Here is a 52,591-nt window from a genome sequence, read left to right as displayed (position 1 = left end):
ACGTGTACTTAACCACTGGAATTCTCATCACAGGGCTATGATTGAGCTTGAGATTATTTCACGGATGTTTGTGTGCTCGAGATCACTTTTTTTCTCATCTCCCCCCATTCACGGACGAAAACCGAATGTTATTTATTCTTGCATAAATAATTAAAGTCAGAAATATCAATGGAATAGATTAAGGTGAAGAAAAGGAATATTAGAAAAATTTCTGAAATATTCATGATGTCTAAATTAGTTGAAGTAATTCCATTCTATTCGGTCGTATAACTAACTGCAGTGAAATCTCGATGTAGCAATATTCTGGGGGGCTAAGAGAAAAATATCGTTGTTTCTCGGCATGTCGGATAAAAAGCGGGAATACAGTAGTTGCAGTTTTATACTTGGAAATGAAGTGGAGAGATGTGTTTCTTTTTTTGAAGACTGCCACGGTTCCATTGTAAACGAGACAATGGATTATCATTTACAACTATGGAAAAATAAATACAGTAAGTATATTCTAACAACTTTATGCATATTCATTGCATTTTTTTTCATATGCAAATTTTTTTTTAATTTCTATTTAAATTCTCATAACTATATTTTTCAAATGCCAAAAAAAAATCCCTTAAATGATTTTTTTTAACACTGAAACTGAAAATTTCTGTACTATTATTTTCAAATTTGCGGTGGGCCAGGTAGAATCTCTAAGCGGCCCGCATCTGGCCCTCGGGCCGTAGTTTACCCATCACTACCTTACATAAGCACACGCTACTTTTTGATGAAATTAATCAAGCTTCATGGCAGGGACATCGTCAGCAGAAGCATTTCCATTCACATTTCTTCAGGAAAATTATCCACATCTCTTCAATGACACATTTCCAACGTCTTATAATAACATTTCCATCTTTATAATGGCTTTTTATAGCAGCAGCTGTAGGCAGCTCAGAACAAAGAAGCATTACTTATAGATACCTTATGGTTTGAAATTTCTTAATAAATTATCAATTCGAGTCTTTGTTGCAAAAATTTTTAAATATACGAAGACAATAGTATTCGATGATGGTCTTTGTGCAACCAAGTTATATTCAGCAGAAACTTGAAAATGATTTCTTGTCAATGGCTGATATATGTAGCACCATACGCAATACCACGTCTGATAAAGCAAGTAAATAAATAAATGACGTACAAAAAGGGACCACATTGAACACTTTATTCACTTTAGTTGACCGGTCATCCCCCTAGGGGGTGGTTGCAGCTCGTACGTGAAAGAGATTTCCTGTGGATGCCGTCCACGACGCCGATCTAGAGATATTACGGGAGATTCCGAAACGTCATCGGGAAAAGTTATTTGTAGCAAACAAAGTGGATGAAATTCTGGGCGTTTTCGTCATTGCAGAAACAATCCCTGTCCGTTTTGTATCCTTATTTGGAACAGAGGATAGAAAACTTTCTCCGGATGACGCCCAGGGAATATGGACAACTGACGAAAAATGAGACGGGACGTGTTAAAAAGAAAAAGCGACGAAATCTCTACTCAATTTCTTGTCAACGTTTTATTGGATTTGCTTCCATCGGTGTTTTTTGTGTGTAGAGATTTTTTTTTTCTGTTTACTTCAGGATTTCTTGTAGAGACTATATAAATATTCACTATAAAATACGATATCAAATTAACAAGTATTATCTTTTTTAGTTATATTCATTCGTAACAGGAGTCTCCGAAATTCCATCGTTATTCCTGAAATACATGGTTTGCACAAATGAATGGCACGGTTTTAAAAATTTTCAAAAGTTATTTTCCAAAACACTATTACATATAATGTAATCTGTTATACATGAAAATAAAGAAAAACATTCGAGGTTTGTTTTTTAACCTTGCTCAATAGATGGCAGCACTCCCAGACAACGCTGTGAGTGAAATTGACTGAATACCATTTTTTTTTTTTCAGTTACAAATTTTTAAATGATGGCAGCACAGGAGTAGTGGAGGCAACCGTTCCACATATTCTAGTACACAAAAACTTTTTTCTTTCATTGTCGCCGTTTTTAATTTCAGACACTGCGTTCTACGAGAGTACCGCCATCTCTGAAGCGATGATGAGAAAAAAAAATGCAAATGTTTTTCTTTATTATCATGTATCACAGATTACTTAACCTATGCGTAATGGTTTAACCAATGTATAACCATTATACTTTAACCTATGCGTAATGGTTTAACCAATGTATAACCATTATACTTTAACCTATGCGTAATGGTTTAACCAATGTATAACCATTATACTTTAACCTATGCGTAATGGTTTAACCAATGTATAACCATTATACTTTAACCTATGCGCAATGGTTCTCCAAATATAAACTTTGAAAACGTGCTATTCATTTATGCAAACCCTGTGTACATAATGTGTTCAATACAAAATTTTACTAAATGCTTAGTGAAAGTATTATATGACTCTACACACACTCATGCTTCATACATACATGTGCAAACTTTTCTTTCTTATTCACAACGCCCCAGAAAGACTATTTGTAAGTCATCAGACAGCCTGGCTGTTAAACGACGAAATAAATTAAGTTCTGTTCTATCGGCTTGGTTGAACTAAGTGTTAGTAATTATACCCCTAGAAATATTAGTAGGCGCAGCCCTTGGACTCTGCCACGAAGCTGAGCTGAAAGAGATCTAGGCAACCGGGATAAGTCCGGTGGCAGAGTTCTGATGGGCATAGTCCTCTATAGATGGTTGTCACCAAAAAATGGTTTCGGCATAGCCATAGTGAAATCGGTGGTATGACAAGTCATACTATCTTTCTGTATTCTGCAGTCGCATTCAAATTCTTCACGTAAGGCAGGAGTGTCCAACCCTGGCCACATGCAGATAATTTTGCGGCCTAACAGAACAGAATTTAATTTATTTCGTCGTTTGAAAGTGCTTGTTTTGCGGCCTATAACAAGCACTTTCAAACTCACATAAATACATACTGCTCTAATATATGAATGAATATACATTCATGTTCTAATATACCATAATTAGTACTTTCTCCCGGTAAATTTTAAAATCAAAAAGAAAAAAGATTAGCTCAATTTCATTCCCATCTTGCAATGATCAATTTATCTGCAAAATGGATTTCGAGTGTGAGCCCGAAACAGATTTTTATTTCCTGACGCGTCCCAAAACGGTTTTTTCTTCTAATGCGGTACAGAAAGCCAAAATTTTTCGGACACCCCTGATATAAGACAATATCTTGGAAAGTCGCTACGCCTATAGTTACAGAAACCCGATTATTCGTTTCCTTGACATTGGCACAACAGGCTCCTATTTTCCTAAAATGAGGAAGCGAAAAGATTCTTGGCCTCTAAAAGATCTTTGAAGCCAAATCTAAAAGTCACTTTAAATGAATGCCATTGCTAAAAACGAACGAATGCATCGATTTAACAGTATTATATGACGTTTTATCCCAATCCCTAGATGCATATTTGTGGTTTACTTTGATTCCTGAATAGGAAAAAACCGTATAAATAAGGAGGATCCGTGGAGTCTGAGAGCTGTGCTAATGTTCTGGCGTAGGAATGGATAGTGAATGATCGGAAATTACGCAACGTATAATGTTTGTATTGCAATAAAAAATAGAAGTTTATTTCACCAACGTGGTTAAGTTCAGATTCTGATTCCTTGGTAAAAAGCATCCTGAAAGCAAAAGCACTTTAAAAAATGACGTAAAATCTGAAGTTGTTGACGTTATAGGGAGTTTCATTAAAATCGTCCCCCATAGGAATTTATTGTATAACCCCCCCAATAGCTTGACACTGCATTTAGTTCTAAGGAATTGGTATAGAAGGCAAAATTATGGATGTGATTTCTCATATCGAGAATAACCAACTACACATGTATATTATACATTTATATATTTCCCCGGATCAGATTAAAAAAAAAATCCTGACCAGTCAAATTGGTCACTGGTCATTTTTTTTCTCCCTGATATTGTTCCATGAATATGTCCTAAAAAAGAACCGGGAATAAAGGTCGGTGGTCAGTGGGCGATACGTCAGGAGTTTTGTGTCTGTACATGACAAGCTGAAAGGTTCGATGATCAATTGAAATGAAGTTTTGATGTTTTTTTATTTTTGTATTCTTTTGGAATAATGCCAAATATTTATATATACGAAGACATGTTACGTTCCAGTATCAAGAAGTAATTGGACTACAGAGGTGGAACGTCGGACGGCACAGAATAGATCTTAGGTACATTTTTATTCTCTGAGGACCAGACATAGGATCAATTCAGAATCTGGACAGAAGAAGGCGAAGGTAAGAAAATCATTTCTGTAATTTTAATTTTAAAACAAACATTTATAATTAAAAGTTAATATACTCAACAGGTTTGATATGCTGCGTTTTATCTTAAATTCATGTTTATTTTTCGTGATATTTCAGATTAATAAATTGCAATATCTTGATATGAATAGTGTTTGAGTAGACATGATTTGAAATAAAGTCAAATTTACATTTTGAGCTTCCAATATTACAAAAGTATTCTTTTTTAAATATTTTGTGTTTGCGTGTACATTTATACATGTATTTTAACACAGAGAGGTTTCTTTTTTATTCCAATTAATTTAATATGCTAGTAAATAAAAGTATTAATTTAACTTTAAAATATAAAAATTGCTTATTTACGGAGAAAAATAATTAAAATTAATGCCGGAAAATTCTCATAAGTAAAGCATAGTTTCCATTGGAATCGGATAGAAAAATTAATATGGTGTATTTTTTAACCCTTTAATTGGCAAGCATTGAAATGTTCAGAGGAGAAATTTTTTTGAGGGTTATACATGTGTGAGGCACCCTAAACGCTATTACATAACATACATAACAAAAAAAAAATATTCTCAATATTTATAATAATAGGGAATGTTACACTAAAGGGAACACACTGTATTTATACGATTTATGTAGATTTAAATAGTACAGTCAAACCTCGTTAGTGCGTCACCCGGTTAACACGTCACTCCGCTTAACGGGTCACTTTTTTGGAAGTCCCAATTGTCCTCGGGCAGGAATTGGCACAGGTATGGCTTACTCCGTTTAACGAGTCACTCCGCTTACTAAGTCATATTTTCGCTCTCCCAAGAGTGACTCATTAACGAGGTTTGACTGTATATATAAATGTCATGTATTATTTGCCAACTTTTCTGTCATCGTTGAAGAATCTACAGTATGTCTTCTCCATACATGGTTTCCCTCCAAAATGTAAAAGTCAAAACCGTTCTTGTCAAAAAAATAGGAGACGTGTATATTTGAAATATTCTGCTGGTAACTATAGAAACTTCATGAGCAGCTCACAAGTGAAAATCGCATTAAAAATACGTTTATGTTTCTTAGAAGAATTAATGCTGAAACGAGCTCAAAGTATAAAATGTGTTTACTTGAAAAACGTGAGAGAACAGCATGTTGTTTTTGAGGGTAACATTGCAAAATAAAGGTATAAAGGCATGGTTTCCTGAAATGCATTAAACTTTTTTCATGAAATTCACGAGAGCTACTGAATTTTTGAATGTACTCAATGCGCGATCATTAGTCCTAGTTGATCATCGAGATGGCCTTGCGATGATCAGTTCTGGTTCGAATTTTCTAGACTAGGCATGTACATTGGTATAGGCAGGCATTTCTATTCAGGTAAGGACCTTAGAAAAATCTCTTTAACCGGAGACCCCTGATACTCTTAAGACGGCCCTGTTTGTAAGCACTTCTTTGAATGAAATAGGGTTTGAAGAGACACATGTTTCAGACTTCAGAAGGTTCAAGAAAATTTTAGAAACCCGAGAGTTACTACATGGAAATCCCTACTTTATGGTAATACTTTATAATATGCATCATCATTGCGCGTTTCTTTGCATATTTATTCACTTTTTTTACACTAGAGAACTTCATATACCGTAAAACTCATAGGCGAAATAATCGAAAACACAATGATAAGATTTAAAACTGAATGTAATGCAAAAATTTATAAACACATCGGGAAATCAGATGCAATCACATGTGAAAGTTTTTCCATTTCTTAATACATTTGACGGTTTTTTTAATTATTATTATTGTATTAGTGGGAGTTTTTCAAGTATTATTCGTTATGTATATTTACAGGTACGAGAAGCATATAGATCTACGTGAGCGTGATGATTAAGTGTGTCATGTTGTCTTCCCTATTCTTGCTGCTGTCTTCCGGAATCATGATGACTTCATCGCAGGCTGAAAATGCGGAGGTCCTATCCCAGCTGCCTCATCAGCCGGTGGTTTTTAACAGCCCCGAGGAACTGAGAATGTACCTTAAGGAACTGGACAAGTACTTCGCTATAGTCGGGAGGCCAAGGTAATTAATATGTTGAGTTATTTTATATTATTTTCTGAACGAGATAAATAACTTTCTCTCAATATTCTGTATTGAATATACGACATTATCACTAACGATAGTAAACTGCAGTCATTCGTATAAGCGTTTTACAAGTTTTTAAACGAGATATCTCAATGCAGGAAAAAGTATACTTTTAAGATTTACATATACTGTAAGTTTTGTGATCATGCAGTCCGATTTTATTATTTTCACACACACACGTAGGCTGCTTATTTAAGCCACCACAACAAAACTCGGTTGCAATAGCATTATTCAAGAAAACGTAAAATTAGTTGAAATCGGTTTTTCTTTTTTTTTGAGGATAATTCGAATTTTTTTAAATATGTGGAAAAAACATCGACATTTTTCTTAGTGCAGATTAATATACCGACTACTTCACCAACTCTGGCCATATCGCTGTACGCAATTCACTGTCGTTAACGAGTTCGGTTGGAAACGAAGACGCAATCTATCGGTGGTCACCTCAAGCTCGTTAGGGAAAAATATCTTGCTATCTATATATTCTTCGCCGGGATTGAACATGGAACCTGTCGACAACCTTTACGGTGGTAAATGAACATCTTACCACCACGACACTCGGGCGTTAGATTAATATATAGCTGCCTCTTATTTGAAACATTTTTTAAGACGTTAGAATATAGGTAAATATTTTTTGTAATTCTAAAAGATTCGTATTTATGTATAATGTAAATGCGAGTGGGAAATACTCTGAACTTTTTTCTTACATCACCGGGACTACCGAAAAACATACCCTTCTGTGTGTTCCTTAATATTTCATTATTTATTGTTCAGTAAAATTTCCACATCCGGATTATGTGTTACCACATAAGTAGAAAATTGTGATATATCGTGAAACCGATGCGTTTAAGAGATATTACACTGCTGGCCACCGAAATTGCAACACCAAGAAAGACAAGAGATATCGCAACAATATTTATTTTGTAGATAACATGTTGACCAAGCATCAAATGATTAAATTTATAGACTTCTGTGAAGTGTGGTTCCTGCCAAAATCAGTAGCCAGAGTAGCCGCCGTTGATGGAGATCACCGCTGCCACACGCCTCGGCATTGATTCAAAGAGACTTTGGATGTGTTCTTGGGGTACAGCAGACCAAGCAGCTTCCACGCGTTGCCAAAGTTGATCTGGTGTGGCAGCTGGGGATGTAATCTGGGTCAATCGTTGAGCAACCATGGACCACATGTTTTCTATCGGCGAAAGATCCGGAGAGCGAGCTGGCCAGGGAAGCAATTCAATCTGGCGATTGACGAAGAACCTTTGGACAATGCGTGCCACGTGTGGTCGCGCATTATCCTGTTGAAATATGGCTGTGGGCAAGCCCTGAAGGTAAGGAAGGACAACTGGCTCCAACACCTCGGAGATGTAGCGCTGTCTTTTTAAAGTACCGGCAATCCATACTAGAGGAGTGCGAGAGTGATATCCAATACCGCCCCATACCATAATACCCGGTGCAGGACCAGTGTGGCGGTGCATAACGCAGCTGTTCAGTATCCTCTCTCCACGGTGTCTCCAGACTCGAATCCGACCATCGTGCTGTTGCAGACAGAAGCGTGACTCGTCAGTAAAGACAATTTCATTCCATTGTGCCGTCCACATCCTTCTTTCATCGCACCATTGGCGGCGGAGACGTCTGTGGTTCTGCGTCAAGGGTGGACGAAGCAATGGACGTCTTGCGGACAGACCACTCTGCTGTAAACGGCGTCGAATGGTAAGCGCAGACACTGGATGATGCGGTACAGACTGAATGTGCTGTGCTATGGTTCATGATGTGGCTGAGCGATCCGTCACTGCCATACGCACAATACGCCTGTCATCACGTGAAGTGGTGCACTGAGGTGGATGCGATCGAACACGTCGGTCCGTCGTACCCTCCTGCATCCAACGATCACATATCCGCATTACAGTTGTTTGGTTTCGTCCAACACGACTACCGATTTCCCTGAAAGATAATCAACAATTCCCACAATCTCGGTAGGCCACTATCCTTCCTCTGTCGAACTCGGATACTTGATCAAAAGATGATCGTTGTTTTCTACGAGGCATAATTGATCGGTTTTTTTTAAAAAACCACAAGAAAAACACAATTGCCGTACTTCAAATCGTCGAAATCTCCAAGCCTTAAATAGCGCTTTGAAGTGGCGCCACAGGCGCGCGTGATGTGCGTCTGCGCTGAAATTCTAATCATTTGCATATCTCACCTCCGCTAATGCATGTTGTAAATTTCATATTATTTGCATGCTTCCTTCAGGGTGTTGCATTTACGGTGGCCAGCAGTGTAGTAGTATACGGAAACTCAGAATACATAGTTTCGAGAACCGAATTGATAATACGAAGTACAGATGACTAGATACCAAGCGGAGATAATTGGGAAGAAAAGTCACATTCCTCTGTGGGGAATCGAACCACCAACCTCGCACTTTCCGGTTTCGATTCCACACATAGGAATGTGACTTTTCTTTCCAATTATCTTCGCTTGGTATCCGGTCATCTTACTTCGTATAATTATCGGAGTGGTTTATCGTTTCGTTCGATACAAAATAGCCGTTTCGCAGAACCTGGCATATTCCTCGACGTTTTGCTCTGGAGTGAATTCCAGAAACCCTTTTGTTTGAAGGACAAGCCTTAAAGAGAAAACGAGCGCATGGATTAAGCGCAGCTAGGGATTTCGATTCTTGGATAGATGTATTTGTAGCTTGCTACAGATACTTAAACAGAAAACAAACATATACCTTATTTTAACGTGTATAAAGAACCCTCGTATATAAGGTACCCCTGATATTTTGGGCTTAAAATTTGGAAAAAAGTTGAAAAGATATAACAAAAATGCTATCCATGCATAAGAAATCCCTCCTATTTTTGGGATCCAATTTTTGGTAAAAGGAATATGTGTACGTTTCCTTATACATATTGAAATACTGTAAATAGGGATCTGTGGTTACAATGGATGGAAACTGAACAGTTAGCGAAGATCATGAAACGGACCCTGTTTGATATCATGGTTAAGATCAAATTCTAAGAGCTTTCGCGGAATAGCATTTGGAAAAATTCTAAGAAAGCTGTCGTTATATCCAAGGTCGTTTCATTTTGTAGACGTTAAAAGCGAGAATTAGAATAGACTTTTAAAAAAATCGCCACATAACGGCTATTCAACAGATGTGTCGTTATGACCGAAAGTAATTCGTTTCATAATTTAAATGGAAATCTTGATATATCTCTTTTCGTGTAAAATTTATTGATACGGCATGAACAATCGTGCTAAAAATGACAGTGTAAAACGGAAGTTGCCTGCTATGGCTTACTACGTCATTGCAAACTCTGGGTCGTATTAAGAATATGTGGCAGTTCGTAGCTGCATAAAAAAAGAAGAGTGACAAACTGTTAGGATGTGGAAAGATGGCCTTCCCATGGTAGATTCATTCGAATCCTTTGTACCAAGAGATTAATAGAACTTGGATGCAATTTGATTCCGCGTAGAGCCAATCAATTTTGATTTCCTCTTCCTTGTAATAGAAACAGAATAGTGTCTTTGGGGGATAATTAGGTTTAAGCCCTCATATTCGTTTTCTCCGGGACTCGTACTGCCTCTTTAATAGCATCGCAGATCCATTTCTTACTTACACAAGAAAAAAGCTTTTTATCCCTTTTATAAGAGAAATGTTGCATATAAACTAAATGATTTGTACGGATTTTTATTCCAAAGGCTCACACCAGAGGTTTCAAAACTGTGAGGCGTACCCTCCATCCACACAAAAATTTCCTGGGAGGACTTCAGTGATAGAATTTCGAAAGTTCTCAAACACTACACCTTGATAGAAATATAGAGCATGAAGAGGAGCGAGCACAAATTTTTGAAGCCTAGAAAAGGTACGAATTGATCTTAGGGGAACCCCTTTGACGGAAAAAGTTTTGAAAATCCCTGACTCATACAATCAGATCAAAGAGCCACTAGGCCGAAACAAAAAAATGATATAGCCGTGGTTCTTAACAAGGGGTCCTTAGAGATATTTCAAGGGGTCCGTGATCTTGAATAGAAAAACAATTAGCTTATTGTTTTTACCCTATTTGTGCTGAATATTGTTCTGTGAAGAAGTCCGTATCCTTCATTTTATTGGCGTAAAACGTTCGTGGAATAAAAAAGGTTAAGAACCCCTGTAGTATAGTACTATCATAGAAAAAATATATAATCAATTAAGATAGATAAATACTTCTACTGCTAGTAAACCACACATACACTTTGTCCACATTCCTCTCCTGAACTTAAGCATGTACGTATAGTTAGGGTTACCAACCGTCCTCCTTTTTTGGTGTCATTTCAAGCGTCCTCCTGTTTCGGAAAATTCGCCCTTTCGAAACACTCCTTTTTTTTACAGGTTTCCTATAATTCTTTTTCTTCTTTTTTTGCAGTAGAAATTTTTTTCCCACTTTCAAACATATATTTCTTCATTGATATGAGTGTTTTTGTGGGTGGTGTTTTCACCCGCATTCACCAATAGCCGTTGAAATTTCCAAAATTTGAATCTGTTTCTGCTTATTTTTGTTCTGTTTTAGAGTTGGGAAAATGTATTGTTGTGGCCGGTTTTATTAGTCGAAATAGTGGCGCCATCTATTGTTGAAATTGTTATAAGTGATGTCACTAGGGTGCGTGCGCAGGCGTCCTCTTTTCTCAGTTTTAGAACCTCGTAACCCTATATATAGTGAACCTGACATGGAGTTTCTGTGTAATTCTTATGTGGACATCCGCCATCTGTCATAATTTTTTCTATCTATGAGTGAAGTGTAATGATTGAATAATTGTAATAGAGATAAATACTAGAAGAAAGACATATATATATATGGTGTAAGGTTATGAGATTAGGTTGTACATTCATGTAAAAGTTCAGTTGTTTCTAAGAAAGGTATACTGTAGATAAATTGTTTTTTTTCCAACCGCATTTAAATGCTCCAATAAATTGTACACCATTTTATATTTGTAGGTTTGGGCGAACCCTAGACCTTGGGTTCTTCAGAAGCATCTTGCCTTTCATCAGGAGCAGTTCATTATCATCGCCTTACTGAATCAACTTTAACGGAAATATAAAGCACGTATGAAAGAATCATTTCGTGAAACATCGCTACAGCTGTTGTAGATCTACATATTTAAAAAAAAATGCAAAAAAAATTGCATCAATGGAAATTATATATCAGTAAAAAAATAACTGAAAATAAATACACTAGAAGCATGTGAATTTCTCTTATTTTGAATCATATCTTTATATTTAAATTATCTAGAACGAATTCGGCTGAAATATAAATTCATTTGAATGTGCACGAATTATATTAGTATTGAGTTGATACAAGCAATTCCTTGAGATAGAAAGATATTCTCCAGGAGGTGCTTGTTATCTAACATTGTAAACAGACACGTTTTAGAAGCATACTTAAAACTGGAATAGCTTATCTATTTGATACGTCTTTCATCATGGTTTCCGTGTTCATCTCCGAATTCATGTTGCGGACAAAAGTTTCATTTTCTAGAACATAGAGATAATTTTGGAAACCGTCGCATCCCACGTAACTGGCAAAATATTGGATACGCCCACCATTTGATAAAGCGGTACTTTGGTGGTGAAATAGGAAATCGACATGCGTAATCAATCATGTCCGATCCATGTTTACCGACATATTTTTGAAAAGTTCGAAAACTTGGAAAAGTTTGACGTTCAACTGCGTTTCTCAGATCGATGTGTGCACATTTCGTTATTAGCAAGTAAATGAACATGATATCTCCGCACACTTTTAGTATTCACTTATAAATCGTTAGAATTATCTACGAATATTCCAGCTTTAATGCTTCAAATATTGTGAAGAATTCAACAAGGTCCAATTGATGCTTCAATGTCATGCCAAGTTTTCCTTCCTTGAACTTTCACTCGTATATCGGGGTGCCGTAGATAAGACTTTAACAGCTCATACCCCCTTCATCATCTCTCTGTCAATTAAATGTAGTAGTACATTGAAGCCATGGTTTAAGGTATAAGAGAATAGGGATGATGACAATTTTTTTTTTAATAGTCATCTCACACCATCTCCAAGATGGCGAAAAGTTTATAAATGTCACTGAAAGTGCATCTTTATCCCGAGAATCAACAGCCACCTCCACAGGAACTAATGGATACGACGTATTGATGATAATTAATGATAACTAATTATTTGTGATAATATTATGCATTATGAATAAATGGCAATAACGTCGCCATACGATGAATAAGATGCTAGAGATGCAACATGTTAATAGAGATACAATTAATGCAACGTGTTAATAGTGATGCAGTTAATGCAATATGAATATAATAATGCTGATAAATGCAGATTATGGTTTGTAATACTCAATTTGAGGTTAAATGGGGAATGTAATGTGTGTAAGTATTTACAATGACATATGAAGTGTATCAATTCTGGTAGTACCAGAAGGGAGAAATTAGCCATATAATATCAGTACGTGTCAGAGACCCGGAATATTGGGTCTGACATCTCAAGAAAATTTATAGGCTTTTCAATTCTAAAAGTATTAGTGCTATTATTATAATTGGAGATTTCACGAAGATGTTCATAGTCAGAGATACGTAGAAGTTATGCAGAATCATAACGTGTGGAGAGCATTTTGGCATGATCCATGATTGTTTCAATCCTGGTATATATCTCTGCGTATATGTCTATTTCTGATGAACCATGGGGACCTGGTAAAACTTGTTTGGCTTGTTTGGTAAAAAAACCAAACACCTTACCCACCCTTTATGAAAACATGAAATATTCTTAATGGCATCTTACTCGGTGAGCCAAAAACGAGAAAAACCTTTCGATAGTTTGTGGGCACCTGAACTAACATTCCCCCTATTGATAAGTGTCCTACAGAGCCACTTTAGTGATCTCTACATTTTTTGCAGATCCAAATGATCTGGAAATGTGTCCGGGCAGCTCAAGTGCTCTAGAACTGCGCCACGCATCACTCAAGTAATCCGTAATTATATGCCGTGGATCACTTAAATAATCTGAGAATGTGCCGCGGGTAACTTGAGTGATGTAGAACTGCACTGGGGACCACTTAAGTGCTCTAAAACTATGTCACATGTCACTCAAGGGATCTCTAAATATGTCACGGATCGTTTAAGTGTTCTGGAACTGTGTCCCGGGTCATTTAAGTGATCTGAAAATGTGCCACGGGCCGCTTAAATGTTCTGGAATTGTACCACGGGACACAAGCGATCTGTAAATCTGCCGCTTAGTTCATTTTTACAAAATTAGGTTTGAGGAGGGCAGGCCGCATCAGATAACCTCCAGGGCCATATTTGGTCCGCGGCCAAGGGCCTTTATGCGATTTATCATTATATGGCTTAGAGGGTGGGTCGCAATGAATTTATTAAAGATAAATTTTGAGTTCTTACCCTTGAAATAGCATTGAAATTAGCAGAAATTTATTATAATAACATATAAAGGTATTGTCTTCCGAAATTTCAATTAAAAAAATATTTTTTGCATTTAAAAAAAAATTTTTTGATCGTGGGGGAAGGGGCATGAGCCCCCTTATGTCCCCCCCCCCCCGTGTACGTCTTTGATCCTACCAATATGCGTTAGGATTCAGAGGGGCAGAGCTGATGACGAAATTTTGCTGACAAGGGAGGGGTCAAAAATAGCTAAAAATTTGCTTACGTAATACTTGAGCGACCTCTTTCGGTTAATATAACAACTATCTGTTGTTGAATTTCATTTTTTGTTTTATGGAATCCCAAACATCTTTCAAATTTTTGAATTTAATTGATATTAAATATGTTTTTAAGATTTTATAAATACTGTTAATAAATAAGTTTTTTAATAAGTTTATAAGTTCTTAATAAATATATTATTTTTTTTTAAATAAGCTATATGGCTTTCCTGATTAAATATGTTGAATTATTATTGGTATCCGAGACGTGCTGCTCATTAAATATTGTTTTTACTCGATCGGCCTAAGTTGCCACAATACGGAAAATGGTCCCAATCGTCAAAAATTACCTGGGATCAATGACCGAAAATTACTCTACAACTCTTTCATCGGGTAGGAAATCAATGATTGGCGTAGATAATGGATAGCAGACATATAGCACCGCACCCTCAGATCATACGTATTAACAATGGATAACGATGATGACTAAATATATGAGAAACTTCGAGTAAGAGGTAGAAAAAAAAGAAAATATGTCTCTGCTCTTCTTCTTCCACAAACTAAGACCTAGTTAAAACTCTATATAACGTCATCCCTGGGGACCAAACAAAAAAAAATGACTTCATAATGGAAGTGACTCAATAACGAGTAAGCAAAATCGGCTAAGCTTCAAGACCTTTAAAAACTGACGTCTTAAACGTATCAAGAAATTGTAGTGTTTTTCCTAATGGCATTTACAGAAAATTCAAAATTTTAGTTTCTACAAAAGTTATAAAAGGTTATATATATTTTAAAATTCTGATTCTCAAAGGAATTCATTTTTCTAACCTCTTGCCTGACATAACCGTGTTTACGCTAATCCGCTTCTTATTCCTGAAATTGACTTGCCGAGTCGTCGTAATCTTTGCCCCTAAAGGGCGCTAACGAAAAGTAAATATTTAAATAAATGTGCCAAACGTGCTATGGATTCATGAAATAGTAATGATGATACTTTTTCTCAAACCGAGCACAACTCAGCTCTATCGCCATGGGCAATTTACTAGCAAGTGAGTTATGACGGAAGTGTAAGTGTGTGTGTACCTAACAGTCTGAGTACGTACCAAGTGTTGCGTATGAGTTTTCAGTACTGCCATCTATATTTCAGAAGTGAAGTGTAATGACTGAATAATTGTACTGTTTGTAGGTCTGTTGCTCTCTGTGGCGAGTATGATGATATCTAGATACATAATATCTTGTAATCTAATTACATAGATACATAATGTAATTCAGTTACACATAATCTATCTATAAATTACATTACTTATACTCCACGCAAAAAAAAAAATATTCAAATAAGCGCGCTTTTGAAAAAAAAATTTAATTTCTCAAAATAAAGTAATAAGTGAACCAAAATTTTAATATTTTTAAATTAAAAAATTAAGCATATGATTTTCTGTCATTCCTATAGTCATAGACATAAGTAAAAAAACCGGACATTTTTCCTGTGCAGAAAAAGATTAAAACCCCATCAGGCAAGTGGTTAATTAAAATTTTTATCGAAAAAAGAATAGGTTCTTAATTGAAAAAAATTCTCCTAAAAATGATTAGACTCGCATCTATTATTGATGAACCTGTGTATTTATTCGTTGCTATTCTGATGAAATATCTGGCACAGATAGAAATGTTTTCACCTGCTTCTGCACTGATATGATTCAAACCTCTTCGTAAGCAGAGCCATTACTTCGAAGGAACGGAGTAGAGAACTTGCAACTCGGGGGGGGGGGGGGGATAATGGCGTTATTCTCTGCTAATGTTAAAAGGTATCACACGGATGGTCTTTCTCTTACAGTATAATGCACATTAAAGGACCAAGTCAAGCCCCCTATTCAATTTGGGACCGCGATACACTGGCCAATGGTCTGTTTTTCCGGTGTTTATACATCTCGCAAAACTCGATAATACCCACAAAATGGACTCGTGGAAGTATCACGAGGAGAGTGCGTACTACCGCATACACCTTATTACAATTTGATAGGAAACTTTGTCTTGCTAATGGACTCTTTCACCAATAACTAATTTTGGTTTTCATTATAATTGTATTTCTAATTGTCACATTGTTTCTAATTCCCTAATACTCATACGCATTACGAAATTATAACATTTGACGCTGCGAACAATCAATATATATCTGTGATTATACCACACTAATAAATTAATATAAATTTTTTTGGTGTTTCAGTTTTAATTTATGTCCATAAAAGGGCTGGACAAATGTCCAAAAATTTACATGCCCCTCCGGGCATGTAACTTAAAACAATAGACGCTCGAATAAAAATATTTTACATACTGGAAACATATTATTACTGGATATACTTGAAAAAAAAATTAAAACAAAATGAGAGAGAGAGATTTATTTGCATAAAAAATGTTTAAAGGGTAATTTTTTTTAAATCTAAAGAGCAATAAGAAAATTCACAGAGAATGTGGTCACCAATTAAATATTTGAAATTGAAGTCAAATCGCTAACCATAATGTTCCACTCTGTTGGCGTCGGAAAAGAAGTCACAGCTCACGTCGCTTATAGAATCATCACCATTTACGGTGCGGGACTTAGGCCGGCGTGAGCCTAATCCTGATAAAACCCGAGACATAACGCACATAATTCACTGATTATCCCGGGACATCTTGAAAAAAAGTTTCAGAGGGCATTAGTGTTGAATTGTAAAGCAACGGATATAATTACTTACTGGCACAAAAGTCTGGGCCTTGTACGGTTCAGTGCAGTGTTCTTCAAATTTTTCCCTCATTTCAGACTACTGAAATTGTGTGAATATTTTCACGAACTAACATAAATAGAAGAAATAATTTGTGAAATGGGCGAAAGAAAATTAGAAGGAAAATTTCCCAATCTTTATTGACTTATTATGCAGTAAAACCCTCTCTCAGCGGACATTCCCCCCCCCCCCCCGAGAATGCGGTCACCTCTTTTATGGCCAAATAATAATTTCCTAAATAGTATGCATTTCAAACCTCTGATCAACGGTCATCCTTGTTTTACGGACGAACTTTTTTGTCCCACCGGTGATCGCAAAAGAGAGGTTTTACTGCATTTCATATTATCCTTTGCTATTATACGTACAAGCAATCGCGTCAAGCTGACTCCTGCTGTCAACTATTGAACAAAAACAAAACTATCTATTATAGTTCTTAAATTAAGATAATTGTTGGTTTTAATCTGATGTGCGGCATTGCTACACACGATGATGCCAAACAAAAAATTTTTTTATTTCTTTAAAAAAAACTTTCAAATTACAATTAACCGGTATTTTTTGCGCATGAAATGAGTATGCAACATGAAAATTAAAATAATTATAGTTTCACAATGCAAGTTGTTCATTTTTTATGCTGTTTATTGGTTTAAAATCAGCAACCATTTTATTTGAAGAATTATATCAAATAGGTTCTATTTTTATTCAAAAAGTGACAAAGTCCAAAGTTTCTTCTTGTGTGCAATATTCTCTTCTGTATAAAAAAATTTCTATCGGTACGGGAAAAACGAATACGATTTTTGACCTTCGAGTACGAAGTCATCGATGCCCATGGCATCACAATTTATTCATCTGACAAAGGAATATTCAGGAGCAATCTTTAAATTAAAGGAACAAAAGTGTTTAAATTGTTTTTAATATGCCCACGTCGGGCATGTTATTGAAAAAAAATGCGTGCCTTGTCAAAACTTTTACATGCCCAGGGCATGTCGGGCAATAGATTTGTTCAGTCCTGGTCCATGAATATTTCTTGATCAACTTCCTGAAAAAAACTAACTCAAGTTAGGTCATAAATTTTACTCTCGAAAAATATATTATGTAGTGTTCAACCAAAGTACGAGTATATTTTCAATGCATTACGAAACGAATTAATAGATCCGGGTGATCACAAATTTTTGTCGTTTTATTTCGTTTTTCTTCCTTATATGAGGGCAATGTGACAACAAATTTGTCTTCAATGGCTTTTCTCCTTGTTTTACACAAAAACTAGAATACGATAGTATAGGTCTTTGGGCCCAAGGACTTGCAAAGGTCAAGGGTGAAGTTAAGTAATGACAGAATATTTAAGGGGCACCAGAGACCTTTGAAAAAAAATACTGATGTTTCTGTCAGGGTAAACATGGTATCTGCAAGTGTACTTTGAGAATCCAGTAGAACTATTCGAAGATCCTTCGTATGACGGAGGCTGATCTGACTCTAGCTTAGGGGGTACGGAGTTCCAAATCCTTGTATAATTTTTTTACACTATGAATTTTCTCAGAAATCAATTGAAAACATGGGAGTTCCGTCTGGATGAGAGGGTTCCTGGTTAGGACGGGGGAATTGGCATAGAAAAACATGTAGTACAGACGAGACCAAGGGCGAAAAAGGGTTAAGAAACACTGGAGACTGGAGAAACCGTGAGACACCCAGGCTCTGTCTCAAGAAGCAACGTAAGCTCTTCGCCCTCCCCCCCCCCCGCGGAGGGGGGGAGGTCCAGGGCATCTCCGGAAAAATCTATGCTGCAAATCTGAAGAAACCGGATTATCGATGGCTGTATTTTTTTAATGCCATTTTGTATGGCATTATGGCCATTTTGTAATGCCAATGCAACTAGAGTCACCGATTTGGGAATTCTCATTGACGAGCGACTTAAGTTTTCTGAACATTGTTCAGCGGTTGTCAAAAAAGCGAATAGAATGCTTGGTCTCATTTTCAAAAAGGTCTCTTCGCGTTCTCCTAAAGTCATTCTTCCGCTTTTTCGAGGCTTAGTTCGTCCTGGACTGGAGTATGCGGTAAGGTTTTGGAGACCATACCTACAGAGGGACATAGACTTGATTGAAGGGGTGCAGAGAAGAGCTACGCGTGTCCTTATTGGCACACAGGGCTTGAGTTATGAAGAGAGACTTCATTTTTTGAATATGTTTACATTGGATGAACGCAGGTGTCGAGGAGATATGATCGAAGTGTTCAAAATTTTCAATGGGATGGATAGGATGGACCATGAACTTTTAGTACACCGCCAATCAACCGCTTTTACAAGGGGACACCAGTATCGATTGGTGAGGGACAATGCAAGGTTATGGTGTCGCAGGGAATTTTTCTCTAATAGGGTTGTTAATAAATGGAATAGCTTACCCCCGGAGGTAGTAAATTGTAACACAATTGACACGTTTAAAAAGAAATACGATAAACATGTTGGGGTAAATCGAGAAGCTATCCATTCTTAGAATAAGACAACCATAAGTATTCTTTATGGGCATTGTATAATATTTTATCATGTGTATATATTGTTTATAATTTGTGTTAATTGCATTTTTAATGGGGTTGCTGTATTTTTGAAACATATGACATCCATATTTTTATGGGCATCTTTTTATCAGCCACCTCGTTGGGCATTTTGCCTGTTGTGGCGTTGTATTTGTATTTGTATTTGTATGTGCGTTATTTTATTTATTATTTTGGAATAGCCACAGAGAAAGTAAAAATATTTTGAAAAAAAAAAAAAAGAATTAATCACACTAACTTATTGCAGTGTTAAGAAACACTGGTCTAGATCAGTGTCTCTCAAAATAGGCAACATCACCTCTTGGACAGGGTGATAAAATTAACGAGTAAAACGTAGAATCCCATTCCCGGTTGGTTCCAAGAAAAAGAAATCCGAAATGTAGAAAAAACAAATACGTGTAGGCAAGTCTATCCATATTGCCGCATCAACGTAATTATTGTGATATGGATATCGTGTAAATTTCAGTCTTTAAAAGTATTTGTCCCATCACTGTCTTCATTGCATTTCCCCCCCCCCCCTTAACGATCCCATAGGACCATACGGGAAGAACATATCTCTCTGTGTTAGTTGCGTGTTCAATTAACCCTCTATTTGGCAGTGTTGCTTTCCAAAGCAACAGATGAATTTATCATATTTTTCAAATAAAAGCATTTTATATTTTGAGCTCGTTTCGACATTGATGCTTCTAAGCAAATCCTAAACATTCACTTTTTACTTGTGAGAGGTTCATGAAGATGAAGTTTCTGTAATTACCAGCAGAATGGCTCAAATGTTTCCTATTTCTTGACAAGAACGATTTTTGACCCTTGTATTTTGGAGGGAAATGCCATGTGTGGTGGAGACATATTGCTGTACATTCTTCAACAGCAATAATAGAGAAGTAACTATGAGGGTAAAGAAGTAACTCTCTTCAAATTTATGGAAATCATATAAATGCAGTGTGTTCCCCTGAAGTACAACAACCTATATTTAGTTAACTATTGACCATACCTTTTATTTGTCATGTAATAGCATTCAAGGTACCTCACTTTCTTTATGTATAATCCCTTAAAAATTTTCTTCTCTGAATATTTCAATTCTTGCCAGTCAAAGGGTTAAAATTGCCATCTTGTGTTCGACTCAGAATACATGAACGCAACAAACATTTTTATGATAACAAAATACTGTGAAAAGCATAACACGAATAATGCATTCGCCTTAATTTACTAAGACTGATGAAATAACAACAATGCATCGATACACAAAGCAATCGTGTCATCATGTTTACCCAAAATTTCTTTTCCGAACATTTCTAATGTTATTTGGTGGCATTACTTCTTCCCTGAGATCACAGTATTTACGAAAATGCGTACTTCCGTGGCAAAGATTTTTTTTTTTTTCCTTTTCAAACATACATTACTTTATACATACAGAGATAGAATAATTGGATATATCGGACATCCTCCGCAGTTCTAGGTTTCGTGAAACTTCCCACCAATCATTTATTTTCTTTCTATGACGTCGCGATTCCAAAATCGACGCCCACAAACGTAGATGGGAAATAATGATGCGCGGGAAAAGGCTCGGGATATTCAGGATACGAACCCACCTTAGAGAAACTCCCGTGTATAAATACGGGAACATCCGTGGAGTTTCTTTCAAGGAAAACGCGTCTTTTGAGTTCTCTCTCTCTCACGCCAATTTGTAAATATAAAAATCTCTAGATAATTCCGAAAAGCAATAGATAGATTTTGAAGAGAAATCATTTATAAACGAGATGGCTAGTCGTATTTGTATCTGTTTCTTCGTCGTAGTCTTGACCTGCACACAGCTTCTCATCCAAAGAACCGAAGGCAGGCCGTATGAAGAGTCTCAGAATGTTGCCGATGCCTTGCGGTACCTCGAACATCTCGACAAGTTCTACTCTCAACTCGCGAGACCAAGGTCAGTATACAGACGCATCTTTTCTCTCAATAAAGTTATAAATTATACCACATTTTTTTATAAGATCAGTTAAATTGGTAATTTCACTAACCGTTAAAGATAGAATCTTTAATGCAATACAAAACTAGATTTCGGGCTTAAAATTCTAACTACAGTGGAACCTCCCGTTAACGGGTACTTTTCTGATCCTCAGTCCCATGGAATAGGGCTTTGATGTATTTCACTCTTCCGTTAGCGGACCCTCTAGATAGCGGGCAACACAAAATCAGGATAGAAATTTTTTCTAAACTCTAATTTATTAATTTTTGGTCATTTATTACATTCAACTAAGATTATGTTTAATCCCACAGTTGTGTTCGTAAATATGATAAATCATCAATTAATGCTTTAATTAACTGAACATAACTATGGTTTATTACGGTGGTAATGATTGTTTTGTTTGTTTGTACGTGTGAAGAAAGCCAACATTACAAGATTACGCTGTTATGAAGGATTTTTTATCTTTTTTGTGACTATGCATATGCCCATCGCTTTTACACAGTAACGTATACATTTTAACTTTGAGATGTATAGGAACCAATTGCGACAGAAGCCCAACGTAGTACAAATGTAAAAGTGATATAAACGAGGTTGCAATGTATATCGTACCTCCCCATTAGCGGACACTCGCCGGGTCCCATGGGTGTCCGTTCTCGAGAGCTTCTACTGCATTCACAAAAGATGCTTCTGAAATTATAGAATTGCTTAATAAGTGTACATTCGAGCCTCGTTAATACGAAATCGAAGGAACCATTTCGTACTGATCGAATTTCGTATCCAACCGACAAAATAGTAACTTCATTATGTCCAACGCGCGCGTTAATAATAATTAATTCATATAAGACCATCTGTTCATAAACATTTTCCTCAGTCAGGCGGTGGTTTAGAGATGGTCGATTAAGAAAAATATGTTTCCTAACATTCAGTAAAGCTATTGGCAGACCAAAATCGTTTCTTTTTTTTTCTGTTGACGTATACGTAAACAAACTTTAGTTACAGGAAGATGAAAATATTTTTCGTTTTTCTCATTTCGTTTCAAAAAAGAATTTGAACATTTCAGCTACATACACCCTTATTTGCTAAAATCATGAAACAAATAAAAAAAAATTATTGATAATTTATCTATACATTGTTCTCAAAGTGTTTATGTGGTTTCATGAGTAAAACAATCGCCCACTTTGAGCTAAGAAGTGTGACATTATCTTGTTGCTAGGATGAAACATGATATGTCTGCAAGTGGGGAGACTGAATTGTGTGTCTTTGGGAGGGCTGGTAGTCTTGCTCTTTTTTACATTAGGATGTGCCTTTTGTAGTATCAAAGACAAGCCCCACCAACCAAGTATTATGTGCAGTAGTTGTAAAGTTCTTATCAGAAGAGTATCACATATGTTTTCAAAAAATTCATTTATGTTTTTAAAACCGTGTGAGATTATTTCAAAATTAAAATATTTTGAAGGCTTCTGTAGACACCCCCATTTTTACAGTCGAATGTTTATGTCCCTCCGGTATCCGGAGATAAGATATTTTACTGTATCGTAGCGTTAGATTTTTTTCTTTTTGCGGCATAAATTGGGAGACTACAGATGACATTTTTATGCACTGATGGTAAACGGCACACGTTAACTGAGAGCAATAAGCGTTGTAAATATTAGTGAATTAAGGGATTATAAAAGAAAGTTAACCCGTTATTAATATTTCGAATCGGAATTTAAAACAGGAATCATCGGAAAACATCGTATTTATTGGACTTTCTTTCGGCCTATAGCTGAAAATTTCCATTTCAGTAAACCAAGGCATAGCAAAGAAAAATATAAGCAATAGATAAGCGTGTCATTTAAAAAAAAAGGTCTCGTTTGTTTGAGATCTAAACACAATTTAGACAGTGAAATAAATGCACTTATGCGAAGTGGCCTTTGTACGTCTACGAGTAGTAAAATAGAGTCATGAAAAGTGTGTATGAGCAGTGAGAAGAAATATGTAAGATTAATTTCCATGAAAACTGAGAATACAATTGTAAAATATCAATATAGATACAGAAAAAGAAGAAAAACTTTTTTTTTCAAAGGTATCTTTCCTCAGATGATATGCAACGGTCCGATCGTTCAATCCATTTTTCAAAGCAAGTAGAGATGGCTTTTTCTGGAAACTGCCTCAGTGAACACTCTACACAGCTTGAATAACGTCAGCATATTCATTGAATTTTCTACCACATACCAACCTTCATGGTACCTTCTAATTCAACGTCGGAAACAGTCAGAAAGGTGGGAGATGCGGACTGTAAGGGGGTAGTGGCACGATTCAAATATTGCATTTACTAAGACATTGCTGAACAAAAGTAGCGACATGTGGGAGAGCGCTATCGTGATGTAGCGTCCGATTTCATACCAATTCATGACGCTTTTTCGATATTTGTTGTCACAAACTTTTTAATACTAAAACAAATTGCAATATTGAAATCATATGAAAAACCCCTCCCACCCCCACCCCCTTACAGTCCAGATCTTGCACGACACGATGATACCGACGTTGATGCTTGATCATCTGAATGTTTCCGACGTTGAAGCTCAGTGGTGGGAAATTCAATAAAGATACTGACATATTATTCCAACTGTGTAGGATATACTCTGAGACAGCTTCCAGGAAATAGTCTTCTCTACTTGCTTTGAAAAGTAGATTGAACGATAGGACCATTTCATATCATCTGAGAGAAGATATTTTTTGAAACAATATATATATAATTTTTTTCTTCCTATATCTATGTTGATTTTTTATAATTGTACTCCCAGTTCTTATGGAATGCATCTTATAGTACAAAACTTTTCCCACATCTGAGATGGCACCAAAACGGCAGGACAAATATTTCGATGCGCGATATCTTGACGATTATTTCACATGAAACTTTTTTTTATTGTTTGACTCATCAAACACAACATTAAAAATTTTCTCATTTCAAGTTGAAGATAAAGCAGTACTGTATAAAATACACTGATATATCAAAAAATTTGGCATAAGTATGGTTTGTGTAGACTGTAGATCATAGTTTCTCAAACTTTTTTGTTCATCTCCCGCCCCCCCCCCCACTTCCTAAGCGATATCCTACATTGTATATCTCCGTAACTATTATCCTCCCGTAGAGGGTGATATCATTCAATTTAGGAAACACTGGTGGAGATATACCGTATTTGGTGATTTTCCGTCATAATCAGTACAGACTTCCTCATAGGAGTACGCAGGGAAGGGCATAAGGAGGGTGAGGGTAAAAGAAATTAATGTATAAAAAAAACACCTTTACGTGCCATCTTAATCAATTTCTGTCAGTTAAACATGCTTTGTGAAGGTTAGTAACTCAAAATTTCTCTGTAAGAGAGAAAAAACTAGACAGAGCCTGGGTGTCTCACGGTTTCTCCAGTCTCCTTTGTGCTCCTCCTTCCAAATCTTGCGTGGTTTCTCCAAAAAGTCGATCCTGCGTTCACCTATGAACGTATAGTCTAGAGTGGTGGCCCGTTCATTATGCTTAACTTGTGGACATGAGTGCATAGTTTTGCATTTTACTACATACGCCCATTGCGGAATAAGTTACCTATCGGAAATCCACTCATTATTTGAATAGGTTTTCTGATAGGAAGTAATTTTGTATAACTAACGATTTAAGATATGAAGGGTAGAGGATTTTATTTTGCAAGTTTAAAGTCATGTGTCGGAGGAAACTACAGCATACAGGTTGATTCAGAAAAGATCGGGAAAACTTTAAGGTGATAGTACACACCGATACAAACAATTGTCATCGAAGAATGCATGGTCTAACATGAAACGCAAACGCGCTAGCGCGTTTCGAAACGGCCGCTCCGCAAAAGTTAAAACGGCATTCCTGTTGAAATTTATCGGGAGAAAAAGAGCACCATGCATGCAAATGTAACCTGGGGAAGGAGAAGAAACAGTATGCAAATCTGCGTCACAATGAATAAAAGGTGCGGACGCCAGCCCTGTAAAGTTATTCCAGCGTGCAACCGTTCGAACAGTTGTAACGTATAATGGCGCACTTTAGTAATACTGAAAAAGCATACATGCATTTCATTTAGGGAAAATACCACTGAGGTAGCACGAATGTACGGTGAGCGTTTTCCCACAGGGCGTTGCCCAATCCGAAAACATTTGAGCGATTGCAACGGCAGCTGTGCGAAACGGGATCCTTTCTTGCTTGCAGGTCGTACAAGGACTGCCAGAACAGCAGGAGTGGGATTTTTTTTTCCACGTGATTTCCCCAGGTTTAATTTGCATGTATGGAATTATTTTTTCTCCCGATAAATTCCAACAGGAATGACGTTCTAACGTTTGCAGAACGGCCGTTTCGAAACGCGTTTGCGTTTCATGTTAGACCATGTATGATGATGGCAATTGTTGGTATTGGTGTGTACTAACACCTCTTAAAGTTTTTCCCATCTTTTCTGAGTCACCCTGTATAATACATTTTCAAAGAAACATCGCTGTTTAAAATGGCTATAATGATTCGAAAAAAAGTTGTAGACGTAATCTCTATATAATCAAATGAGTTATGAGTTCCCGATCAGCTAATCGGAACTAACACCATATTTATCTATCGTGAGACCTCTCAAGATTTCCCCTTTAATTCCTGTCTAAACACAGTGAGCGACAAAATCGCTTGAAGCTGTTCGAATAATTATTACCCGATCCTCGAAAACCAATCAAGATTATATCTCCTATTCAATCGCGAAATTTCTCTGACATCGGCCGTTCAAGTCTAATTAATAGGCGTACTTCCCGAACACCATTTCTTGTATACAGACCCTACACAGTATATCAATTGGCCGTGACAACTGCCTGATTTTCCTCTTATTGTTTACCGCAAAAGAGTGAGAATTTATAATTGTTCCAGTCTCTGGAAACGGAGATACTTAAGAGTTACGAGTTGCTTCACGCTTAAATAGACCTCTCTTACACAATATACAGTCCGAAGATAATTTCCTAAAATGATTTCTAGATGACTAAAAATAAATGCACTATGCTCTAGGGGGAAACAAATGCTTTACTTCAAAACCATTCTTATACGATGATGTATGGTCACACGAATTAGAGCAAATACAACGTGACTTCCCGTAATAATTATTTGAATAATAGCTTTGTTTAAATATATACTATTCTTTTACATTATTTAAAAGATTAACTCTAAATTTACGGCGGCAAAACGAATGGAAACCCTTTCTTTCTTTAATCCTTATAACTTTGAGATTATTTTCATGTAATTGATGGCCATTCGTCCACAATTAAAGTGGGTGCAATATTATGATGAAAATTTCGAGCTTTAGCATGACGTTCATGATCGCCGAATAGTTTCGGTTTCGTAAGAAGAAAACAAAAGTGCTGAAATTTTTTTTTACTTGTGCACCAAAATTGGTAAGTTAATTAACACTAAAGCTGGGATTACAGTATAAAAGTTTTATAGAAGCTATTTTATAAAACTTGAAAAATACAACCAATAAGCTTGTTGGTTGCATTTGCTCTAATGAAACCGATATGCTTATTGGTTGCATTTTCAACGTTTTACAAAAGAACTTTTGTAAAACATTTATAGAGTAATCCCGGCCTAGGGAATAAAGGAAGGTTGTGTTGGGCAGGCAACAAAAGAATAAACAGCACTACTCGCATCTTTTCTGCATATTTTTTTCTAGAGCTTTATCTCAACACTAGCGATAATACCCGGCGCTGCCCGGGTTTTCTTCAATGAGGCTGTTTGGATCACGTGATATCTCCCTCTTTCTTTGAGGGACATGCAAACCGTGTCTAAGTTAACCAATATGGCGACATCCTGCGCGACTTCATGAAATAAACAAATTTAGATTTAAAGAAACGTAGAAACGAATATATTTTTTTCCCCTTTTTTTAAGGGACGCTAGGTATTTCGATCCCCCCCCCCCTGAACTTCAAGTTATCTATTTCTGCCTGTTTCAGCTTTCAAAAATGCTTAATTGAAGCTGTGGAATTTCTTCGATGTACTTTACGGGCCCATAATTAATTTTAAAACATCCTAAACTATGAATTTATGCAGTTGAATAGCAAAAGACAATACGGAGACATTAATTTTCATGCTTGAGAAGATATAAATAAAAAGGTGAAATCAATGTTATTGCATGAATGTCCAACTCCAAAGTAGGCCCAGCCAATTACTTCATATTTAATATCCCGGGCTTCGCATATCTTTAATCGAACTCAATATTTCAGAAATCTAGAATTCAATACAATTTTTAAAATTATTGATGTGACAGAAAACCCTACCAAATTTCCACATTTCTTCAGTAAAATCGGCAATTTTAACACTGATTTCTATGAGAATCACCCTTTTCTTGACCCTCAAAGCGATGCTGATGATGATTATGACGTCTATTCAAAAAGCCTCATTACTGACGGCCGTATTCACCAACACAGTTTCAACTGAAATCGCAGGTGGAAGGATTGAAGATCGAAACGGATTGGTTAAATTAAGAATTTTAACCAATCCGTGTCGATCGCTGATCGTTTAACCTGCGATTGCAGTTGAAACTGTGTTGGTGAATACGGCCGTTAGAGTATTGAAAATGTGGCCAACCATTATAAAGGCATAAACTATTGTAAATATACACATACTAACAGGATTAAAGAAGTGACAAACCGTTGTAAAGGCATACACACGTCTGAAACGCATTGCTAGGGAACCACGGTAACCAAAGTAGACGTTCGGAAAGTGATTGTTGAGGCCAAAAAATCATTGTTGCCCGACAGTTTTTCGCCTATTTGGGGCACTTGCCCGGCTCTGACGAAATTTTAAAGTAGCCTATCGTTCAAGTCGGGTCCCATTTGGTATATATGCAAAATTTGGCGACGATCGATCTAAAATTGTAGATTTGTATAGAGAACATACATACACACACACACACAGACAGAAAATCAATTTTATGTATATACAGTAGATTAGAGTCAGGCGTGATCCAGAGGGAAGTGATGAGTTACCTCCTAGAGCCAAATAATGTGGGAAAATTTAGCGAGTCTTGTAAAATACGGGATAATTATATGAATCTACACAGTTAAGAACAGCATAAATGAATGTAGCGTTTGTCTCTCTCATTTATGCTGTTCTTTTCCATCTTTCAGTGATTTTTTTTTTGAATTTAAATTCCTCACCGAATATTGCAATATGAATGACGTATCCAAGGTTTATACATGTTTTATTTGGTTATCTTTTTTCTAATTGGAAATATGCCTCTGGGATCAATGGTTCGTCAGTAACTTGCAGTACGAGGGGTTAGCAATACACCCTGGATATAAGTACATTCACCCATTGAAAAATTGCAGTTATTGTAACCTTAAGGGGAACATTAAGGCATGACCGTTCAAATGAAAATTTCTTATTACTCTACATTTCTTGCTAAAAATACTTTAATGACATTTCAGTATCAATATAATAGAAATTTCAGGTCTCTCTTAGCTTAAAAAATTGAGTTTCAACAAGCTCGGCGCCCAATTGGAGCTGTCATTTTTTTGTTCTCTGCGTCTCAAATTTCATTGAAAAGCATCAATTCCTTTTTATTTTGCTCTGTAGGCATATATCAATGAATTTCAGCACGCATTTTGTATTGTGAGAAACCTAAATGAATAAAAAAAAAATACAAATCTGTTTTTATGGCACAAATTTGCAAATTTGTCATCACTTTCAACTTTTTTTTTGCCAAAATTTTTATGAAAATAAAATCTCATAAACATTTTGGCAAAAAAAAAGTTGAAAATGATGAAAAATTTGCAAATTTGTGCCATAAAAATAGATTTGTATTTTTCCAAATCTTACGCATTCCTCTACGGAATTTCAAAACGAATCGGCACATGCCGGAAGAAGTTTTTTAAGGGTATTTGTGGTCCTAACGTATTTATGGCGTCGAGTTGCGCTTGTTTTCGGTTCGTGCTGCATCTGTCTTCCATTTTCTGAAGTAAAGATAGAAATGCTTAAATTTTCATGTTATGTCAGTATCGTGTTGTCGGTCTGGTCTGCAGCGTTTACTGGCGAACCGTTGATCCTAGAGGTATATTTCCAATTAGAATGAAGTTTCCAAATAACGTGTAGAACTCAGATATGTCACTCATGTTTCAAGGGGTTGGATATCAGCCCGTAACAAGGCTGGTGCAACTAGGCCATGCCCCGGAGGCCCCGAGCCAAATTGGGGGCCCCACAAATGAAAAACCACAGTTACTTTGCTCATTTCTTCGAGAGTTTGATTTTTTTTTAATGGAATATATAATTTGCAAGAGACTCGCTTCCATAACAAATCATTGAAAAAATGGGGGGGGGGGGGCACTTTATTGTTTGATTTTATATATGCACTAATTTTCTCACATTCCGGAAGTGTGGGGGGGGGGGATTCCGGATCACCTTCTATAGCAGAAAGCCCCCGCACGAAGCTCTGATGTCACTGAAGTCGTCCATTTCACCTGCAGCCATTGGATAAAGCAAGCCGTCGTATGCGAAATCTTTACCTTTTTTCGCAATATATTCAATGACTATAGGTGAAATGGACGACTTCAGTGAGTGACATCACGATCTTCGCGGGGAGGCTCTCTGCTATAAAAGGTGTCTTATCTCAAGCTATGGCCATGCCCCCCCCCCCCACATCCTGGAGCGGGGACCCCAGGCTGGAACCTTTTGCGAGCCCCTTCTGTAGTTAATTTATAGCGTGAAAAAGCAAAAAATAACTGTCCCGGGGACATGGCTGTATACGAGGGCTAATTAGACCGGGACCTACAATTTATTGTCGATTCCGAACGGCAGCCTTATATTTTATACTCATCGAGAGGTTGGTGCGCTAACCCCTCGATGTGGGAAATCCCTGCGGTAGCAATTTTTTCTGTTGTACCCCTGTGTCAGGAAAGTTTTCTGACAAGGACGAACCGGGTATCGAACTCGCGACACCTTTGTTACTTTAGGCGAGTATCTTATCGACCTGGGGGTCTGCTCTAGACTGGGCGCGCGACCCCCATCGTGATTGTATTCTCAAAAAGAAAAAACCAAATTCGATCTCAAAAAAGAAATTGTTAGAACTACGGATTTTTGATTGTTTTTTTTTTGTCGAAAATCAGACAAAACGTTCCGAAACTCTCAATGGAAATTTGTCATATGATGCTGCCACCTGGTTTACTTTCGTGAAACTCAAAGGTTTCAGAAACTCGTATTGTTGACTTAGTGAAGTAATTTTACTTTTATAAATCTATAGCTTTAACAGCGGTTTCTTAAAAGACTATAACGAATGAATGTTTTCTGGAAAAGTTTATTGTAGATGGAACTGCGTATTTTCCAATTCATTATAAATAGTGCACTTATTTTTTTCAGGTTTGGAAGAAGTGCGTATGGTACCAGCAATAGAGGGTCATTCCTTAACGTAAGTTATTTTTAACCACTATCTAAAATCAATCCAAAAGTTCAAGCAAACGAATGTGTCCCCCCCCCCTCCTCCTTAAAGTTTACATGGAGTTTTTGATCAACCTTTACACCATTACAGAATCATTAGTTGTAATCTACAGCAATATACAGGGTGCCCCATAAATTTGTAGATAGTTTAAAAAAATCGAAGAACATCCGAGTACGGAGAATTTTTTTTTTTTTTGGTACAAAAAAATCGTAGTTCAAATTTTTGCTGACAGAGGGTGCTGCTGCACGAAAACAAATCACTTAGAAACATGAAATCGGAGTCCAATAAATGCAGGGTGTACATCACGAAACAGCTCGTTTCTGAAAATTTTTCTGTTACTTGCGCTCCCATAAGGTTTTCATTGTGAGGTTTACACTGATGAATAAAGCACTATTGGTGAAGTTTTTTGCTTCATTCATGACTCGACGGCTGAAGTTTTATGAATATTTCGGACACAGAAGAGATTGAAGAAACGTTCAGATCCACAATTCTGATATTTGCTTCTCCGCAGTACCATCTATTGACTAAATTTCCAACTAATCTACGTATTTTTATTGTTGAAGCATTTTATGTTGGATTTTTATTAAGTATAAAAGTAGTTCTAAAAGTAATCGACAGAAATAAAGCTGATATTTAATATTCAAAGATTTGTGAGAGTTAAACAAATCAAAAATTTGATAGATACGTGTTCTTCTTTCATTGAATGCCAACAGCTGGATTTGCCAAATCTACTTCGTATGCGGCTTATCAGCGTCATCTATTGTCAACTTTTCTAACGAATTTTACCATATATAAAATGGTAACAATCCGATCATTATCTGATCCCACTCGCGCGTGTATATAAGCCACAACTCAAAATCCCATTAATTTGAATTTCCGAATTAAAATTTGGAGAATGTAAACACCAAGAAAGTGTTTTTGATGCTTACAATATTCGACATTATTTTTTTTGCAGAATGTTCCCACGCAATTATTAATCTCGACACTCAGACCCCTTTGGGCTGGGCAACGACGAGAAAAATTAAATTGTCTGAAATTATTAATCTCGACATGATCATTAACTGCATTTAATTTCATTCTCGACAGGATTCGGAGCAAAAAAGGTGAGACGGCCATGATTATTCCCTGACGAATGCATCATGAAATCCGAATAGCCGATAAGTTTCTGAGACTGATGTACCAATCAGATTACATGCTGACTGTGTGCTTTTCCCGTCAACCCCCGCATCCCTTAAGAATGCGAAACGAAAAAGAAAAATGTAAAGGATTTTTGTAATTATTATTTTGCCAGTTGTTGTCATTTCAACATGTTCAAATAAATGCATTTCATAAACCTTGAGTTTGACTGCATTTCTCAATTCGTATCTAACAAATATGATCACAAGCTCAACAATACTTGAGCAATTTCATTCATATACGCATCATGATCGGTATTCATTAGGGGCCATTCAAGTAAGTTTTTCGTAAGCACCCAGGGTTCACATTTGCTGTATTTTCATGACAAAGTGGGGGAGGGGGGTCGAATGTTGATTACGTAAGCTATAGGGTATGAAAATATAACTACGATTTTAAGTATGTAAACTGGAAAGGCCTTATCCGTCTTGTACTTGAAATTATGGGCTGGGGGCATGATGCCGTTGAGTTTTACAGCCATAGGTTAAATTGATATCAGTGCTTGATGGGGGGCAATGAAAATTATACGTGGTAGGTAGTAATCTTGGAGAAATTGCAAATTTCGGGGGGGGGGGAGAAGTTATTTTAGTGTTTTTAAGGGGAATTATTAGAGGAGTTAAGGCACACTAGTGCAGTTTTTCCCAAAGTGGGCGATGTAATGGTGCAGGAGGCGATAAAAGCTACGAGTAGAGCATAAGATCCTATGGATTCGCTTGAATCGGTGAGCGTTGAGAGAAAACAAATTCTGAGGAAGGGGGGCGATGGAAGAAAAAGTTTGGGAAACTATGCACTAGTTGTTCGTAGGTTTGAGAGAGGGCAGGATAAATCTTAAGGACAAGTTTCTAGCTTTCAAACAACATTTTAAATTGACAGAAATTTATTAAAACAGTACGCAGGGTGTTCTGTATGTCCTAAGGTAGCTTTTATCTCATCAACCGTTCGTCGGAGAGATACGAGTTCAATTTTAAAATATGCTCAAATGTGTTCAAATATCACCCTTTGCGATTTTTGAGAGTGAAAATACAGTGTCTCCAAATAAAAAAATTCTAAATTTTAATTTGGACACCCTGTCCAAAAACCTAATCAGACAGTCGCCGACCTGTCTCTTGAGGCCAGCAAAAATGTTTTTAGGTTTCTAAGTGAAATGTTAGCGGAGTTATTTTAATTCGAAAATCGAAGAGAGAGAGAAGTTGAGAAAGAAAAGCATGAATGAGGGAAAGAAGCTTTTTTTCGTTAATTTATACTGTTCTTTTCCATTTTTTCTCCGAATTCAAATATCTCAGCAATCTAGGTGGAAACGTGGATTTTTTATTTTTTTACCTCAGAAGACACAGGGCAGCTTTTTTTAATCGCGTTTTTTAAAACAGGGTGCCCATATAAAAAAAATTTTATTTTGTGACACACTGTATTTTCACTCTCAATACTGGTCAAGAGGACGATACCTAAACACGTTTTGAACATTTTTTAAATTGAGAACCATACCTCTACGACGAACGGCTGATGACATAAAGACCGCATTAAGACTTACAGAACACCCTGTATAAAGGGGGATTCTTTAGCCCAGCTTACTTAATTTTCCTGACAAAGAGGGAGGGGTTAAAAACGGATATAATAATACTGCTTGCGTAATACTTGAATGACCCTTTATCTGTGTGGATGGATCTTCACTGTTCCAAACTCTGCAGAAAGGTGAATAAATCAATAAAAAAATATATTTTTATTAATGTTTCTCGTGGATCAACGCGTTTTTTCAAGTAGTAACAGTAATAATAATGCCCAACATGAGAAAAATATAATCGTGTGCACGAACTTATGTACAGTTTTTGATGCTCGAATTACAGAAGTGGTTTCAGTTAAATAAATATAGATGATATCACTCATGCAACGAATGTCCGGCAACTTGTAAAAATTGCACTTCGAATCGATGTCGTCCACAAAAACAAACAAAAGAAGGATGTTTCAACAGTCGTCGCTCGACAAAGATATATACTGACCCCTTGAAATAATTTTTTCCTCGTTTCCACAAAGATGACTTGTTCTTTTCACTTTCAAGCTCTTCGCCTTCCTATTGACGAGAAAAACACACAGATTGCGTTATACATAATTGAAGAAATATGGGATTCTTAAAGATTGACTTCAACTGAAACAGAAAAATTACTATTATTTGACCGTATACCATGCATCTTATTAACATTCCTCTGGCGAACTTCTAAAGGATTGGTACGTGCCAGAACGTATGTTCCGAGTGTACTTGTGGCCGTAACGTTATTTATGTCGTCAGAGTTGTGCTTGCTTCGTGTTTTGCTGGTGCTGACATCTGTCTTACATATTTTGTAGTGAAAATGGCAGATGCTTGAATTTTCGTAGTACATAAGTATCGTGTTAAAGGCTTTGTTTACATCTGCTCTCTCTGCGGAGAGACTTTTCAAACGGAAGAAACGCTGGTATTCATGCCTCGTAGGAAAGCTGAACTATTTTAACGGATCATAGAAAAGAGTAAAATTGACGATAGACAGTTTTACAAAACTCACATCCCCTAACAGGACAGAACCTATATCATGTCTGGTTCTACAGCGAAAAATAGAATATCCTATCAATAGTGTTGTGCGTGATGGTTGCGGCTAACCTTTTCAAACCTGAGCCAAACTGACCATTAATTTTTTTTCGGATTGATGTGTGTTTATTGTATGTTAAAATGCCCTTTAAAAAGGAAACAAAATTTTTGAAAAGTATGATTAGTCAATTAGGGTCGATATCTTTACTGGAGCCAGTTGATAGAATCGGGTACCCTTATGCATACCTCAAGTTTTAACTTGAAAAAAAAATTATCAAAATCATTTTAGACCAATAAAAGCCGTTAAAAATGAAGATACACATTTACTTCTGGAGTGTGAAGAGGCTTTCTCTCTGCTCAAATCATGCAGTGCTCCCGTATCTTGAGCATCACGTCAGATGCTGAACTGTATTAGAGTTATTGGCTTGGTCTATGTTTCGTTTAAACAACCCTCTGGATATTTCCCCATCCACCCCTTTTTTATACCTCCGAGACACGAAATGTGGTTACATTTTGATTCAATATATGGGGTTACGCTTCAATATCTCTTTGAGATGGAAAGCGGGGTGTGTCTGATCCTTCAATATTACATTTTTGGTGCGGATACTTTAGAAATGGTAATTGTTACGCACTTGAATGCGTACTTATAAGAGTTCATCATGTAAAACATTTCAACTCACGCTTCCTGTTGCAACCTTATAGGAACTATTTCGACACTCCTGACACTGAAACCGTAATCCTCAAGGTTTTCAGTTGCGTGGAGATTCGGTTTACCTTCGGATCCCCACCATATGCTGGCTTCTTCGACATCCCCAAGTGGGAACTTGCTTGTAACCAGATAAGTGTGTTTTTTTCTCGGGTTCAGAATGTCCCCGTTTCTGCAATAAAACATTTCACTTGCAATTATAATAAAGGAACAATACACAGAGACAAACTTTCAAAAAATACATCATTCGAAAATTTCAAAATATTCTCAAATTTTCATATGTAAATACCTGTCATTGAGTGTCAGCTTCGCAATTTTTCCGAAACCAGTCTTCACTTCTAAATATATTTTCCTAATACTCAGTCCATCATCTGTATTAAAGGTTGTGTCACTCCTTTGTCTCGCAGCATATCCCCCACCGCCGCGCCCAGTCTCGAATATAACCTGGTACTGGTGAACTGATGGAGAGGAAAAAATTAACGTGGCCATGCATACATTATACGTATCAATTGTGATCACAAATTATGAATTCAAACTGAATTCGCTCCTCAAGCGCTGGCGATTCGAGCCTCAAACATTTCACATACTCATATAGCAAGTATCTTCAACTTATTGCTCGCAAGCACCACAGTGATCGATGATTTTGCTGATTTCATACTAGACAGATTATGAGCTGTATAGATACACAGTTCAACTAAAAGTCTCAATACAAATAACAGTAGAATTTGCAGTTTGAGATAATTTCAGAGTTGCCTGACACCGGTCTTTCTTTCTATTTGAAGTTTGTTTTTTGGAGTTTTCAAATTTCAAGGTACCAAATACAAACTAAACTTTCTTTCAAACCCAGCACATCTGACCTATCGACATGGGCAATTTACTACCGAATGAGTTGTACCAGAAATGTGCATGTGCATCTAACAGTCTGAGTACGTATGCAAAACATGTTCGAGAATATCGGTGCAATATTTCTCAAAATTAAAATACGGTTAGAATGAGAAAAGCATATTTAAAGACTAATAATATGGCAAAACGCATGAAAAAAGAATTAGTACTAGCGTTCAACTAATTTACAAATTGTACTTACAAAATAAGAAATTTTATTAAAATAGTGTCAAAATTAAGTACAATTTGTAAATTAGTTGAACGCTAGTACCAATTCTTTTTTCATGCGTTTTGCCATATTATTAGTCTTTAAATATGCTTTTCTCATTCTAACCGTATTTTGAGAAATATTGCACTGATATTCTCACACATGTTTTGCATACGTACTCAGACTGTTAGATCCACATGCACATTTCCGGTACAACTCATTCGGTAGTAAATTGCCCATGTCGAGAAGTCAGAGATGTGCTGGGTTTTGATTAACAAAGGTTACGAGTATAATATGAAATACACTTACCATAAAAAATTATATGTACGTAAAAAAAAAGTTGGTTTTACACATGATATTTACAAGAACATAGAATATTTCAAATGGGACACTTGATCGATTTTCATCTCTGAAAGTTGTGTCTCTAAGAAATTCTTGGATCTCAGATTTTTCCATTTTTCCGTTGGCGCATAGTTAGAAATTTCTTTCAGAATATCCATTTACTACCCATCTTGTCACTCAAAGTAATATTTGTGGTCTTCAGGCAGGTGTATATTGATAAAAGCTGTTCGTTACTGACCCTGAAGGATTAAAGTAAATGCCCTGAGGACCAGATTTTGAAATTTTCGTAGTTTGTAGAAATTTGCCTTCTGCGATAACACCAATGTCGGTGCTCCATAAGTGAGAGAACTGGCTTTATTGCAGTAAAATCTCTTTTGCGGACACTGGCGGGACAAAAAAAATCCATCCGTAAAAGAGGTGATAGTTAATCAGGGGTTTTAAATGCATACTTTTATTACATACGGGAAAATTATTACTTGCCCGTAAAAGAGGGGTGACCACATCTGAGAAGTATCTGTTAAGAGGGGTTTTAGTATATTTGTGTATATCTGCTTAATGAGAGTTTGGGATGACAAAAAATCGAAATAAACTTTCCATCACAATTTGCGCTTTTCTTTAAGGTTTTATCAGATTCATAATTGAAAATCAACCGAGTATAATCCATAATTACTTGGATTAACGGCATGTCTATCAATTAGGAGATAAGAATCTATTTTCCTGTTGGCCAACCACGTACATTTTCGGACGTATAATTTGGCTCTATTGTTGACGTTCTACTCTTCCACGTGTTGTGTCAGCTCGTGCATATTGTTTAGTGCTTTCATTGGTTCCCTGTCCGTGCTGGTTAGTAAAACAACGTCGAAACGTCGTCATTCATTGCGAGAACATCTTTAATTACCCTTGGATAGTAGGCTTCAAAAATGTGTATTGTTCCGGATAATTTTTCACAAGACTTCGAGATTGCAAAAAAAGACGCGGTTCGACGGACAAACAGATTTATTTAAAGAACAGCAATTTACACGTATTTACAGGCTAATCAGAGAGAGCCAACAACTTTCTCGTAAAGTTCAATCACAACTGACTTTTCATCAAATCTCTTTCGGTATCCGATTCTCATTTTCCCTACTATTTACAGGTCTGGTCGAAGCTTCGAGAAAAAGAATATTCCACAAATGTCTATTAAATAGTACCAGGTTTGTGGCGCCACTGTCTGGGTGGGCGTAACCTTCTGTCCAACCCTCCACTAGTTCTTCGCCGATCGCATGCCTTTGCGTAATACCGAAACCGGTATCACCTGCTTTCGACATTTTGAGCCATCTGACAAATCGCGCCATCTATCGTCTATAGATCGTAACAGTATTATAAGGCTTAAAACTGAACCTTGATTTATTCCCACAATCATACATTTTTTAGGGCTGATAGAGCCCCAGCCCCTTAAATACATTCAGTAATTTAAGGGTGATTGAGGGGTAGCTCCCCTATTTATCATTTTCAGTAGGAGACCTTCGTGCCAAATCTTATCTAAAGCTTTACCATAGTACTAGGGAAAGACCAACGTGTGTAGACCCAAAATTGCAAAAAGAAATCACGGCTAAACCTTGCTAAACGCGTTTCGGAACTATATGAAGTTCCTTCATCAGTTAGCATGAATGAACACCAGCGGCTCTGCCACCGGACTTATCCCGTTGCCGAGATCTCTTCCAGCCCAGCTTCGTGGCAGAGTCTGGAACAAAGTGAGTGCACCTAACAGTCTGAGTGTGTAGCTAGTGTTGTGCTTGATATTTCAGTGCTGCCATCTATACTTCAAATTGTGAGTGAAGTGTAATGATTGCATATTTGTTACGTTGTAGGCCTGTTGCTCTCTGTGGCGAGACTTTTTAACGGGCAGATCGGCTCGCATTCGCGCCTTGAAGTTGGAAACACAGAAAACCAACTTCAGCCTACCATCACCGTGGCGCCGGTGGGGTTTGAACCCGGATCCTCGCGATGCGAGTCCGTCACTATGACCACTCGACCACCACAGCGGCTTCATCAGTTAGCAAAGAAAGAATAGTGAAAATACTGCTAACTGCGGGAATTACTCACTGTTTTAGACAAAGAGTCGAATTCAAAACTCTTCCTGAGAGAAAAGTCCGAACTATTATTTACCGCAAAATGGTTCAGCTTCAGACGTCTTCAAGTAGAATTCCTTCGTGCCTGCAGCAGCATCCTTGGTGTAATACTTATCGCTGTAGAATCCCATCGGTGCGCACTTTTCTGGGTTTTCTTCACAATCCCCGCAACGGCCAGTAGCGAAATTTGCCCAATCACGACATCTTACGCCCACGTACTGGCAATCACTGTCGGCACTGCGTTGTTTCTTTGCACCTATGCTTTCGATGTAGTACTCGACTGCCCGGAAGTGATCGCAAGTCAAGTAGTACCTAGCAGCTTAGGAGATAGGAAAAACAATTATATTTACATTTATTTCTCTTCAATTTTCGATTAAACTAAGCCGTCTGAAAATGAGGACGGACTCATCATCCTCCTGAAAAACGTCATAATTTCGCTAAAAAAATAGCGGATGAGTCAGTCCGGAATTTCAAGCAGCCCTAGTCGAAACAGTATAAAGTTTCACTTCATAAAAATGATGTCACATCGGTTTCAGATACGATTATAGCTACTGGGAACCGCAAACTGACTCATCCACCATTATTATGCAAAGTGTGACGTCAGTATTATCACTTTACGCCAAAATCGATTTCTATAGCATGGCTGACAAATAACAATCTTCTTTTGGCGACTTCTATTCCGATAGCACTCGGTACGCGACAACCCTCTCCTTTTTTCATCGATTTACGAGACATCGCTAGGAGTGCCAACCCTGATTGCATATTAATGGCGGACGATGAGTCCTTTAGGGATTTCAATGTCGACTCAGATACAATAGGCAATGGTGGGCTTCTTGACACCATAGGCTGACTCACCTGAAAGTGCCATAGAGCAGTGGTTCTCAACCTTTGGAAGTCCGAGGCCCGGTCAAACACACGACTAACGGAAAATAGGGAACAAAAATGATATCAGGGCCCCGGCGGTTGAGAAACCCTGCCTTCGACAATGGTATACCCAAGTTACGAACATAACCGAGAGGACTCACTATTCCATCTTCGTGAGGCAGAACCAGTTTTCTTGGTAAAAGTAACATCGAATCGTTAAAATCAAAGTAGGATATGGAACAGCCATTGTCTGTAACAAGAATACTGACGTCACACTTAGCACAAAGGTAGCGGATAAATCAGCATAGGGTTACCAAGAGCCCTAGGTATATTGGGTGCATGCGAAAATTTTTCTATAATGGCTGAAAATGAATAAAGTAATGAAAAATGTTAGATACGGCAAAATATAAAAAAGGGGGTATGCAATTTAGATACCTATTTCTAGGGAAGGTACCTGACACCTATGTCAAGTCTAGAACCACTGCAATATGTCCAATAAACATACCTCTTTGCAATCCAATGCGTGATAGAATTTGGAGAGGCGATGAGTGACAACCAGGTTGAGATTTCCCACCGTTCGGGTAAAAATCGACATGTCCTATTTGCTCGTGCAACCCGAGACCTAGAAAATATTTGAAGTGATTATGAACACTGTTCAATAAATATTTATACTAAGGAGGAGGGGGAGGGGTGTTTCAAGAAAGATTGGCCAAATTCTAAAAGTGTATAGAAGCCGCAAGACGATCACGTTTTGTTAAAAGACAGTAAAAGGTCGACAGTAAAAGTTTAAGGCAATAGAGGGCCACATCAAGCGTGAATTTTATGTAAGTGCAACGATGCTTTCTGCGCCTTCTAAGGGCATTACCAAACAGTTTTCACAGCAGATATATCTACACTGCTGGCCACCGTAAATGCAACACCCTGAAGGAAGCATGCAAATAATATGAAATTTACAACATGCATTAGCGGAGGTGAGATATGCAAATGATTAGAATTTCAGCGCAGACGCACATCACGCGCGGCTGTGGCGCCACTTCAAAGCGCTATTTAAGGCTTGGAGATTTCGACGATTTGAAGTACGGCAATTGTGTTTTTCTTGTGGTTTTTTCAAAAACACGATCAATTATGCCTCGTAGAAAACAGCGATCATCTTTTGATCAAGTATCCGAGTTCGACAGAGGAAGGATAGTGGCCTACCGAGATTGTGGATTATCTTTCAGGGAAATCGGTAATCGTGTTGGACGAAACCAAACAACTGTAATGCGGATATGTGATCGTTGGATGCAGGAGGGTACGACGGACCGACGTGTTCGATCGCATCCACCTCAGTGCACCACTTCACGTGATGACAGGCGTATTGTGCGTATGGCAGTGACGGATCGCTCAGCCACATCATGAACCATAGCACAGCACATTCAGTCTGCACCGCATCATCCAGTGTCTGCGCGTACCATTCGACGCCGTTTACAGCAGAGTGGTCTGTCCGCAAGACGTCCATTGCTTCGTCTACCCTTGACGCAGAACCACAGACGTCTCCGCCGCCAATGGTGCGATGAAAGAAGGATGTGGACGGTACAATGGAATGAAATTGTCTTTACTGACGAGTCACGCTTCTGTCTGCAACACCACGATGGTCGAATTCGAGTCTGGAGACACCGTGGAGAGAGGATGCTGAACAGCTGCGTTATGCACCGCCACACTGGTCCTGCACCGGGTATTATGGTATGGGGCGGTATTGGATATCACTCTCGCACTCCTCTAGTACGCATTGCCGGTACTTTAAAAAGCCAGCTCTACATCTCCGAGGTGTTGGAGTCAGTTGTCCTTCCTTACCTTCGGGGCTTGCCCACAGCCATATTTCAACAGGATAATGCGCGACCACACGTGGCACGCATTGTCCAAAGGTTCTTCGTCAATCGCCAGATTGAATTGCTTCCCTGGTCAGCTCGCTCTCCGGATCTTTCGCCGATAGAAAACATGTGGTCCATGGTTGCTCAACGATTGACCCAGATTACATCCCCAGCTGCCACACCAGATCAACTTTGGCAACGCGTAGAAGCTTCTTGGTCTGCTGTACCCCAAGAACACATCCAAAGTCTCTTTGAATCAATGCCGAGGCGTGTGGCAGCGGTGATCTCCAACAATGGCGGCTACTCTGGCTACTGATTTTGGCCGGAACCACACTTCACAGAAGTCTATAAATTTAATCATTTGATGCTTGGTCAACATGTTATCTACAAAATAAATATTGTTGCGATATCTCTTGTCTTTCTTGGTGTTGCAATTTGGGTGGCCAGCAGTGTATAACCGTTGACTTTAGAAATTTACTTTTAATCCCCCAGGCTGCGGGAATAGTTGGAGGAAATACTCAATACGGCTGCGTAAAAAAAATTCCTTTCTTCCAGCTGTCTTTTGTGAAAAATAGATGGAAACTCATACGTTGCAAATACAAACACAACCTCGGCTAACGTTAATTTATTCCAGAATTACGTTAGTAACCGAAAACTCCGTAAGCCGGGGCACATTCGATATCTAAGACAAACACTGTGTGGGACGGAATCAAAAAATAGTACCTTCATTGATTAATGCTCGTGTAAGTGGGAGGGTGTGCGCGCGCTTGTGTGTGTGCACCTTTACAAAATTGAAACCTGTCTAAGATGGAATATTATTTCAGTCTCTTGACGTTCCGTTGCTTGCGTACAGGTTTCGTTGTATGATGCAATCGAAAAAAAGGTGTGATGCAAAGAATCTGGGTTCGAACCCACAATCACCGACAAAATAGTGATTGAGGGTCGGCGGGCACTTTACCGCTATTCAACAATGTACGATCATCCCACAGAGTACAAGCAAACCTATTACAAAATAGAGAATTAATAAAATAAACTAGAATACAGTAGGCCTATATGCATACGCCATTCATACAGTACGTCATTTTAAGAGAACTCGTGTTTTTTGTCTTTTTGTTGTTTTTTTTTTAAGTCCAGATCATTTCAGGATGGTGGAGGTCACTGAGCGTTAATTATAGAAAGTTTTCAAATGACACTCAATAATGTCTTAAATTTCCAAAAAGAAAAATAAGTTAAAAAATAGAAGAATTCATTTTTCACGAAGACCATGTGCGGTGGCACTTTGAGTTGGTGAAATGTAAATGCGACTTTTAGAAGTCATTCACAGAAAATTGCATATTCTTGAATACAATTTCAACGGATATACTCGACTTTGCAGTTTTCAGCATTTATCACCAATGATTAAGAGTATTGTTCACAAATTTCGAAACGTAAGTTCAATTCAAAGTTGGGGAAAATTCTGTAATCGGCAAAATAATCGTCAAAAAATGTTGCTATTTGTTGTGAATAATAAAATTAATGAATGAAATGATTCAGTTCAATTCTATTTGTGTACAGTCCCCAAAAAATGGTAACTTTTTGAGCTAATGAAAATTGTCAACACACACAGTGATAAGTTTTCCAATACAGTAATTTTATCTAATCATTGAAGTCCTCGATAAATATTCCATTTAGAAATACTAAATTTTTCACAAATGAGTTTTAGAAATAGGATTCACATTTCAATAATTGGAAGTTTCATCACACACAGGGACTATAAAAAGGCATTCTTTATTTTTTTATAGGCATCTCAAACAACTTTCGAAATTTAAAGTAAATGTGCGCAATTCGAAAACTTTTTGTGATTGACACTTAAAATGAACGGTTGCAAAGATATCTTCTGCACAAACCATTTGGGACAGCCTGTACAGCGACTTTATTTTCCATTGCAGACCATGATGAAAGGGCTGTTTTGATTCTATCACTTCTTAGAGTTTGGCCAATTTTTATGTAAGAGAACCTGATTTATTAAAAAATCCGAAATTTCTGGGAAAATGTTATTTTCAGATTGATTAATAATATGAGAATTAAATGCATATCATTCATGTCCCCAAAACAATCAAAAATCCCAGAGGTATTTTGATCATTACTTGAATTTAGCATCCTTACCTTGCAACATGCTAGCTCCTCCGTCGGTGTGAATGACGTCAACAAAATTTGCGTCAGCCGGGTCTAACTTGTATTCAGCTGGAGAATCATAAAACTTAGGTCCAGCTGGATCCAGTCCTAGTGACATGGTACGAAATAAACTTTGTTGTTAATGTTCAAGTAATATCATAAAATTTCACGCAGAATTTTCCAATAAAAATGTATTACGAGTCGTGGTAGGTACTAAATCGAGTATTCGATGAATTGACAATCCTGATACAATTCGAATTGATACTTTACCTGATATTCTGCCAAGATGAGGAATCCTGTTACCAACTACTGCGGCGATTTGGCTTCCTAAGCTATGGCCAATCAGATGAAAATCCGACGGATTGGCTCCTCGTGAATCCTGACATTGAAAAATTATTATAAATAAGTCAACATATTTTTATTTGCAGTACAAAATTGACTACTTAAGACCAGTGTTCTTCAAGCTTCTATTCCTTGCGGAACGATGAAATTAAGTGAACAATTTTGAGGACCGACATAAATGGAAGAAATTATGAGTCTCGGCAAAAAAATAAGAGGAAAATTCATTTTTCTAACCTTTTGACTGATTGTTTCATATTTATGCTCTATTATTACATGATGAAATTTCTCACAGACCAGCGGTTGGAGGACACTGGCCTAAATTACCTCAATAACAAAAGAACAGAACAGAGAAATCGAATGAAAATTGATACAACACTTTATATCTCGGAAACAACAATGAAGTCACCGTATGAATTCTTTCAACATAGAAGCAGCGAATGACCAACTACTAAAAAAATTGTAATCTTGCACACCAGAGTAACTGGTGAAATTCTCCGGCAAACATAAAAACGTAGTATAAAATTTACATCGGTATGCAGCATGAAAATGAACAGTATTATACCGGAAGTACATTTTCCTGCTGCAAATCGGTTTAAAACCAACAACCAATTTTACTTCAAAAATTATTACAAATTTTGTTTTTATCCGATAGGTGGCAGGCAGCAGAGGTCATAGCTCAACGCTGTTTTTCGCATGTGTAGAAAAATATACAGCAGTAGAGTATACACAAGGTTCATAGCATATAACAGGGTTTATACTATTTTACTGGTGAAAAGTTCATCCTACAGGCATACGTCGAATTAGGGAAAAGTTTCCAAATGACGTAGTACTCGGATGTGTCTGATAAAAAGTTGATTTTAAAATATTCAAATTTTATTTATTTAAGATTTTTAAACACAGTTACAAAATATTTAGGGGCTAAGCAAGCTTGTGAGCCCACAATTAAAAGTCAACTTTTTATGCAGTCCTCATGTGCCCAAAAACCCAGTCAGAACGTTGTTGCCCGGTCTCTCCTGTTGCCAACAAAAGAAAATCCATGTTTCTAAGTGCCATATTGGAATTCAAAAAATCGAGGAAAGTTGGGGAAAAAAGCTTTTATAAGCTTAAGTAAACCGTTTTACCCGTGTTTAATGCTGGTTTTTCCATAACTTTCCTCAGTTTTTCGAATGTGTCAGTGAATTTGCCGCCTGGCAGTCGAGTGGTTAGGGAACTAGCTCCTCACTGTGCAGGTCTGGGTTCGAATCCCGGTTCGGACATGGATGTTTACTAACACTAACAAATTCCTTGGACGGATCATGCTGATCCCTTGGGAATACATGCGGATCACATTATTATTATTATTATATTGCACTTGGAAACATGGAATTTTTCGTTGGCATCAGGAGAGACATAAACCAATAACTTTCTAATTAGGTTTTGAGGCACACGGGGACTATAAAATTTAATTTTTTTTATTTTAATGACACTACAGTCTCTTGCAACATGAATGACACATCTGATTAGTACATATTATTTGGAAATGTTTCCTAATTAGAGAGAAGTATGCCTCTAGGATCAACCGTTCGCCAGTGAAATGTCATACGCCGTTTGCTATGCACCCCGTATATGAGGTTTAATAAGTCAGAAAGTCGGGAAATTTCCCCGTTGATAATTTTTTTCTCACCAGTCTGCAAATCCTTTCTTTCATTTACGCCGGTCCGCGAAATAGTTCAGGTAATTTCATCGGTCCGCAAGTAGAAAAGGTTGAACATTGACCTACAGAATCTAAATGTTCTACGAAACCAGCGACGTGCGATTTGCAGCATCCTTTGTGAAGCTAAAAAACAACCTAATTGGCCATTAGGTCATCTCAACTCATTGTAGATCAACATCCCCCGACGAAACATCCTTTCAAGGTTCATTAGGCCCACTTCGACGTGCCATGATCATTTCACGAGAACTCATTTATAACAATCAATTCATGGCCGAGGCCTCGTATACGAATTAATGAAACTTTTCATTAATTCGGAGATTCAAAATCCCCTTATACCCTAACTTTCGAACCGGAGTTTCGTGCACTAAACATTAGAATCTCTCACGCAGTCCATTTTTTAGAACTGAGCTTCGCGATGATGAGGAAAGAAAACAGAACTTGATTGAATTTATTCCTCTGGTGTTTGAACGAAATATTTCGTCCGTGATCGTAAAGAAGTTGATTATTATTATTTTTAAAGCGAATTTTGACATACAATAAACAGAAAGCAATCAAAAAATATATATATATTTAACCCATTCTCGTAAAGGTTTTTGGCATTAAATTTGGATTATCTCTACCTGACCTATGGGCGATAAAATTGGTAACCTTATTCGCATGTTTTTAAAAAAAGGATTAAGGGTGATGAGCGTGAAGAAAAAAAAATAAATGGAAGAGAGGAAGAAAGATTACAGAGTTCTCTTTTATGTATACAGTAGAGAGATTGTCATTATATGGGGGGGGGGGGGGGGGAATCGTAACAGGATTATAGAAAGAACGGAGGGGGAAAAACTTCGAGACGCGTGCCCCCCCCCCCCCGAAATGTTCAAAAATTAAAATTTATTTTTCAAAAAGAGTTAAAAAGATCAAGAGAAAACATCAGTTCTATTAATTTAAAATGCTTTTTGGAGGTTAGTAACTTCAAAATCTCTGGAATTCTTTTTGTGCCGCCGTCCCCCAGGTCAATCCTGCCTACGCACCTGTTCATAGGGTTACAATAAAGGTGGAGACAGGAAAGGAAACAAAGGGCTGGATTGAATTTTTTTCCACTGGCGTTTGCACGAAATATTTCGTCCGTGATCGTAAAGGGGGGTTAATACGAAGTTTTGGCTCAGGTTTACAGAGGTTATATACCTGCAAGAACTCCATCAACTCGGCGATTTTTTCGGCCACAGTTTTCGAATTTTTCACTGCTTGCGTGTAGGGGAAACCATTGCCGCAGCTCCAGTCCACAATAACGACATTGTAGTCATCTTCCCTCAGGAGCGCACTTTTCATTTTCTAAAGGGAAAAAATTGATCCGAAATTTAGAATTTTATTAGAAATCAATGCGAAGTTGCAATTGAAATTATGGTGAATCATCGCCATATAATCGTTCTCTAATCACATGTCCATAAATTTCTTTTCTTCTAATAAACCTGCTCCGTCTTAATTTCAAATCTTACTAGAAACGCTTCATGAAACATCTTGACTAACTTACGATCATCCAATGGCTCAATCTCATGTTGTCCACGAAACCATGAATTATGACTTTTGTGGGAAGAGACGCGTCGTACTCCGATTTCCTGAGCAGGTTCCAATTATTTGGCACCAACGGTCGAGGTTCGTCCGGATTCGTACGCGTATAAAGCGTGAATTGAGTGAAGTTGTTCATAGCAGAGATACATTTCACACTGTATAATGCTGGTAAAACATCGCCTAAAATGGCTGAACCTGGAAATACATGCACTGAAATCAATACTTAGAATCTCAAATGACTAAACACATGTTCATTCGATCACGTTGTCTCGCACCGTGATCCTAACCCAGTGTTTCCAAAATGGGATGCCGAAGCTTCACGGGTTCCTAATCTGGCAAGATACCGAACATGTGCGGAAAATGTATCGCCAACGATTCACCGAAAGGAAAATTCACCAATGGGAAAATTTATCGACATGGTGAGTATATGCGGTTGAGCTAGTGGGTGAACCAATGAGTAAGTAACCAAATGAGTGATTGATCAAGTGAGTAAGGGAGTTAAGGAGCGCGAGTGAATGAATGAGTGAAGAACTTCGCGATTGAGTAAGTGAGTGGATGAATAATTGTGTGGGTGAGCGCTGAAGTTTGTGAATGGGCAGTAGAGTGAACAGATGAGTGTTTGAATGAGTGAGTCACTTATGTGACACTTACTCGTATGGTCACTCACTAGCTCATTCATCAATTCATTCGGTCACTCACATACATTCATTCAATATTTCGATAATTATTTTTCCTGCTGTCATGTCGCATACCGTTTTTGTTGTAGCCCTGTGTCAGGAAAGTTTTCTGACAAGGACGAACCGGGTATCGAACTCGCGACACCTCTAAACATCCTTTGGTACTTTAGGCGAGTATTTTATCGACCTGGGCTACCGCGCCCCTGTTAAGATCTAAATACATGTGCATTGAAACGTCATGAGACAATACTTAGAAGAGATTGCACTTGACCCAGAAAAATAAATGATCACAACATCTGTTAGTATCTGTGCTGTTACGCCAGAAACAAAGCAGCGATGGATCGAAACACGTAAAATCAATCAACGTTAATGAATATCCTGTAAGGGATGTTCCCAGGTGGCACCCGCATCGATTACTCAATCTTTCTATATTTTTTGATTTTCAATCGTTTTTCTACAAATATAGGTTAAATTGTCATGAATACCACAACGGGCGACAGAAAATCCAATGTCCGAAAAAAATGAAACTGAAAAAGCTTCATTCATTAAATATCAAAAATCTACTATAGATCGTTCGTTCTCGAATGGTGTGCCGCAGTACCCTGTAATATGTTAAGAACAGAATTGCATTGAACAAGTTATTTATCATAACTGATTCCCAACCGGCGTGTGGTGGCATTTCGGGGTGCCGCCAAAGAGAGTTCAGACATTTAACCCCCGGGCCGTCATTTAAACTTTTTCCAGGGGGTGGGGGACAAAGTACATGCACTCAATGTATATATATATCTACAATTGTTAGTGTATTTTCAAAAGCCAGGCGTTGCCCCCCCCCCCTAAATGACGGGCCTGATTTAACCTTCAAAATTTCATAATAAACTACCACCCAATCGATAGTCAGTTAATTCATTTCATTCGCATCACAAAGAAATTTCATTTTGTTTGGTAGAAGAAACTAATGATAAATTAAAAAATGGAAAATCATGGTATTTCAGGTTATGAAATAAAAATCAAAGTATTGAAGGGTAAAAATTCCCCCAGGAGTTATTGGTGACTGAAAAGTATATGGATATCCCTGAATTCTGTATTTTATTTTACGTTTTTATATAAAATATTCGAGTTATAAAAGTGTAGGATATCAATTATTTCATTCAGAAATCATTTGTAAAATATGCAATGGCTCACCTAATATCTGTTTAATCAAAGCTCCAGTTCCCGTGAAGAGCGTCGTCACCGAAACAATCGCACACAATAAAAAAAACGTAAACACTTTCATATCGTGTTCACGAGTCGAGTGACAAAGGACGCCGGTTAAAGTGTTATTGTGATTGAAACTCACTTTCACTCTCTCGATCGATCATACGCTCCACTTGACCAGGAATCTTGGCAACCCGCATCAGTTCCCACATTTCGGATAAATCGACACCCGGCTAGTAAACATCAATGTGATTTGGCCTCTTTATTTGGCGACTGCCGAAAACTAACTGCTATTGCGTAACGGTTAACTAATGTCCTTGTGAAAAACAAAACTAGCGGGTCTTGGAATATTTTATCAATATTAACAGTAAATTTTCAATGAGCGGTAAAAGCGATCATTATCTGTCTCGTTCGAGCGATACATAGTATTTACAATATAGAGCTTCAACTATTTCTAAGGACATGTCCACACTCATATACAGAGTTGTACAGCAAATCACTCGATTTGTCTCGCAGAACACGTGTTCCGCGATTTTGTAAATGAGTGTGGGCGTGTTCTGCGACTGGCGACGGAGTCTCGTTGAAATTTTTGAATAAAAAATTTAAAAATCTTAATAAAAATAAATAAAAAATTTTAATGAAAAAACAATAAATTGAAATGAAAAAATTTAATTAACAATTAATTAATTAATAAAAACTTTGAATATGAAAAATATGTTATTAATTTTTATATTTCCTCAGAATTATAAATTTGCTGAGTTAATTATCACAGCTCGATTTCCTTCTCGTACCCGTCATTTCTCATATTTTCTTTCGTTTATGCACTCACTTCCAAAAGTTGAGCACGCGACGGCTTATATAACATAACGATACCACTTTAACCGTGTCCTTCTGGATTGGACGGTTAAAGGAACACAAATGCGTGATACTCGGGCGCATAGTAGTCCCTTCATGTGGAGCTGTCGGTGCACAGTACTGGCAAATATTGTCTTACCAAGTGATGCTGCAACAATGGATGTAACAGTGGTGAAAGTCACTCGTGGGTTCCGCTTGGGTACTATAGCCATATGCCGATCATCAAATGGGGGTGTCAACCCCCATCTGATGATTGGACCCATGTCTCCGGTCATCTGTTTGATTTGCTAGGCAATTGTTTTCGCAATCGGTATATTGCTATAGCAGGTAAGCGGAATCGACGAGCGACCTCCACAACTGTAGACACTGTCTACTGGTACTGAGTGCCGACGGTTCCACGTGTAGGGACTGTATGCGCGAGTATCACGCGTTTGTGTCTCACTACCGTGCAATCTAGAGGGACAAGATTAAAGTGGTGTCGTAATGTTATATAAGCCGTCGTGTGCTTAAGTTTTGGAAGTGAGTGTAACAAAAAAAAAAGAATTTCTCTATGTCTTTTGGACATTTCTCGTGAAACGATTTCACATATTGCTATTTAAATACAATAAACCCCCTTCTTAACGGATACTCCTTAGATGCGGTCAACCCCCCCCCCCCCTCTTTTACGGCCAAATAATAATTTCCCCTTGTATAATAAAAGTATGCATTTCAAACCTAGATTAACGGTCACCCCCCCCCCTTTTGTCCCGTTTCAGTCGGCTACATAACTTATTTTGCTAAGTTTTTGCCAGAAACACGAACGTTTATCCCCTATTATATTAAAAACATGTTACAAAACATTTTAGAAAAATTACATCTACAGAGTAAAATGGGTAAAGAAGACATTCAAACGTCATTTCCCAATTTTCTAAAATTTGCACTTTCATATTTCTGGCATAAGAAAGGAACTATATATGCAATGAATTATTACTCTCAGGAAAGCGGAGAAATTGCTATAATGATAAAACGGAGAAAAAAAACGTTTGGCGATCATTTACAACATTAATGTGCTCTTGTATAAAGAATTATTAAAAACACGTTAATTATCTAATCACGTACCGAACGTTGATGATAGCAGAGCGTCTTGCCATAGCTGATTGAATTGCTGAATTCAATCAGCATTAAATAGTGTTAGTTCCAATTGAAGAAATACTGGGTTTTTTTAGGAAAACTTTTTTTCCTGCAGTGAATAGCAGTATCTTGCAAGAGAGAACTCAAGTCGTCCTAGAAGCAAGTCCGTTAAGTTTCGTTGATTGTCGTAGATTGTTTTAAGATTCGTAGATTGATCATCTGGGGTGCTTCTATTAGCTAATTTTTTGCCCTTATTTGACCGTGTTGCTCTCAAGCAACACATGAGCTTCTTATATTTTTCAAATAAAGGCATTATATATTTCGAACTCAATATGACATTGACGCTTCTAAGCAACTCCTAAACATTCAATTCTTACTTGTGTGAGTTGTTCATGAAGTTACAATAGTTACCAACAAAATAGCTCAAAAGGTACACACGTCTCCAAGTTCTTGACAAGAACGATTTTTGAACTTTGCATTTTGGAGGGAAATACCACGTGTGGGAGAAGCATATTGCTGTACATTCTTCAACAATGATAGAAAAGTAAGTCGGCAAACAATAAATGATATTTTTATGCACTTCGAATCTATTTAAATCATATAAATACAGTGTATTAATATCCCATATTTTTCTAAATATTGACGATAATTTTTTTTTTGTCATGTAATAGCATTCATGGTATTGTGTGCACCTCTCATTTACTTAATATAACCCTTGAAAATTTTTCTCCTCTGGGTACGTCAATGCTAGCCAATAACTGGTTAACGTATTATCAACAATATTGAATCGATGTAAACTTCCGTTATGAACACACTCGAGATCTTTTTTTTTTTTACATTTATTACAACATCCGAAAATTCAATACAATGAGTGGAACTTGATAGCACATGCTTGCCTCCAATTACGATTATGACTTGGAGAGGCTCAATAATGGCGAAATTGAACCACTCTTGAGCTTGTCAAGCACGTAATTGAAGTTTTTGGCGGAAAGTCGAAGAAAATGAGGGTTTTTCTTTCAATAAATAAATGCATCAGGAAAAATTCTCCTACCCGTACGTTAAAAAGGAATCAGTAATAATGGGTTGAATTTCAAGAAACTTTCTTTCAACAGCAGTGTTTCAAATCGACCTTGAAACAATGTTTGTGTATTTCTATCCATTCTGTTTTTTTGTTGTTTTTTTTCTAGTTCAAGGTCAAAAAAACAACTGGATCGAAAGAAAATTCTACGTTTAGGGAGAGGGGCTTTGAATTCACACACTCTAGAAAATTTTACGCCAAACAAATACTGGACTGGACTCATTATCTGGACGATACAAGCCATATCAGTACGCAAATAACGTACAGCACAAAGTTTAAACGACCGTCACAAACAATCAAGTCAGCAAACAATAATGTGAGAGGGCTATACGTTAATTAATATACGAAAAGTTAATACGAAAATTAATTAAATAATTGAATAATTTGATAATTAATAATTAATTGCAATAATTAGGGTATTTGAATTACATGAAGAATAATTCCCCACATTCAT

The 52,591-nt window shown here is 37.3% G+C and overlaps 3 protein-coding genes across 3 annotated transcripts; 2 read left to right on the top strand and 1 right to left on the bottom strand.

Annotated features, from left to right (window-relative positions):
• The first annotated feature begins 3,966 nt into the window (after nucleotides 1–3,966).
• On the top strand, nucleotides 3,967–11,531 carry LOC149090349 (pro-neuropeptide Y-like). Its single transcript, XM_089235988.1, has 3 exons — nucleotides 3,967–4,285; nucleotides 6,119–6,344; nucleotides 11,380–11,531. The coding sequence occupies exons 2-3, from the start codon at nucleotides 6,151–6,153 to the stop codon at nucleotides 11,459–11,461; spliced, it is 276 nt and encodes a 91-aa protein (XP_089092114.1). The 5' UTR covers nucleotides 3,967–4,285; nucleotides 6,119–6,150; the 3' UTR covers nucleotides 11,462–11,531.
• A 9,444-nt stretch (nucleotides 11,532–20,975) lies between these two features.
• Nucleotides 20,976–32,126, top strand: LOC149090348 (neuropeptide F-like). The gene is made up of 3 exons (XM_089235975.1): nucleotides 20,976–21,302; nucleotides 30,709–30,757; nucleotides 31,874–32,126. Exons 1-3 carry the CDS (start codon nucleotides 21,136–21,138, stop codon nucleotides 31,892–31,894), a joined length of 237 nt encoding a protein of 78 aa, XP_089092101.1. The 5' UTR covers nucleotides 20,976–21,135; the 3' UTR covers nucleotides 31,895–32,126.
• A 1,532-nt stretch (nucleotides 32,127–33,658) lies between these two features.
• On the bottom strand, nucleotides 33,659–49,574 carry LOC149090347 (inactive pancreatic lipase-related protein 1-like). Its single transcript, XM_089234324.1, has 10 exons — nucleotides 49,083–49,574; nucleotides 47,186–47,418; nucleotides 46,840–46,986; nucleotides 43,902–44,010; nucleotides 43,623–43,739; nucleotides 40,133–40,249; nucleotides 38,801–39,082; nucleotides 35,510–35,678; nucleotides 35,195–35,392; nucleotides 33,659–34,025 (listed from the first exon to the last, which is right to left on the bottom strand). Exons 1-10 carry the CDS (start codon nucleotides 49,171–49,173, stop codon nucleotides 33,920–33,922), a joined length of 1,569 nt encoding a protein of 522 aa, XP_089090450.1. The 5' UTR covers nucleotides 49,174–49,574; the 3' UTR covers nucleotides 33,659–33,919.
• Between the last annotated feature and the right edge of the window lie 3,017 nt (nucleotides 49,575–52,591).

This window comes from Pholcus phalangioides, unplaced genomic scaffold, assembly GCF_987345545.1.
Source record: "Pholcus phalangioides strain wild (caught in Gottingen) unplaced genomic scaffold, Ppha-v1.0 ptg000001l_1, whole genome shotgun sequence".
NCBI classification, from domain to species: Eukaryota; Metazoa; Arthropoda; class Arachnida; order Araneae; family Pholcidae; genus Pholcus; species Pholcus phalangioides.
Note: the sequence above shows the minus strand (reverse complement) of the source record. Positions and strands in the feature narration are given on the sequence as shown.

Coding starts and splice junctions, on each gene's coding strand:
- LOC149090349 (XM_089235988.1), top strand. CDS start 6,151: ATGATTAAGTGTGTCATGTTGTCTTCCCTATTCTTGCTGCTGTCTTCC. Junction 6,345..11,379: donor GCTATAGTCGGGAGGCCAAG/GTAATTAATATG, acceptor TTATATTTGTAG/GTTTGGGCGAACCCTAGACC.
- LOC149090348 (XM_089235975.1), top strand. CDS start 21,136: ATGGCTAGTCGTATTTGTATCTGTTTCTTCGTCGTAGTCTTGACCTGC. Junction 21,303..30,708: donor TCTCAACTCGCGAGACCAAG/GTCAGTATACAG, acceptor TATTTTTTTCAG/GTTTGGAAGAAGTGCGTATG. Junction 30,758..31,873: donor ATAGAGGGTCATTCCTTAAC/GTAAGTTATTTT, acceptor CATTCTCGACAG/GATTCGGAGCAAAAAAGGTG.
- LOC149090347 (XM_089234324.1), bottom strand. CDS start 49,173: ATGAAAGTGTTTACGTTTTTTTTATTGTGTGCGATTGTTTCGGTGACG. Junction 40,250..43,622: donor AGGAGCTAGCATGTTGCAAG/GTAAGGATGCTA, acceptor AATATTTTCTAG/GTCTCGGGTTGCACGAGCAA. Junction 34,026..35,194: donor ATAAGGTTGCAACAGGAAGC/GTGAGTTGAAAT, acceptor TCTCGTCAATAG/GAAGGCGAAGAGCTTGAAAG.